This window comes from Elaeis guineensis, chromosome 16 (genome assembly GCF_000442705.2).
Source record: "Elaeis guineensis isolate ETL-2024a chromosome 16, EG11, whole genome shotgun sequence".
Classification (NCBI taxonomy): Eukaryota; Viridiplantae; Streptophyta; class Magnoliopsida; order Arecales; family Arecaceae; genus Elaeis; species Elaeis guineensis.
In genome coordinates, this window is record NC_026008.2 from 30,594,158 (window position 1) to 30,655,431 (window position 61,274).

The 61,274-nt window shown below is 36.6% G+C and overlaps 1 protein-coding gene across 1 annotated transcript; it reads left to right on the forward strand.

The window, feature by feature from the left end:
- Positions 1 to 19,710: 19,710 nt before the first annotated feature.
- On the forward strand, positions 19,711 to 33,380 carry LOC105059342 (hydroxymethylglutaryl-CoA synthase). The gene is made up of 12 exons (XM_010942605.4): positions 19,711 to 19,910; positions 20,816 to 20,922; positions 22,175 to 22,307; positions 22,766 to 22,909; positions 23,110 to 23,268; positions 25,450 to 25,523; positions 25,611 to 25,686; positions 25,796 to 25,851; positions 29,592 to 29,679; positions 29,762 to 29,902; positions 29,989 to 30,138; positions 32,893 to 33,380. The coding sequence occupies exons 1-12, from the start codon at positions 19,842 to 19,844 to the stop codon at positions 33,115 to 33,117; spliced, it is 1,422 nt and encodes a 473-aa protein (XP_010940907.1). The 5' UTR covers positions 19,711 to 19,841; the 3' UTR covers positions 33,118 to 33,380.
- Positions 33,381 to 61,274: the final 27,894 nt, after the last annotated feature.

Consider the following 61,274-nt stretch of genomic DNA (forward strand, 5'->3'; position numbering starts at 1 on the left):
TTGACGGTTGTGCTCCTTTTGTATTAGTACATGAATTATAAATAAATAAAAGTTATTTTGGTATTTTTTTCATCACAAATGTTTCATCTTCTAATGAACTCCTGTGTTGTGGTGAAGTCCTTAGGACTATTTAGACTCGACAAAGGAGGATTGTCGTTTAGTCCTTAAACATGTTCGCGACCAAATGATACGTTGGTACCAAGGACGACAATATTTATCGAGCATAGGTCTTGTGTGCCATATGGGTTGGTTGTCCTCATAACCAAAGAGTGTGGAGACACTGGTATGGCATACAGGTGAGATGTAATGGTACATCTGCATTGAACGTGACCAACTCCAGAGCTATTTTGCTGTCAAGATTTGCTCCGATGGGATATGGGTATAAATATCCCTCCGACCTGAGACCGCCACGGTGACTTGCAAGCAACTCACTGCACTAGGCACTGGACTACCTGAATTTCTAATCAGTGACGAAGGTTGCTGGGTGTAGTCAAGTACTTGACTTGTCGGTGCGTGTGTCAAGATGGGATTGACCACTCCAGTTTAGGAGCTGTGGTACAGTCGTGTTTCAATTTAGCAAAACCTTGGCCAGGGTAGTCCTAGTGAGGAGTCACAGGACTAATTGAGTTGAGCACGATTCGGATGATATCATCAGGGTTGACAGTTTAACCCTGAGTCATCCTAAACACAGGGGTCAAAGGGATGAATTATACCGGTAACCATATTCACGTAGGTTCTGGAATGTTGCGGTTGTGATTATTCGACCTATCCGGTCGTCGGGTACCATTGCTAGATGGTCACTTCGATTAGTACAGAAATTGGTTCCTGTGCTACCGGCTTAGGTTCGAACCTGCGGGGTCACACACATTAGAGGTTCCTTTCTGATCTGATGGCTGATTATGAGTCTTATCTATCTGAGACTCTATGATTGAGAATTAGGATTCTCTAATCATGAGTTCCACACATTTTGGGTACCGGGGTCAAAATTTTGAATTTCGAATTTTGAATTTGAAATTTGAACTCTTTGATCAGGGTTTCATATCGATGGTCTCTGATGCCTGATTGCCCATCGGATTTGGACTCAACATTTATGAGAGGTTTAATTAGTAATTTAATCACTAATTAACTCAATTTGATTGAGTAATTATTTTTGGATCAAGTCCAATTGAATTGGATTCAGTTTGGATTGACCCGATTAGGTTAAATGTTGACCTAATCGCTAAGGTGGTTTAGTCCCTGATTTGATCAGGGGTTAGGTTAGTTAATCTTAATTTGATTAGGATTTTATTAAGCCTAATTAAGCCTAATTATATTGGGTTTAATTTGGTCTAATTGTGCTCAACCTATTTTAAACTAGGTTGGCTCAATTGAATCAAACCACCTTGTTTTAAATTCCCTACGTCACCCAACTTCCTTGCACCCATTTGAATTCACGAGAAGAAACTTCTCATGAAATTTTCTCACGCAAAACCCTTCCCCACGTCCTCATTTGTGTGCCATATGGATGGATAAAATAATTAGTTAGCCATTCAAATTCAAAGCATGTTTGAATTTGAATGGATAACTTATCACTTGCCCTTTCATCCTTATCCATTTTGTGCGCCACATTACTTACACGAGAAAAGGTTTCTCCTGAAACTTTTCTACGCACAAAGAGCCACGCCCCTTCTCTTCTCATTCCCAAAAGGATAGGGATAAGTTGGTTTTCGTTTGAATTCAAATTTGATTTGAATTCAAATGTGTAACCTCTTGTCTTTATCCTCTCACGCGGATAAGACATGTTCGACGTTGTTTTAAAAAGAGGAGAAAGGTGGGACGTGCGTAGAAAAATTAGGAGAGAAACTTTGGGGCGTGAGGAAGGCTTCTGCGCAAGGTGAAGGTCCAAAACCTTCCGAGAGAAAAGAAAGAAAAGAGAGAAAATTGGGCGCAGGGTTTTTGGTGTGTACCCTAGGGTTTCTACCTAGGGTTCGGGAAGTGAGATTGGTGTGCCACGAGTGTCGTGAGTCTACCAAATTTTAGAGAGAGATCCATCAGCCTCTCAAGTAACTGTGCAGATGATCCAGAGCATCCAAGAAGTCGGCACACATCGATCAAAGGAGTTCGATCAACATCTGCCATCAAAAGGGTGAAATCACGAACTAGCATTCGTGAGGAGCTGATCAGACGGGAGCTTCATGTGGATGATCCGCAGAGGCTAGACAGTTGGGTGGCTATGATGTGATGATCAGAGCCCTCCGACGGTGATCAGATTGCGGTGATCGACTACCCGCAAAAGGTGATGTGTTCTGAACACAGTACTGTAAAACGTTTACTGATTCAAATTTGAATTTTAAATTTAAATGCATGCTGTTGTATCATATTTAGATCCTAGTGTAGGTTAATTAGTATTAATTAATGAGATTAATTAATAATTCCACTGTAAAATAGTAATTTTGAAAAAATTTAAAATTACCATTTTGCCCCTGCACTAAATTTTTGCTTCAATTGGTATCAGAGCCAGGTTCTAGAATATGATATACATATGCATGCGTAGATTAAGGTGTAATCTATAAGTTTAAATTTGAAATTCAAAATTCAAAATTCGAAATTCAAAAAGATTTAAATTTGAAATTTGAAATTTGTTAGAAGTTTCAAATTTGAAATTCAAAATTTGAAATTTGAAATTTGGTTGAAATCTCAAATTTGAAATTTGAAATTCGAAATTCGAAATTTGAAATTCAAAATTCTAAATTTGAAATTTGAAATTTGGTTGAAATCTCAAATTTAAAATTTGAAATTTGAAATTTGAAATTTGAAATTTGAAATTCAAAATTCAAAATTTAAAATTCAAAGATTGAAAATTTAAAATTTGAAATTTGGTTGAAATCTCAAATTTGAAATTTAAAATTTGAAATTTGAAATTCAAAATTTAAATTTTTGAAATTTGTATATTTAGATATACATGATCCAAGTAGCAAGTAATCTAATTGGGTTGGTTGCCATGGCCGTCCGGTCATAGGAGAAAAGTAGGGTTTAAAGGCCCTCTCTTCCCATTCGATGGGGTCTCCTATGGCGGTAGGGGTGCCGATGCAATTATATCCCATGCCGATGAAGCAGCGAAAGGACTTAATTAAAAATTTATCATGAATGTGTTAGATTAGATCTAAAAAAAAATTTATGATTTATTTTGAGTTATTTTCTGTTATGAAATGAGCAATAGAATTGCTGTTTATGAAATGTGCTAACCCGTTTGTGAAATGAGTTAACACATTTGGTGAACAGAAAATAAAATCTTTCAAATTTAAAAATTATTTTCGAAATGCCAAACCCTGACCCATCAGCCCAAATACTTAATTAAAAGAATTAAGTGTTATCTAGTAGGTCTAGAATTGTGAATTAAGACCTAAGACAATTGCATAAACTTTTGGGTCAATGGGTTAGATGAATTAGGTCCATAATTGGGTTAGATCTAAGGTTAGTTTAAAAAATGGACGAATTGGAGTAATTGGTCAAATCTAATCAAAAGTTGAATTAGATTAGGTCAAGGATACTCTAGACTCAACTTCAATAGTTGTAGTTGAATGGGTCCATGTCTTTAACTAGATCAAGATGGACTTAATTCATGGCTACGCGGTGGAGCTCTATTTACTAAGTTGATCAAAATTAAAACTAATGAACCGGTTGGTGTCTAAGGTAAGTTCGACAGTTTTGACCAGTGGTTCTTAAGCGGGAGCTACTCGCATTGATTCGATCATTGACGAGTTAATGGCAAATCTCCACCACTGATCTCACTTACCTGGCCAATCTGGTAAGTTAGATTTTGATTAGATCACTTGGTGATTAGAGCTCACCCATGTCATTAGGTAAATCAGTATGACTGATTTAGGTGCTCCTAATGCCAGCTTTAATTAAATCTTTTTTAATCTGACTTGGTGAAGTCAGTGGGAGGATTGAAATTGGCTGGATGATTTCTTCTCTACTATTCTTTAATAAAATCCTCAAAATTATTAGGTCCCTAAAATGATTAAGTTATAATGATAACTAAGTCATAGCCTCCCATTAAGTGAATGATAATGAGTCCATTAGTTCAATGATCATTGGAGGCCCAAAGGCCTGGTGCTCATTGGCTAATGGAATTATTATTCATAATATGATAATTTGATTGAGTCTTTCTGATGGTGGTTAGGTTGGCCGGCCAAAGTCGAGCCTGATCATTTATTGGTCCGATTCACTAAATTAAGTCATGTTAATGGTTGGACCTAACCAGATCTTTTCAGTGGAGGCCAAAGCCTACTGATTAGGTTCTGGGGCAAAATAAATTACTAGAAGTTGTTTAGAGAAACAACTGGTTAAGAACCTACCCATAGATGCACATGGGTTGACCAACCAAAGTTGGGCTCGTGTGTAGTCTGTGTGGATTCTAGTACCCATTAAGGAATTAAAGTAATTTCTCGAATTGGAGGATGAGGCTACCAGTTCGTAAAAATATTGGGAAAAACTTTAGACTAAAGTCCAAGTCTTTAGTATTAATTTATGTACTAATAGAGGTCTCGTTTTCCTTTAAGCAGCTATGGCCACTACCCTGTCGCTCCGGTCATTATTAGATAATGACAAGCTCATGGGACCCAATTTCGATAGCTGGTATCGAAAATTGAAAATCGTCCTTGAGCATGAACGGATCCTTTATGTAGTAACGGATCCAGCACCTGAGGAGCCAGCTCCGAACGCTAGTAAAGCGATCCGAGACACTTACTTGAAGTGGCTCAATGACCGCACCACCGTTCGATGTATTATGCTGGCAGCAATGAATGACGAGTTCAGCCGAAGGTTTGAGAACGCCCAGCCACAGGAGATGCTTCAAATGTTGAACGACTCCTTTGGCACGCCTGACGACGTTGAAAGGCACAAAACTAGTTGTGCTATTTTCAATACTCGAATAAGGGATGGGGCCTCAGTCACTGATCATGTACTGTATATGATCGAGATGATTGAGCGCCTAAGCAAATTGGGCTTTCCTCTGCACGAGCAGCTCGGTAAGGATGCGATCCTTAATTCCTTGCCCAAGTCCTTCCTCCCATTCCTTACTCATTTTCGAATGACAAAGTCTGCAGTAAACTACCACGGATTGTTGGGGTTGCTGCAGAACTTTGAGAAGGATCACCAACTCCATAAAGAGTCGGTGAATGTAGTGGGAGGGTCTTCTTCTCGTCGTCAACCCTTTGGGAAGGGGAAGAAGAACAAGAAGAAGAAAAATAAGAAGGTGCAATCTCATGCTGGGACAGTAGCACGGGGTCAGACCAAGAAGCGCAAGCATGACCAGAGCCAGGCGGAGTGCTTCTTTTGCAAGAAGCACGGGCATTGGAAGAGGAACTGTCCTCAATACATTGCCTCCCTGGATCCGAACAGGCCAAAGAAAAAGCAAGGTAATTATATGATAACTCCTTGCAACTTTTCGATTTGTGATACTACTGCCTGGGTATTGGATACCGGAAGCCCTTATCATATTTGTAATTCGATGCAGGGTCTGCAGGTCAGTAGAAGATTTGATGAAGGCGAGAGGTTCCTGAATGTTGGAGATGGAAGCAAAGTTCCAGTTCTAGCTTTAGGAATCATGAGTCTTGTAATCAATTCTCGTAATGTAATTCTGAGTGAATGTCACTATTGTCCAAGTTTTTTATTAAATATTATTTCTGTAGGCCTTTTGGCCATGTACGGTTATGATTTTTTAATAAAAAGAAATATTTGCAATATCATTTTGAATGGTGTTACAATATTTGTTGGACAATTAAATAATGGAATTTACTTACTATCACAGCCTGTTAATGTGGTTCAAAAATTCGGTAAACGCTCTAGAATAGATAATGTGTCAGAAGTCTACCTTTGGCACTGTAGGCTAGGTCAAATCAATAAGAACAGGATAAACAGGTTGGCTCAAGAAGGAATTCTTGAAGTTAGTGATTGTGAATCACTTCCAACCTGTGAGTCCTGTCTTCTTGGAAAGATGACCAAGTCACCTTTTACTGGAAAAGGTGAGCGAGCCAGTGAACTTTTAGGTCTGGTACATTCTGATGTATGTGGACCCATGAGCTCAAGTGCAAGAGGTGGATTTTTCTACTTCATAACCTTCACAGACGACCTATCTAGGTATGGGTATGTCTATTTAATGAAGCATAAGTCGGAATCATTTGAAATGTTCAAACTATTCCGAAATGAGGTAGAAAAACAAACTGAGAAGTGTATTAAAACTCTTCGATCTGATCGAGGAGGTGAATACCTTTCCAATGAGTTTCTGACGTATCTAGGGAAGAATGGGATTCTCTCTCAGTGGACTCCTCCTGGAACACCACAGCATAATGGTGTGTCTGAAAGGAGGAATCGGACCCTGTTAGACATGGTTCGATCCATGATGGGGTTTGCTGGTCTGCCGATCTCCCTCTGGGGATATGCGCTCGAATCGGCTTGTTACCTTCTAAATAGAGTTCCGAGTAAGTCTGTAGCCAAAACACCATATGAGATATGGATAGGACGTAAGCCAGTACTCTCGCACCTTAGGGTTTGGGGGTGTCCGGCTTATGTTAAACGTTTAATTACAGACAAGCTTGGACCTAGGTCTGACAAGTGTAATTTTATAGGGTACCCAAAAGAGACCAAAGGGTATTATTTCTACCTTGCTGATGAGCAAAAGGTGTTTGTCAGCCTTAAGGCAATCTTTTTAGAAAAAGAGTTCCTTAGTGAAGGAACTGTTGCCTCTAAAGTCGAACTTGACGAAGTTCGACAGGTGAAAAAATCGACACATGTTACTGAACCTGAACCGGATTTAATTAGATCAGATCCGGAGCCCATTGATTATGCACCCTTAAGGCGGTCTGGTAGAGTACCACATCAACCGGACAGATACTATGGTTTCTTGATCCGGGATGGTGATCCTATCGAACTTGATGAAAACGATGAGGATCCGATCACCTACATGGATGCAATGCAGAGACCTGACTCTGAGAAATGGCTAGAGGCCATGAAATCCGAAATGGAGTCCATGAAGGTCAACGATGTGTGGACATTGGTTGACCCACCCGAAGGAGTAAAACCCATAGGGTGTAAGTGGGTCTTCAAAAGGAAGAGGGGTGCAGACGGAAAGGTGGAGACCTATAAAGCCCGTCTGGTTGCCAAGGGATATCGTCAACGTTATGGTATAGACTATGACGAGACGTTTTCTCCTGTGGCAATGCTCAAATCCATTCGGATTATGCTTGCGATAGCTGCCCATCTGGACTATGAAATCTGGCAGATGGATGTGAAGACAGCTTTCCTAAACGGAGAGCTGGACGAAGAGGTGTATATGATACAACCTGAAGGGTTCACATCCACAGATGAGTCTAAGGTGTGCAAGCTACAGAGGTCCATTTATGGACTTAAGCAGGCATCTCGGAGTTGGAACATACGTTTTGATAGGACGATCAAAACGTATGGCTTCGTTAAGAACGGAGAAGAACCCTGCATTTATAAGTGGGCTAATGGTCCAGCAGTAGTATTTCTTGTATTGTATGTGGATGACATTCTCTTAATCGGGAATGATGTCCCTGCATTACAGGGAATAAAGATTTGGCTATCGTCACAGTTCTCCATGAAGGATTTGGGAGAAGCTTCCTACATCCTAGGGATGAGGATCTATAGGGATAGATCCAAAAAGTTGCTTGGCTTATCCCAGTCCACGTACATTGATACTATGCTGAAAAGGTTCAGCATGGAAAATTCCAAGAAAGGCTATCTACCGATAGGTCATGGAATTTCTCTCTCGAAGAGGGATTGTCCGACAACACCTCAAGAGAGAGAGCGTATGGGTAGGATTCCATATGCTTCGGCAGTGGGATCTATCATGTACGCCATGACATGTACACGATCAGATGTGGCATACTCACTAGGGGTAGTGAGTAGATACCAATCTGATCCAGGAGAGAATCACTGGAAGGTTGTTAAAACCATCCTGAAGTATTTGAGAAATACTAAAGACCAGTGGCTTATATATGGTGAATCGGACTTGAGACTTATAGGGTTTACAGACTCTAGTTTCCAGTCTGATCGAGATGATAGCAAGAGTGTGTCAGGATTTATTTTTACCCTTAATGGTGGGGCTGTCTGCTGGAAGAGTTTCAAGCAGCACACTGTGGCTGATTCAGTATGCGAGGCGGAGTATATTGCTGTATCAGATGCTGCCAAAGAAGCGGTGTGGTTGAGGAAATTCATCATCGAGCTCGGAGTAGCACCCTCCCTTGTTGGTCCAGTTCTGCTCTACTGCGACAGCTCTGGAGCCATTGCTCAGGCGAAGGAACCAAAGGCACACTAGCGGACGAAGCATATTCTGCGCCGCTACCATCTCATCCGGAAGATCGTGGATCGAGGTGACGTCGACCTTCAGAAGATCGACGAGAAGGAGAACCTGGCCGACCCATTCACTAAAGCCATTGCGGTGAAGGAGTTCAACGACTACAAGTCGAAGATGGGTATTAGATACTGCACCAATAGGCTTTAGGCCAAGTGGGAGATTGTTGGGAATAGTGTCCCAAAGCCAATCGTCAGCCTGTTGACGGTTGTGCTCCTTTTGTATTAGTACATGAATTATAAATAAATAAAAATTATTTTGGTATTTTTTCATCACAAATGTTTCATCTTCTAATGAACTCCTGTGTTGTGGTGAAGTCCTTAGGACTATTTAGACTCGACAAAGGAGGATTTGTCGTTTAGTCCTTAAACATGTTCGCGACCAAATGATACGTTGTTACCAAGGACGACAATATTTATCGAGCATAGGTCGTTGTGTGCCATATGAGTTGGTTGTCCTCATAACCAAAGAGTGTGGAGACACTGGTATGGTATACAGGTGAGATGTAATGGTACATCTGCACTGAACGTGACCAACTCCGGAGCTATTTCTGCTGTCAAGATTTGCTCCGATGGGATATGGGTATAAATGTCCCTCCGACCTGAGACCGCCACGGTGACTTGCAAGCAACTCACTGCACTTAGGCACTGGACTACCTGAATTTTTAATTCAGTGACGAAAGGTTGCTGGGTGTAGTCAAGTACTTGACTTGTCGGTGCGTGTGTCAAGATGGGATTGACCACTCCAGTTTAGGAGCTGTGTACAGTCGTGTTTCAATTTAGCAAAACCTTGGCCAGGGTAGTCCTAGTGAGGAGTCACAGGACTAATTGAGTTGAGCACGATTCGGATGATATCATCAGGGTTGACAGTTTAACCCTGAGTCATCCTAAACACAGGGGTCAAAAGGGATGAATTATACGGTAACCATATTCACGTAGGTTCTGAATATTGCGGTTGCGATTATTCGATCTATCCGATCATTGGATACCATTGCTAGATGGTCACTTCGATTAGTACAGAAATTGGTTCCTGTGCTACCGGCTTAGGTTCGAACCTGCGGGGTCACACACATTAGAGGTTCCTTTCTGATCTGATGGCTGATTATGAGTCTTATCTATCTGGGACTCTATGATTGAGAATTAAGATTCTCTAATCATGAGTTCCACACATTTTGGGTACCGGGGTCAAAATTTTGAATTTCGAATTTTGAATTTCGAATTTTGAATTTGAAATTTGAACTCTTTGATCAGGGTTTCATATCGATGGTCTCTGATGCCTGATTGCCCATCGGATTTGGACTCAACATTTATGAGAGGTTTAATTAGTAATTTAATCACTAATTAACTCAATTTGATTGAGTAATTATTTTTGGATCAAGTCCAATTGAATTGGATTCAGTTTGGATTGACCCGATTAGGTTAAATGTTGACCTAATCGCTAAGGTGGTTTAGTCCCTGATTTGATCAGGGGTTAGGTTTAGTTAATTTCTGATTTGATTAGGATTTTATTAAGCCTAATTAAGCCTAATTATGTTGGGTTTAATTTGGTCTAATTGTGCTCAACCTATTTTAAACTAGGTTGGCTCAATTTGAATCAAACCACCTTGTTTTAAATTCCCTGCGTCACCCAACTTCCTTGCACCCATTTGAATTCACGAGAAGAAACTTCTCATGAAATTTTTCTCACGTAAAACCCTTCCCCACGTCCTCATTTGTGCTCCATATGGATGGATAAAATAATTAGTTAGCCATTCAAATTCAAAGCATGTTTGAATTTGAATGGATAACTTATCACTTGCCCTTTCATCCTTATCCATTTTGTGCGCCACATTACTTACACGAGAAAAGGTTTCTCGTGAAACTTTTTCCACGCACAAAGAGCCACGCCCCTTCTCTTCTCACGCCCAAAAGGATAGGGATAAGTTGGTTTTTGTTTGAATTCAAATTTGATTTGAATTCAAATGTGTAACCTCTTGTCTTTATCCTCTCACGCGGATAAGACACGTTCGATGTTGTTTTAAAAAGAGGAGAAAGGTGGGACGTGCGTAGAAAAATTAGAAGAGAAACTTTGGGGCGTGAGGAAGGCTTCTGCACAAGGTGAAGGTCCAAAACCTTCCGAGAGAAAAAGAAAGAAAAGAGAGAAAATTGGGCGTAGGGTTTTTGGTGTGTACCCTAGGGTTTCTACTTAGGGTTCGGGAAGTGAGATTGGTGTGCCACGAGTGTCGTGAGTCTACCAAATTTTAGAGAGAGATCCATCAGCCTCTCAAGTAACTGTGCAGATGATCCGGAGCATCCGAGAAGTCGGCACACATCGATCGAAGGAGTTCGATCAACATCTGCCATCAAAAGGGTGAAATCACGAACTAGCATTCGTAAGGAGCTGATCAGACGGGAGCTTCGTGTGGACGATCCGCAGAGGCCAGACAGTTGGGTGGCTGCGATGTGATGATCAGAGCTCTCCGACGGTGATCAGATTGCGGTGATCGACTACCCGCAAAAGGTGATGTGTTCTGAACACAGTACTGTAAAACGTTTACTGATTCAAATTTGAATTTTAAATTTAAATGCATGCTGTTGTATCATATTTAGATCCTAGTGTAGGGTTAATTAGTATTAATTAATGAGATTAATTAATAATTCCGCTGTAAAATAGTAATTTTGAAAAAGTTTTAAAATTACCATTTTGCCCCTGCACTAAATTTTCGCTTCATCATGATGGACCATTGTTGTCTAAAGCCCTTACTACATAATCATGATCACCTTTGCGCTCATCTGATTATTTGATTTTGGCCAAAATGGGTCATTATCTTTTATGGGATCAAAACTTTATTATAGTATTTGTGTTGAATTCATTCTAAACTCCATACCATATACAATTGATCTTAAATATCGATCTTAATGTAAATTTTTTTGCATTCAATTAATCCCAACCCAATCTTAAAAGATTGCATTTATCTCAATCTCAAAATCTTAATCACTTAATTAGTGTTGATCATATTAGTCTATATCTAAATCATAAATGCAATAGAAAGCTTTTGATTGCATTGATTTTAATCAACGAGAGATGAGATTTTTTATTGTATATCAAAGGGCAAAACTTACAAAATTGACTTAGAGGTGCCGAATTGAGAAGTATTGTTGAGATGAGTCTGTGCTTTGGTGTAGATTTGTGCTTAGAATTATGGTTGACCCGAGGGGTCAGATTGCTTATAAGTATTTACAATATATGATCATCTATTCAATTTAACAAAATTGCCAAGCCAGGACAAGTGAATACATATAAGTTTTGCGTTGAGCACCTTCAACTTCGAAAAAACTCGATTTCTCAAATTTTGAGGATGAAAATTTTTTTTAATAGGAGGAAGAATGAGATAACCAGTCCCATTGGACTCAGTTCAACTCAAAGTCGGCAACTCTTATCAACTTCATCAGAATAGGAAAAAAAAGGATGTAGGGAGGGGGGGAGATGAAGCCGTGTTCGATCGAAACAGGGGAACTAGGTTCCCTATTAATCTGAGGCTATGAGGAGGGGATAAGGACCAAAGGCAATCTGCAAAGGAGTTGCACACAAGTGAGGAGGTATTTGAGTAGGTCACGTCGATGAGATTCGGGTTTTATCTGAGGAGGATTGAGTCTATCTCATCCTAACCCTCTTCTATTTAAACTCACTAGCTCATGATTAAATGCTCACCAAACTCTCCATTGTCCTCCTCCTTCCCTATTTCCAGCAATCACTGTGCCACCACTCTGAGTGCCACCACCTCCCTAAAAATCTTAATCCTTCTCCTTAAAACCCAACATACCTATTTCGAAATATTTTTGAGTGAGATACTGTTGATTTTTGCCTGTCCGCTATTGTCATCGCCACTACCAATATCTTCGATAAGCATCCTTTCCCCTTCTTCCTTTTCAGCCCTAAGTACCGCCGCCATAGCTTAAAGGGCAGTGCTCTTTTCCTTCTTTCTTTTTGGATGCCTTTCACCACCGGCCAAATTCACCTTCGGGCGTCGTTGCACTATCGTCGTCGGTCGATCCGACTACCTCACAGTCGACCCCACCCTCCAATCACCCTAAAACCTGAGAGGTTTTGGGTTTGGATAAGAATAAGAAAGGGGGAGAGAGAGAGAGAGAGAGAGAGAGAGAGAGAGGGGTACTTAATTAACCTAACCTATTGAACAGACGCAATCTGATTGAGTCTAGGTCAATCTGATAGATCTAATTCAAAAATTGACCCAAACCTCGATCTAGATCCGGGCCAGACTAAGAGTCTCTTTCTATTCATCTCAATTTTCTCTGAATTAAAGGTTAATAAAATTTGTTACTTGTTTGTACTCGAGCCTTCATCTCCGAAGGAACACCAAATTTAGAGATTGGGTTGAGAAGATTATTGGATATCATATTCGATTGATTGTAAATTCACTTTTATCTCTGAATTATTTTTATTCAAATTCATGTATTTAAAATTTAAATTTTATATATAAAAAATTATTAAAATATTTAAAAATTATTAAAATTTGAAAGTATGTATTTATGCATAAAAAATAATTTAAAAATATTGGATCAAGCTTGATGTTATCCCTACATGATACAAAATTTGGAAAGTGATGATTTTCTTATTTTAATGTTGCATGATTTTTGAAAAAAAATTAAATATGTTCACCTTTGCATGAACTTTTTAATAAAAATTGTTTTGTTGCTTCTTTGGAAGACGTGAAAATTTGAGTTGATATTGTTATAAAAAAAATAAATATAATTATTTATAAGAAATTGGTTATAGTATACTTATGAGAAAAACTCTCTAGTTTAACTATGATTTAAATTTAACCAACAGGATTGATCATTGGCCACACATCAGAAATATGTTTCTTCCAGACCGAGCCAGTTGGAGCTTATCATTGACAACTGATGCATCATATGTATATGTTTCACAACTAATCTCTTTGCCTTGTTAGAGGGCTAATCATGGTCGTGTGAATCAGAGCTAATTTCTTTTGGGCCTAGCCAATTGGAACTAATCGTTAGCACATGTTGATACGTCACGTATTTGTTATTCGGAGCTAATCTCTTTCGGACCTTGTCACGGAATTGATCGTTGCCATAGTTGTCAAAGACTAAGAGAGGATTTTTGATTTTTACTAATGTACATGGCATATTTTGAAAGAAAATTATGTTGTTACATATTACTGTTAAATTGTTATATTTTGAAAGTAATTATGCTTGATCATTTAAAGATATTGGTAACTTACTGAGTCCATAAAGCTCATCCCCTCTTTTCTATTTTTTTTCAGATTCAGAAGATTCTATGGGGCTTGAGATTAAGCAGTGAAGAGCATAGGATCTTAGAAGATATTTATTTAGTTTATTTTTGAATAAATTTTGATCTTGATTATGATGAAATATTAATAAATAAAAATTATTGAATTTGCTTTTACCACTGCCTGAGTTGGATTGACGAACTGAGAAAAAGATAGGGCTTGAATATTTTTTAAGATCTTATCCTAAGGAGTGTGCAGCTATCACGTACCCGATCTGAGTATTGGATTCAGGATGTGACTCATCAATTAGGCAAGATATTTGATAATTTTTATCTAACATAGAGCCACCCCTATGGATCTCATGGATATAGTTTTGAAATTGATGGATTTGATTATTGATAGGGACATTATCTATCATTTTATAATTGTTAAAGTCTATAGCAGTAAATCTTTGAGCACCTTCATTATCTCTAATGTAGGCATCTTCTAAGGTATACTAAAGTTCTTTAGCAATTTTGTATTTTTTGTAGGTTTTATGTAATTCATCTAAAAAATAACTAAGAACCTTAAATCTACAATGGAACTCAATTTTTTCTAAAGATTTGTCTAATACAGATTTAGTATTTAAGGATTCAGAAGAAGATCCTTTTAAAGCATAAGAAAGATTTTTTTTTTATATAGTAGATATGAGGCCCAAAGTTGTGCGCCAAGCTTCTAGATGTTTTTGCCATCTAGTAAATTTCGAGCCATGAAATTTTTCAGGCTTGAGACTAGAGACATCATTACTATCCATTCTAAAAGATTTAGGAAAGAAAATTAGAGAAAAAAAGATGAAATAAATGAACTGTAAAAAAAACTCAAAAATTTTACCCAGTATTTCCATGATTCTAAATAACCTTTAGAATTGTTTTAGCCTTTAAAATTATTGGATTAAATCCAACAAAATGAACTAGAAATGATAACTATTATATCTAAAATGTAGTAAATAAATTTTTAATAATAGAACAAGACTATTATAACTAAAGAATGCTAATTTAGTTTTAATTCTAATAGATTAACAAAATATACTATTAGATTAGCAATTTGTTAGCTTCTTAAACATAATCTGAAAAAATATGTCTTAGATTGTTGGAGCACAGTTTACGAATAGATCAGACGTTGTCTAAGAATACTAACAAAATTATTTTTTTATTTATAAAAAATTTAAACAAAATGAGTTACAAAAAGATAGCAAACCAAAATAGAAGCTGGCCTAATGTTTAGAAATTAAAGAGCCCAATGTTCCAAAATTAAAAACCTAACGTTCAAAAAATTAAAAATCCAATATTTAAAATATTAAAGTAATGATTAAAAATTTAAATGATCACATAAAAAAATTAAGATTTCAGATCGGCGGGTGCTAAGCCCGCGCTCGCACCAACATCTGTACCCAAATTTAAATTTCCCTACGATGGTGAGGGGTCAGATAAAGGGTCTTCATCTAGAATCAATGACTTGACCAACATTGCCATCTCTCTGTCACCCAAACCTCACCAAGAACTCCCTTGACTCCAAATCATAGGTTCCCTTGAAGATCCAATCCATTCTCTCAATCTGTTAACGTAAGCCAAATCGCCGTAGCAGTTTCACCCAAAGACTAAGATATGGTATAAACAAGATGTCATCACTAGTTAGGATAGGATGCAGATAAATTTAAAGGGTATTTGATTAAGAAGAGTGAGGATCTGAAATCGAAATCGGAATAAGTAACTTCTATTCTAACCGTTTGGTTGGAAGGAGTTTCATTCCGATTTCAATTCCAGAGTAGAATGAAGATGACTCAATCTATATAGAACTCAATTCTTACTCTCCTATAAATTCAAATTTCTATTTCAATTCCGATTCTGATTTCGATCACGAACCAAACGCTTCGGAAGATTTAGCCATTTCGATTCCGATTTCAAACCATTCCGATTTCCATTCTCATTTCGATTTCGATTACGAACCAAACATTCTCTTAAAATATTTTAGATTGGCACATAAGAGAAGAGAGAAGCGTTGATCACGAAATGGAGAGGATTATGGATTTTTATTGTATTATAAATTTAAAACTAATTTCTATAGCTTATCTAGTGATTATCATATCATCATTAGTTTGGACATTGTGTAAATAAATCTTAAAATATTTTAGATTGTTACAGAAAAGAAGTGAAGAATGTTAATCACAATATAGAGGGGGTGTTTGGTTCGTAATCGAAATCAGAATGAGAATGAAAATCGAAATGGCTTGGAATCAGAATCGGAATGGTCAAATCTCCAAATATATTTGGTTCGTGACTGGAATCGAAATCAAAATCGAAATGAAAATAAAAATTTAAATCCATAGAAGAGAGTGGGGATTGAATTTTATATAGATTGAGCTATTCCCATTCTATCTTGAAATTGGAATCAGAATGGGACTCCTTCCAATCAAAGAGTTAGAACGAGAGTCATCCATTCTGATTTCATTTTCAGATCTCCACTCTCTCCAATCAAATACTTTCAAAAAGTATTATAAATTTTTATTATATTATAAATTTAAAACTTATTTCTATAGCTTATCTACTAATTATCATGGCGTAAACAAATCCTAAAGTATTTCAGGTTGGTACGAGAGAGAGAGAGAGAGAGAGAGAGAGAGAGAGAGAGAGAGGGGGGGGGAGAGGATTGTTAATCACAAAAAGGGAAGGATTATTAATTTTTATTATATTATAAATTTAAAACTATTTTGTATAATTTATTTAGTAATTATCATGTCATCATTAATTAGGATGTGATGTAAACAAATTTCAAAATATTTTAGATTGGTATGCGAGAAAAGAGAAGAGTGTTAATCAGAAAAGGGAGAGGATTATAAATTTTTATTACATTGCAAATTCAAAGTCTGTTTCCATACTTATCAAGTCATCATCATTTCAAGATATTTAATAGAGAAATTTTTATTAGCCAAATATTTAATGTGAGGAGAATTAAATTACTAGATCTATAACCATAAATAGTTAAAAGAATCTTCTTTTAAAAACTAATCATGAGAAAAAAATAGGGGATATTTATCTGGCTTTGGATGTGGATGATCATTTATTATTTATTTTTACAAATACTATAAATAATTTATTTTAAAATATTTTTATCAACCACAAGGAATATATTAAAATTTAAAATTATTTTTAATATAATATAGTTGTTTTTACTTCGTTTTCATCCTTTGTAACTAAAAGAAAATATTTTTATTTTACTTAGCACAAATCAAGGAATTGAAAATTAATTGAATGGAATGAAGCATGGTGGGTAAAACGTGACTGAGGACATTCACGAGAAGAGGAGGGGAGAAGTGCTGTCAACAGAGAAATTAATAAAGTCTGTATGCTTGTTTGAAGTTTTCAAATAAAAGAGGCAGAAAAGAAATATTTTTTTAAAAAATAAAATTATCATATTTTATGAGAAAGCAAAACTCGTACGGAACATGGGCTGAGAATTTGGATTATTATTTTTAAATACATACCCAACGTTCTAAATAGAATGAAATAAGATCCTTTCTCTTGTTAAGAGTGGAACAGATATTCTACATAATTTTTATAAAAAATTAGATACTTAATAAAATATAAATTATTTTTAATTTTTTTAATTTTTTATGATCAATCAAATATATAAAAATTATTTTTTTATATCAAAAATTTATATATCAATTTTTTTAAAAAATATTTTGATGAGAAAAAAAATCTAAAATCAAATGATTCTTTTTTTTGATACAGACGGGTGATCACACGATTCTGATGCGAATGCACCCCATCAAATTAGAGTATAAAACATCTTGTAAGACCTGAAGGCACTTATGGCCATGTCATCAAATTCAATCTTCGATATGCTCAGTAACAAAAGAAGCGATCCAGTCTACGGCACTGTTCGTCTTTCGGAAGACATGATGGATCAATACTTCGGTAAACTCTCGAAAGGAAATCTAGATATCATGGAGAAGCGGATGAGCCTCTAGATGTCTCATGTCATTCCGGATCCAGCCGATGACGGTCGCCAAATTGTCTTCAATGCATATCCTCTCCGCCCGTAACTACCATCTGGCATAGACAATGCCCGTCCAGGCAGTTCAAAGCTCCATACCTGGTACGGAGGGCTCAAATAGGTATGAATCTTCCGCCGCCAGCAATCTGACGTTCAGTCCTCAAATGACAAAACTAGCACCACCCCTGCCATCTCTAACGTCGTCGTCAAAATTGACCTTGACAAATTCTGAGGGTGGGGGCTCTCAGAAATTCAAAATAATCCTTCGATTCACTGCAGAAGCAGCATGGGAGTCCTAGGACTTGGCAATATCACAAGATAAACCAGCGGCATCGAAACGATAGTACTCCTCAGCCATGCTCATAACTCTCTCTAGCACCCGAGCATCCGATGTGCAAGTACAATCTCCACATTGAAGACTAGATTATTCCTGAAGAGTTAGATCTGATAAGCGATATACGCCATCTTCCCCCCTAGGTCTATATCAGCCCTCTGGTTGTGCTCCTGCGAATCATATCTAGAAAGGGATCCATCCAAGAGTCGTCGGTCGCCTCCCAAAGTTGGCCCCCACCCTCCTTCAAATCAACCTCGCTCTTGGGCATCATAGGATAGCATGCTCTGTTGACTCCTCCTCTAAACTGCAAATCGAACAGTCAGCTGGGAGGTCCATACCTCTATCCCTAAACAGCATGTGAGTCAAAAGCCGATCCTAAGCAACCTTTCAAATAAAGAACCTCACTCTAGGATAAGTAGTCACCCTCCTGATCTAAGCAGTCTCGATCTTTCGGTCCAGTGCTATCCTGCAAATCACGGAGAGATCCCTCACAGAGGCATTAGGGCAGTACAAACAGCCCCATACTCTTAGATCCTGGGTCTGATGGACAGATACTAGGATGGCAAGAATCCGATCAGCAAACGGAACGCTAAAGAGATGAATAATGTCTTGAACTCTCCAAGCCTCACTGTTGATGGTAAGCAGATCACAGACCCGCAGATGGTCATCCATCTCCATATTGACATATATCGATCACTTGGACAGAGGGAGGCTAGAAATCCAAATATTTTGACTCACATCAACTGATGTCCTATCCGTAGATGCACAGATATAGATCTCTCTTCAGATAAAAGAGCATTCATGAGCAGCATAAATTTAGAATCTCTGAGTCCATATTTCATATCGAACCTTCATCATTTTACTCCATAAATAATCAGATTGAAAAAAAAAAAATCTGATAGTATATCTCATAATCATAATCTTTTTCATATCTAATAGGAAATAAATCTCGAGATCTCCATCTCCTAAGAACTGACATATCATCTTCGAACACATCGGATGGATCCCTCGCCCGCACCGGATGGACTCAAATCAAAGGATTCTTGAATGACCAAAGCAAACACTTATTGGCACAATTTTTCCGGTGCACTGTATTTCGTGCGCTCCATTCTTTGCGCGGATCCGACATCCCCGGTACCTGGGTCGATGGATCACGTGGCCAATACAACGAACGGACAGGCATGACAGCTGTCCATGTCAGTTCGAGCCAGTTGTAAATACACCGAAACCACTCCGAAGACAACTATCTCTCTACCATCCGATCCGAATCCGACGGCCAAAACAATTCGACTCATCTCGACAACACGGTACAATGCACGGGGTGGTCTTTAGTCAGTTTTCGGCAATCACATTCCCGGGTATGCTTTCATCAAAAAAAAAAAAAAAAAACATTCCCGGCTGTGCAGAAATATCACCCAGGAACGTTGCTTGGTTGGCATAAAATGTAAACAGAGGGATAGGAGACCACCTGCCACCCAACTCACGTGCCAGAATATTTCGTCATGTAGAAGGTAAGAAACTAACACCACACGAAACGGTACTCATAATACACGTGCGAATAGTATATGATGACACGTCATGGATGTAACGTTTTGGGTGAGATTTTTATGTGACGACAATGGATTGAATAGCATGGAGTGTAAATAGAAGGAAATGAGAGGGGAGAGATGGAGGAGGGTATGGAGGAGGATGGCTATATAAAGGGAGAAGCGTGATCTCTGGGGCGTCGCTTTGCCAAGGCCGAGCACACGAGAGGGGCGTCTGCCTTTGTCTCTCCGGGCCCTTCGCATCAAGGAGGAGAAGGAAGGAAGGGGGGTGAGAGACCAAAAACGATCGAAGGTTTTGGATTTGGAGAGGAAGAGATGGAGGGGAGAAAGGATGTGGGAATTCTCGCCATGGATATCTACTTCCCTCCCACTTCCGTTCAACAGGTGGGATTGGAGAGCTTCCTTTCTTTTTATATTGTGGATTTTGTTCAGTTCCTTTCGTTTTTGGTTGGGAGTGGAATCTGTTTCGTTTCTTGTTTCCTGGCTGACTTGTTTACCTCTGTAGGCAGATCGTTTTTTTTTTTTTTTTTTGATGTTGGTTTTGGATTTGTTCAAATTATGTGAATTTGACAGGTAAATTTTAACGAGATTTTTGTTTTTGGTAAAAAATAAAGATTTTGTAATTTCTTCCTTCAAGTGAAATGTGAGTGAGTGTCCTTGGAATGGAAGAGATGAACCTGGATGGAACATTGTAAAAGAATTCTTTGTGGAAAGAAGTGTTCTGGGTATGTTATTGGATTGACAGGGAAATGATTTAACGGAGGGTTTTCGCTGTTCTCTTTGGAATTAACCAGGGAAGTTTAGCTCAAATTGATGGAAGTACATTTCTTTTTTAGTTCTTTTAAAATTTTTAGTACTTTAATTGTAATGTAAGAGGCAATTCTTGAATTAGAAAAGAGGACATTAGGAGGTTTTTCCTCCCCTATCGTGGAGTTTGTATTGGCGATATGTGTTGTAGTGACATTGGAAGGAGCTTCTCTGTGGTCATGTCACGATAGGATTTCAGGAAATGCTTAAGGTTGGGTTTCCTACTTTTCTTGGAATTAACGGCGAAATTTGTAATATAAGAGAATATTCTTGGAGTACAGGAGATTAACAAAGATGACCTGGACGGCAGTGCCCTTTTTTTCAAAAAAATCTTTTTTGGGTCACGGAGATTGTATTAGGGATATGGGCTCTAGTGGCATATAAAGTGGATTGGCATATGGTATTGTTTGGGCTTTTTCTTCAATAACTCTTTTGCCATCTTATGTTTTGTTGCACGTGTAACGTTTACCTTTTAACTACAGGAAGAACTTGAGGCTTATGATGGGGCAAGCAAGGGAAAGTACACCATTGGACTTGGGCAAGATTGCATGGCCTTCTGCACAGAACTCGAAGATGTGATATCCATGAGGTAATTAGCTCCTAATCAAAATCTGTTCAACCGATCAGGATGTAATGTTTCATTTAACGGTGGGTGTTTTATGTTTTCATTGTTAAATTGTATAAATACTGGGTGCATATTTTCCTCTTTATCCATAGGCCTATGTATTCCTCATCCAAGAACAGGGTATTCATATTCATTTGGCCTTTGAGAAGTTAGATTCATTTTTGCAGTTGTTCAGCTGCTTCATAGAGATCTAGAATTAAGGTGACTTTTCTCCCTTTAAGTTCCAAATTTCCCCTATTATCTTTGATTCACATAAAATGTAGAAATCAGAAAAGTCTTATATCTTTTCTATGAATTTTTGAGCATAACATATCATGACTTTCATCCAAAATTCTGCAAATAATAATTCTTTAAAAAAATTTCTCCTCACGATGTTCCTTCTTCAGTCTTTCATATTTTGGCTTTTTCGTTTTTTTGATCCATCCAGTGAAACAAAAGGAATTATAAAAATTTAATTCTCATATACATTACTTCTTCCAAAAAAATCCATGCCCTCTGTGATCTTTGTAATCAGCAACAAGAGGTTATTTGTTAATAACATTAAAAATAGTTAGCAAATACTTGGTGTTAAATCAAACGCTTAATTAAATGTAATTGATAGACCTATGTCTATCTATGTCCTATTTTTGTGGATGATTGAATTCTTGGTACATAATCAGTTAAAGAAAATTTTCATTGCATGAGTTAACATGAGTGCTAATTAAACCAATCACAACACAAATTTCATATTTTTGCAGAATCTATTGTCCTAAATGCATTTATTGGCACTCCAAGGGGTTTCCTGGTTCTGCCTTTTGTTGTTATATTTTAGTTCCAGTTGTCTCATTTAATTTAAAGCCCATGCATATTAACTTTTAGCCACTGATGTATCTTGGACTGCAGTCTTGCAGTTGTACAGAAGGACCATAAACAGTACGTCGTGTTTGGATATTCAATTTGAAACAATTTTGCTTTTGATAATTTTAATGCGTGCTGATATCTTTATTGTCATGATCAACCATAGGATTTGCCTCCACCTTGCCAATATCTACTGATAATTTTTAAAGCTGGTTTCTATTCATGGTCTTTCAATTTCTTTTATAATCTTGTGCTTATTTTATATAACTTGTTTGGTGGGAGAAAAGCATGTCTTCCATTTGTTGTTTTAGACCTGCTTAGTATGCATGTATCGAGATGGCGCCTTAAGATTCTCTTACTTATTAGGCATTTTATTCAGCTTGACAGTCATTACATCCCTCCTGGAGAAGTATCAGATTGATCCAAAACAAATTGGTCGCCTAGAAGTTGGTAGTGAGACAGTGATAGACAAGAGTAAGTCTATCAAGACCTGGTTGATGCAAATCTTTGAGGTTTGTTCCATAACCTTTTGAAAAACATGTTTTGTTATTTTTCATATAACTTAAAATAAATTCCAGGCTATCATTGAATTTGCTAGCTTAGCCTGCTGGTAAGTTGTCTTGGTGGTTTTATTGGAGACATGAGCTCAAATCCTGCCCTCATCATGGTCGGGGAGTCCAAGGTTATTGAGGGAATGCCAACCCTTTTGTAGCTCATTGCCTATATGCATATTTCAACCCAAATGGGAAAGAAAATGTTGGTTGACACTTTGACATAAATCACATTCATAATATTTTTCCGGAGCAAAGACATCCATAATAACTTTGATCCATCACATATAGCATATTGCCAACCACATAATTCACCTTTTTGTGTAACTGTCAGTTTATATCACATATTCGCATTCATTTCAAAACAAATTACTATTGACCGCTTAAATTGCGTGACCAATTTTCATGTAAAAATGCAGGAATGTGGTAACACTGATGTTGAAGGAGTTGACTCGACAAATGCATGTTATGGGGGAACAGCTGCTCTCTTTAACTGTGTCAATTGGGTGGAGAGTAGCTCTTGGGATGGGCGATATGGAGTTGTTGTTTGCACAGACAGTGCGGTATGATCATCCAGATGTTTTTTTCTCTTTATAGGGGCTTGTAACAAAGCTAGTGATTATTAGTTGTGTGATGCAGATGTTGTAAAAATGGATTTTACTATTTATAATAAACTACTGGCAGACATCCATGTAGGACAAAGTAAGCTTAGATACCATGGATTTCTTAGCATGCCTTGCACTTACAGTACATTTTTCGTTAGGTTTACGCAGAAGGGCCCGCTCGGCCTACTGGGGGTGCAGGTGCTATTGCGATGCTGATTGGACCAAATGCTCCCATTTCTTTCGAAAGTAAATACAGGGGAACTCACATGACTCATGTTTATGACTTTTACAAGCCCAACCTTGCAAGCGAATATCCGGTTTGTTCTTTTATTATCCTGTTATTATGTTGTATTTAGTCTTATACATAGCTTATGCAGCTGATCATTGGCATTTTTTCCATTTTAATTCTTACCTTAGAATTCATTTTTGATATTCTCTTCCATAACTTTTATAAGTTGATAATTTTTGGTCTGCAGTTTTGCTATCATTTGTTAGACCTTGAGAAGTTACACTAACAGCAAATATTTTGTTCTCTAATTTAAATCCTGAGCTTGTGGAAGCTAATCTGTTATCTGCTTTATTCTTATGCACATCTATTTTCTAACTTTTACTTTGAGAGATGTTTGAAATTGACAGCCTCTATAGTTTGTTGGGACCCTTTCTTCATTGGAGAGGTCCTTGGTTCAATTCCTGTATTTCTCAGAAATGAGATAATATTTGATTTCAGCTAAGCATCTTTGGGGGAGAATGCATGTGCTATGCCACATTATATCATATAACAATATGCTATGCAACATTACATTGTATAACAACATACTGCCTAACATGGATCTCAAACCTTTAGGCATGGATTGTCCTTGCTTCTCTTCGTCCTAGCATTCTATTGCACGGTCAGGATGCACAAAGGTCACACGATGATTCAGACAATAGTGTCTAGCAAAATAAATTCCCAAAACCAAAATATATCAGGGTTCATATCTAAATACATGATTATGTATCTATTTATTTGTTCAATCTAAGTAGAACCATGCAAGTGTCCTTCTGTTGCTATATGGCATTTAAACATGTTAAACATGTGTACATTGATTGTGGCATACGTGTCCACCAAATCATAGCTGACATTGAACTAATTTTCAGTTAAACTCTCAGCTCTTTTTGGACATGACATTTGCTTAAGTCTTGTATTAATAATTTTATCAAAATGGTCTACTAGGCTTCTATGTTTTGTCCTTTTCTGATCATTACTTGTTTATTCTCTGCCTCATGGCTAGTTTCAGGAAATATGGTGGGTCCAGATGGCTATAAAATGGCTTATTTGACTTCTATAGGTTTCTCTTTTCTGATCACTACTGGTTTAGTAAGGTTTATACATTCGTCTTCTGGCTTGTTTGAGGGACTATGCTACCTTGTTCATATTGTGATACTTTATCTAGTCGAGTTATGTTGGATGGCTCTTTTAGGATTCTATATATATTAAAACTAAGACCTTTATGATTATTCTATTCGGCCCTTGTGCTTGTTATCTTCTTCTTGAGGAAAAAAATCTCGAAAGTTTTTGCTTCTTGCTCGGTCTCTTTTCTTTGCAGTGTCAAATTGCTTCATGCTTTGACATCTTACTGCTTTATTTTACAGTACCTTTGTTATACATAAATTATTTCAGGAATAATGAGAAGTTTAACTAATGACTTCCAGCTTAAAATTTTATATGCATGAGCGGTTGTTGAAATGAGCTTCCACATATGGTTTATTCAGAATGAGAAGGTAACATGAAGCATGCAGTACTCGAAAGTTTTGGGTCTTGCCCTCTTTACAATGGAGACGTCAAAGATATCTATGACTTATGCACTAAAATGTAATTGTAATTTGAGGTGACATTAGCTTCCTGATGATAAAGGTTCATTGGGATAGTTATTTCCATGAAACTCATTTAGAAGCATGGAATAGGAAAACTATACCCATGGCTGTAGCAACACTTCAGATATTTGGATCCAGGTACTCTAAATCTGTTTCTGTTGCTGCTTGCCCACAGCCTTTTGTCTGTCACACATAGGCTCTAGACTACCATTGAATCTTAACTGTCCTCCTCTTGAGACCCAGCTGTTTTTGCTTGGCTCTGAGATGAGAAATGCCATCCCTAGATATGCAAATGATCCAATGACTCCACCTGTACACATTTCAAAAATGTATGGCATCAAGTAGTCCACATTTTATGACAAATTTGAGAGGATTAGAGATGTGATTTTTTGGATTTCATTATGAATGATGTTCTTCATAATACTTTTAGTAGCAAAGTTCTACACATGCAGTGCTCTGAAAGTGGAAAAAGTAGCTATCATCATCATCGCATTTATTGTGCTTAATTGTTATTCAATGTTTATTCATGTTGATGTTACATATTGAAAAGTCTGAATTTTTAGGCATTATACTTTTAGTCTTTAAATTCTCTGCCTTGTCATGTGCTAGAGCTTCTTCTTATATTTGACATAGCATCTCCTTAGGTTGTTGACGGAAAGCTATCACAGACATGCTATCTCATGGCACTTGATTCATGTTACAAACATTTTTGTAGCAAGTAAGTTGCAATAGATTTTGAAACTTGGTCCTTTATTACCTTGACTCTTCACCCACAGCTGACATCAGAACATCTTTGAGTCTTTAGGTATGAAAAGTTTGAGGGAAAGCAATTTTCAATTTCTGATGCAGACTATTTTGTTTTCCATTCTCCATATAACAAGGTGTGGGAATTATACTGCATTTTCCTGTGGATTTTAAAGTCATTTCCTGCAGTACGACGAAGCTCTTCAGGATAATGTTTGTTAACCTCCACTTGAACTATTATTGCAGCTTGTACAGAAAAGTTTTGCTCGTCTCTACTTTAATGACTTCTTACGCAGTGCAAGGTTTTTCCTTCTTATCACTAGTGATCCTTATGTTTTAAGCTAATGTTTAATGGGAAGCTAATTTCTGTCTGCCATAATGGCAACAGTTTCTTTATCTTGAAAGATAACACTTCTGATCAGTCATTTAGTCTGCCATATATTTTATGATTGACCAAAATATTGGAATCTTCACAATCCATTTGCCAGCCATGTATCATTAATATATCAAATTGCTGTGCTTATATTCACGACTTGAATTGTTATAATTGATTTCTTGTGTGTTAAAGCAACCCAGGATGAAAAATAAAATTGACAATGTGGGCAAACAAAAGAAATAACTGACATGAAAACTATTGTTTGATCTTGATCCCATGATGCTGCTAATCCAGCATACAAAATGGTTTTTCATCATACTTAGATGGATCATCTGCCGAGTTGTTTATGCATTGTAAGAAATAAGTGGATGCAATATGTTTTAACATGGGCATCAATTTTTCCTTCTGTTTTGACCACCCTCTGAAAAAGTAATCATAATGTTGCTTAAAGTTCTCAAGTCTTCATCTTCTGTTGATGTTTGCTGATATCTAATAGTCATTGTAAATATCCAACTTGGCTCAGATATATTGGGGTGCAACATCTGTGGATAATATAGTCTTTGGAACAGCCCTTATGGTCATGAAGAGATTCAGTTATGCAGATAACATCAGGGTGATTATATCTGCAATTTTTTATGAATCTGAATTATCTGTTGAATTCTGAAATATTTCAGATTCTGCTAAGAAAGTCTCAAGGAAACAATCCAGATCCAGGCTCAATTGAATCCTCATTCTGGTGGCAAGTCCTCAAATTGTAATATTGTAATATTGAGAAAGAGAGCAAAATGAGAATAGAGGGGATAGGAGGAGAGAGAACCAGAACTTTCATTCATAGGCCATAATAACTTAAATCTATAGAACTAAAGCTTTTTAATTAATTAATTTTAATTAAATTATTTCACCCTCAAATTCAAATTATGACCAAATAAAGCAAAAGATTTTTCAAGTCATACTCCTAAGCCCATCACCACATCATTGGGCCAAGACAACTTTGTCAAAATGGGTCTTCTTGGTCTTCTTAATACATCCAAAAGATGTGTCTAATCATAGAGCCCTAAAATGTTTGATGCTTGAAAATTTAGGTCTGCAGTTATACTAAAACAGAATAATTTTCCAATTAAATTTGAATAAAGACCCATACAGTCCCATATAACAACTGATAACTGCTTAATACATTCAGAAGATGTGTCTAATCATGGAGCCCTAAAATTGTATGCAAGTTTTGTACTAGAAAGTTTAGCACTGCAATTATATAAAATAGGAAAAATTATCAAATTAGATTTGAATAAAGACTCACTCAGTCCCATATGATAACAGCCGATGATTCACTGCATCAAGAGTTTAAACTTGTAGTAAAGCAGTAGGCCTACTTCTTGCCCCATTCATTTTGTCATTTCATGATCTGGTAGCAAAATCTTGGATGAGGTTTGGAAAGGACGGATATCCAAGAATTTGTCACTTGAAAGCATTCAGACCCATGAAAATGATGGAGGCAACAGAAGGAAATAATTAGACCTAGAAGCACACATACCAAACATTGTCAAGTTCGACCATAACACAACATTCAGAGAAGGTCTTGCTTGGATTTTCTTGGCATTTGAGTATCATATTGAATTTTTAAAACATTGTAGTGGAGGACCATTATGAATCTATTTATGAAGAATATTCTTTCTTTTCACCTCAAAGACATGATGATGAATGATATAAAGGTGGAAATAGATTCAGTTGTTGACCCTGATGTTGCTATGAAATTTATCTAGGTTGTTCTTTCAAAACATGATTTTACATTTGCATCTTTGGTTAGCAAAAGGATAACAATATAATTGTCATCAATATGAACATTGAAACAGATAACATGGCTGCATTCAGTTATTGTGCATATGAATTTGATATATCTGTAGCCACAAACCCATAAGCATGGACATGGATATGGATATAACAAGATACGGATATATTGATATGGCAAATCTTGCAAAAGTAGGATATCATAGGGCTAGGATATGACAATGAATGCATTTGCATAGTCTTACATATATTTAACAGAAAAGCATCAATGAAGCAGATCAGGTTATCAAATTAACATAGTTCATTCTTTACACAATAACCTTATCATGCACAATCTCCATCATTCAGTTATCATTGAAATCTATAAACCACGTTCTGTACTTTGTATAATAATATCAATATCACAAAAGCTAAAATTAACCATTCATCATAAAAGGGTCAACATTCATTGATAAAGGGGAGAAATAATTCCCTGGAATTATCTTGGGTGTATCTGAGGAGTATCCAAAGTCTATTTCTTGAAATATTAAAAGATGGGATGCTTAGAAGTTAGCATCTGACACATATGGATTTATCCAACAAGTATCAATATCTGATATGTACTCATATGGATATGACATGCAATACGAAGTATCCATTCATAGAATCGACAAACTCATGGTCAATTTTGAGGCATAAGAGAACCCCAGCTTTGAATTCCTTGGTACTTTTCATTGTGTTAGTCTTAAAACTTGAACTGACCTAAAATTTACAAGGACCAAACCAAAATAAATTTTTTAAAAAAAAAAGATAGGGATCCATCAGTCAATTATGTTGCTGGATGGAAGATCACAGGCTTGGATAGAAACTGAATCATTCACTTTCAAGTTCAAGTGCCTGGTTTTCACGTAATTAAGATCAGAAAACTTTTTCACTTCACTTTTGTTGCAAATTTAGTGTTCATTGAGCTAGTTGTCTCAATATCAAGAAAACAAGCATATATTCTTTTATTACATTTAGGGTTGTTAATAGCCTGCTTTTAGTTTATGACAAAATGTGGAACTTTTAGTTTTTCTCAATAACAAGCCATAAGATTTATAAACACAGGTTATCTACTTTTGGTCCAATTAGGTCTTGCATTTTTTTTTTTTTTTGAAAGCTGAGATTTACTGAACCTGAGCCGAAAGAGAAATTGAGGGGTTGAGCAGACACAGCTTTAGGCTATGGTTGGTTGGGGACTGAGCTATCCTAAGGCCCCTTTAACCTGCCTATTGTAGCTATTCTTGTCAAACACCCTTTAAAAAACCACTTTTCCCCAGGGTAGAGTAGGCATTTTGAGAAGTTTATGGCACCAGCTTTTCCTTTGAACCCATTTATACTGGGCTAACTTTTCCTGCAACCAATGGACCATTAAGGTATGCTCTCGTGAGTTGCGGGAGGATCAGTCATTATTATCTCAATGGCACCCTTAGCGGGTTATGCTCTGACCATTACGTCCCACAGAACTAATTGAATTTTTCTTGAATTGCTTTATCCATCGGAATGGAAAAGTTCTTCACCTTTTCAAGAATTTTATGCCCCCTGTAAGTCATACTGTAATTACACAAGCTAGAAAATTGATATAGAAGGATGAAATTATTCTCCATTTTCTGCAGAATTGTAGGACTTTTCAGTGAGTGTTGTTTCTTTTTGGCCGTGCTGGGGATTTCTTTGGTTAATTCTAGCAAACCATGTCTGATCCAGATCCTGCATTTTGACCTTCTGTTTTCTTGACAGGAGGTGAACCATATTCAAAGTGTTAAATTTTTACATTATCTTCCTCTTTCTAGAGTCTTGTTGCACCTTTCTAATAACGTTTTTTCAAATTCCTAATCAGATTTCATCTGTTATTATCTTTCTTAGTTCTGTTGAGAAGGATGGAAGGGAAAAGCTGGAGCCTTTTTCAACCTTGACTGGTGATGAAAGCTATCAGAATCGTGAGCTTGAAAAGGTTGCATGTCATGTTACTATAGTTTTAGTCCATATGCAATAATTAATTTCTAATTGCTGATTGTTTACTTGTTGATGGTCAGACCTCTCAGCAAGTTGCAAAGCACTTATATGATGAAAAGGTTCAACCATCTACTTTGCTACCAAAACAGATTGGGAACATGTACACTGCATCTATTTATGCTGCATTTGCATCTCTTCTTCATAACAAGCATAGCACTCTGGTGATTTTTTTTCTTTAGTAGCTGTGCTTTATTTGTTCATCATGAGTTATTGGCCTTCCCTAATTAATGTTACTTGCTCTATTCAGGTGAACCAACGGGTTGTGATGTTCTCATATGGTAGTGGCCTTTCTTCCACAATGTTCTCCTTCAAACTTCAGGAGGGTCAACATCCCTTCAGCCTATCAAACATTGCTGCTGTGCTGAATGTATCAGAGAAGCTGAAGGCAAGACATGTGGTATGTCCTTATTCCATCATATTGTATAATCTGTTTTGTGCTAGCTTATGAAGTTCTGTTAAGTTATGTTTTTCTCTGTGCTTCTGTATTTTGTTCCATTTTATATCTGTCATCTCAATTTTAATGTATAAACTTTGTGAACATCTTGACTGACAAATGCCTTCTGGAGGTCAATATCATGCTGTTTATCTGAACTTGCATCTATCTTTGTAATTCCTAACTCTGAATATAATGAGAAAGGCTGTGATGCTGGTCTTAAATGGTTGGCTCCAAAGCACACAACCATGCCTCTACTCAAAAAACTGTAAATACCCTAAAGCCCGCCCGGCCCTACCAGATTGCAAGGAGGCAAAAACACAACACACACATGCATAACTCCTCTACCTCCTACTTTGGCTCTACCACATGCATCTGGACCCTGATACTTGTATAATGGCAATATCATGCTATACATCTAAGATCATAGCTATCTTCACTGAAGACCTCGGACCTCTGATGTGGATTCTGTTGCTTTTACAATGAACTCATCTATGATTCTTTTTGGTATCTTGACAAGAAATATAGAGGAAAAATTAATTGTCTTCTATGAAATTTTGTGTTGTGGGTGAGCCTTAGTGAAGGGGTGAGGTTACTCTACTATGACCTGAGAGTCATGGGATCAAAACATGGAAGCAGCCTCTCCGCATACATAGATAAGGCTCCTCTAGACCCCATAGAGGCAGGAGCCTTGTGCATTGGGTCACCCTTTATGAAAATTTGTCTTGTCGTTTTATATGTCTTGCTGTGATGAATATCGCATGTTTCTAACTGGGTCTAAACATGTATTATAAGAAAAGTTACTAAAAGAAAAGTTCAAGAATGCTAGCCTATAGAATAACTGAAAATGGAGGGAATTGAGAATTGATCCAGATGAATCTTCTGAACATGCATATGACAAACATATTTGCCTTATAATGCCACACTCATTTTAATGCATTTAAATGTGTTCATTTGAAGCTAGCTTAGACCATTAACCATAAAAGGGGGAAGCCATCCTATTAATATAGAGAAACTGGGAAAAGATCCAAGTAAAAGCTAGGTTGGAGGCCGAATAGATATAGGCCCAATATGTATCTCTCCCTCTCTCTCTGCAAAAATTTCTTGTAGCCCTTTTTCAAAAAGCAAGATGGTGTTTTGCTAAAATTCTAGAAATATTCAAGGTTAGTCTTTGAATTACTTTGGTGTGGAGACTGCTTCATCAGATGGATTCATCTTCCTTTTAGGACACTCTCTTCTAGAGAAACTCTATTTCTTCCGAACATAATGATCATTACTCTTGAATATAGTTGTAGCACTTTCCCTCTGACAATTTTGTCAAATTCCATGTGCACTCTCTTAACCACCACTGACCCAAAAGCAACCAACTTAAGTTCCTTTTAATGGATGACCTTATAAGAATTTCTTGGCAGGGGCTGTTTTGGTTCATGCATTATTTCAGTGCCATTTACTACCATATGAAAGAAGTGCTAGTTGGGAATTTAGTTGAGCATGCTTTCTCCTTGTTTCTTGCCGAGTATTCTTCCTTTCCCTTCCCTTTTTCTTAACATTAATAAATGCAACCATTACATGCTTGAGCATTCATACAGAATGAGCTATAGATTATTCAAATCCGTCGTCTAATTGGCAATGATTATATTCTTATAGCTGTCACCAAGCTGTTGTGGGATCCTTAAGCATTCCCCAAAAGCTGGGGTTTTTTACTAGTCAGATTCTTCATAATACCTTGTGATAAATGGATAAAATGTTTGTGTTCTATTGAGCTCAATAGGTGAGTACTATTTTGTCCCCAAATAAGATTGATATCCATGTTAAGCACTTTCTTTTCTATAAGCAATAACTGGTCAAAAGTCTCTATTTATATATTCTTAGTAGGAACACCGCAAGTTAGTTTCTAATAATATCTGATTACTTAGTAATCTGTACAAGCTTGATTTTCAGAGGACATATTCGTTTGTTGAATCAGATGGCAATTATTTGTAAAGCTAGTTTCCAGGAGTTTTGCGAAGATTTGACAAATTGAATTAACAGTGCCAGCTAGTCATGCATTACAGGATTAGTTGCTCCATGTTGAAGATACTTAAGATTGATTTTGTGCCTCCTCTTCATGAGATCATTTGCATACTCTTCTCTTGTTGACCTATCAAAAATTTTCTTCTTAAATTTAGTATAAAGAACTTGAGTTTGATCGTGAAACAAAAAGAGAAATATAGGTATTTACTAAAACTACTGCATGGGCAACTACCATTGCTTTGAAAAAATAGAACTTTGTGCATGTGCATGTAGAAATGTTGACAATATTCATCTTCCTGCAAATCTGATGCCTAATCTGTATTCAGTGATGGACTAGATTCTACAGGTTCTTGTACATTGATAAAACTCTTATATTCTTGTGGCGGCGTTGCTCTCTCTCTCTCTCTCTCTCTCTCTATATATATATATATATATATATATATATATTTGTATGTGTATGTGTATGTATATGTACATGTATGTATGTCACTCTGTGTGTGAAATTGGTACTGATTGGTTTGCTTACGATGGATTTGGATCTTTGGTCAACCTGTCCCCTCAACCATTTCTTCTGCTGTTTGCTGTTACTTGTGAACCAGAATGAAACCCATCTTTCATTTGGGTATACAATTTTATGTATTTATATTAACTGGTGCACATTCATGCATTTTAGACATCAAGATTTTTTTTTTGTTTCTTGTTCAGTTTACACCTGAGAAGTTTGTCGAAACATTGAAGTTGATGGAGCACCGATATGGAGCCAAGGATTTTGTGACAAGCAAAGACACAAGCTTGTTGTCTCCTGGAACATTCTATCTCACAAATGTTGATCATATGTATCGGAGGTACTATGTGAAGAAGAGTGCTGAGGGCATGACGAATGGGAAAACTGCAGAGTGCAACAATCAGTCACTAGCCAATGGCTACTGAAGATATATGCCTCCTCAATTCATGGAGGCATGGCTATTAAATAATCATTGATGTTATTGCTGTCCCCGTTCTTTCTAAATGTCGAGCCAACGGGCTTAGCATGCCTTATTAAAAGCAGGTGCTTATTTTATTGGTGCCCATGAATCTTGTATTTGAGCTAATCTATAATTTCTTCGAGATTTCTTGGTCTTTCTAGTACTCTGTTGATCTTACCACCTTGGGGGTTTGAACCACAACGCAATTATATTTGAAATTTTCGTAAATTAGACTTTTCAGTCTCTGTGCTATACAGAAAAATAGATTTTTCAGTTTGAGATTTTCATAAAATAGTTTTTTCAGTTTGGTGGTTCTGCATGGTTAACCACCCGGTGCTTTTTATCTCAGTTCTCTGTTATCCCTATTACTTTCTGGGAAGGTAAACAGAAAGTTCTTAATGCAAGGGAAAGCGACCAGATTCTGCCGGGTTGCGCAATGGCCTCATGCCCAATTGGTGGGCAATTCAGGCCATTACTGTGGCACTAGTTGATCGATCGTTCGTATCGGTCTGCCATTACTAGCACAATCAATAATCATTGAGATGTACGAATTGTTCCCACAACCGGTCCTCTCTACTTTATATCTGTGTTGCTGAGCTTCCTAGAACTGTGGCTATACAGCTTAAGATAAATTCCCCCGCACTCTAAGGATTGTTTATGGTAAAAAACTAATCAATCATCAACCAACTATAACAACATTACATAGATCGAGTTTAGTTAATCATTTATGTTTCGACGTCAGTGTGGACCATGGTGGGCCATTTGTAATGCATATGAGAAGTCATATGTGTGTAGTTTCATGCTGTAATTCATTACTTAGCCAAGGCTATCTGAACAAGAAAAGTTATCAATACAAGAAAATGTCAGACAACCATTGAGAGAAAGTTATCCATACAAGAAACCATCCAAAAGAGAGTAGCTATTGCTAAAAACAACTATCAATCTGCATCGCAAAGGGAAAGGAGGCTTCACTCGGTTTCTGTCATACATGCGACTTATGGGTAATTGATGCCAAATATGACATGGACAAGGGTTCCAGGCCTCTTCGGCGTATTTTCTCTTTTCTTCTCTCTCTAGAGTAGAGGATTGACATACACTATAGATTATGTAGGCATTATCGTCCATTTTATCCAGATGTTTTTTAATCTTCTATATCCTTTTATTCTATTATGATGGATGAATCCCATGATGGATCCCTCTGTTATTATGATAATGATTATTTTGATGTGGATGATGATCTTACGATGCAATCAAATATAAGATAATTTTCAAAAACTCATGGAACCAACACATCTCTAATTCTATAGCAGCACGTAAGGATCCCACGACAAATGATAAATACTCATTAGCGGATCATGAAAAAGAACTAGGTACTTTTATTGATCTCAAAGAATAATTTTGATGATTACAAAATATTAGAGTATAAAAATGATCTAATGTCTTTAAAATTTGCTTTGGGAATAATTGTATAGAATGATAACTTTTTTGACCAAGCCTTGAGATTTTTTTGAAGAAGTTTGAATTAAGAAAAAGCAAGTTTGAGGAAGTTGAGTCGACTCTTAGTCTCAAGAAGTCAACTCTGGCATATTTTGAGATTGGTATGCCGACTCATAGAAGCCCCAAATCGATTCTCTTAGTGGCACAGAAAGCAATTTTTTGGCTCACCTGCAAGAGTTGACTCATGGATCTGATGAGTCGACTCTTAGATGTGGACCAGTCGACTCTCATCTAGCAAGTTGATTCTCTCAAAAAAAATAGAAAGATAAATTTTGAAAAACTGACAAAAAGCTGACTCATGAATTGCACGAGTCGACTCTTGAACCCCGACGAGTTACTTGTGGTTACTTTAAGTCGACTCCTGAATTTTTGACAGTTGTAACGACTAATTTTGCTGCAAGCCCAATTTCATCCAAATTTTTTTTCAACAGCTATATTTCATCTTCAATAGTCAAAAATGGCTAGAAATGGATTCAAAAGTGATTAAATTTGATGAAAATTAATTAAATAATAAAAGAAACCAATTAAATATAAGAGAGAATACATTCAAAGTAAAAAGAAGTCTATTTTCAGTATTAACTACATTCAAGAGAGTTTAACAACTTTTCAACCACTTTCTCTTGATTCCTATGGGGGCATTCAAGGAGGAAAAAGTAAGTATTGAAAACAAACATTTTAATTTTCTCTAAGCAAGCATCGACAACAATTATCAGCTCATCCACGAGCTTTTTATTATGTTGTAAAATTTCCTTCTTACTGAATTTTCTGTAACCAGTTTCAGAGAGACTGGAACTTAGGAAAAGGTTTGATTCAAACCTAGTAATTGGACTGGGAGTCTAGGAAAAAGGCTTATAAAGATTTTGATTAGTTGATTTGGATAAAATCAATTGAGTTGTTTGTGAGCTCGATAAAATAAACTTGTTGTATTCTACTAGAATATAGTGAAATTTTCAAGGGATAGCTTAGTGAGTGGACATAGGTACTTAGTATACACCAAACCACTATAAAAGTTTATTGCGTTTGCATGTATGGTTCTCTTTCTCTCTATCTTGCATTTATTCTTCTTTGCATTTATTGCACTTCACTTGAATTGTTTTGTGAAATTGCACATACTTGTTTGAAAATTTTGAAAATCTAATTTATCCCTTCTCTTGGATTGTCTAGCTGGGTAACAAATAGTATCAGAGTTTGGTTCTCAGTTAGAATTTGATTTAACACTCAAGAGAAAAGATCATGGTAACTCAATTAGATGATTCACTTGCCGAAAAGCAGTCCATTAATAGGTCACCTCTTTTCAATGGGTCTAATTATACCTATTGGAAAGCTCGCATGTATATCTTTATCCAAGTACCTGATTATGACTTATAGAGTGTCATAATTAATGCGCCGCACACATCCTCCATCACTGTCAATGGCATTGGCTCTCCCAAGCCGTAGAAGGATTAGAATGAGTAGGACATGAAATTAGTCTAGCTTAATGCCAAGATAATGAATATCTTATATTGTATCTTATATGCAAACGAGTTTAACTGCATCTCCACTTGTAGCTTGACAAAGAAGATATGTGATAGACTTGAGGTCATGCATGAAAGCACAATCAAGTCAACGAATCAAAGATTAGCATGTTATTGCATAAATATTAATTATTTAAAATAGAACCTAATGAATCCATCACTGATATGTTTACATGTTTTACTGACACTATCAATAACCTTAAAAGTCTTAGTAAATCATATTTTAACAGTGATTTGATGAGAAAAATTCTCAATTCATTGCTCAAAGTTACTACTATCCAAGAAGCAAAGGACCCAAACAAACTGCTGCTTGAGGAGCTTCTTGGATCCTTAATGACTTAAAAGCTAGTAATGAAGCAACACACTGATGAGGAGGGCAGAAAAAAACCATCGCCCTCAAATCGATGATAATTGATGAGGATGAGGAGGAGTCATCCAAAGATGATGAAGATATAGCTCTACTCACGAGAAAATTCAAGAGGTTCATAAGGAGAAGAATGCAAGGCTTCAAGAAAAGATCAATGATCAAGGAAGATTCAAGCAAGGACAAAGACAAGGAGAAGGAGCAGCCCCTTTACTATGAATGTAAGAAGCCAGGGTATTGCAAAGCCGACTGTCCTATCCTAAAGAAAATATTCAAGAAGGTTAAGAAGAAAGCAATGTTTACCACTGTTGGGAATAGTGTCCCAAAGCCAATCGTCAGTCTATTAACGGTTGTGCTCCTTTTGTATTAGTACATGAATTATAAATAAATAAAAATTATTTTGATATTTTTTCATCACAAATGTTTCATCTTCTAATGAACTCCTGTGTTGTGGTGAAGTCCTTAGGACTATTTAGACTCGACAAAGGAGGATTTGTCGCTTAGTCCTTAAACCTGTTCGCGACCAAATGATACGTTATTACCAAGGATGACAACGTTTATCGAGCATAGGTCGTTGTGTGCCATATGGGTTGGTTGTCCTCATAACCAAGGAGTGTGGAGACACTGGTATGGCATACAGGTGAGATGTAATGGTACATCTGCACTGAACGTAACCGACTCCGGAGCTATTTCTGCTATCAAGATTTGCTCCGATGGGATATGGGTATAAATGTCCCTCCGACCTGAGACCGCCATGGTGACTTGCAAGCAACTCACTGCACTTAGGCACTGGACTACCTGAATTTCTAATTCAGTGACGGAAGGCTGCTGGGTGTAGTCAAGTACTTGACTTGTCGGTGCGTGTGTCAAGATGGGATTGACCACTCCAGTTTAGGAGCTGTGTACAGTCGTGTTTCAATTTAGCAAAATCTTGACTAAGGTAGTCTTAGTGAGGAGTCACAGGACTAATTGAGTTGAGCACGATTCAGATGATCTCATCAGGGTTGACAGTTTAACCCTGAGTCGTCCTAAACACAGGGGTCAAAAGGGATGAATTATACGGTAACCATATTCACGTAGATTCTGAATATTGCGATTGCGACTATTCGACCTATCCGATCGTCGGGTACTATTGCTAGATGGTCACTTCGATTAGTACAGGAATTGGTTCCTGTGCTACCGGCTTAGGTTCGAACCTGCGGGGTCACACACATTAGAGGTTCCTTTCTGATCTGATGGCTGATTATGAGTCTTATGTGTCTGGGACTCTATGTGAGAATTAAGATTCTCTGATCATGAGTTCCACACATTTTGGGTACCGGGGTCAAAATTTTGAATTTCAAATTTTGAATTTGAAATTTGAACTCTTTGATCAGGATTTCATATCGATGGTCTCTGATGCCTAATTGCCCATCGGATTTGGACTCAATATTTATGAAAGGTTTAATTAGTGATTTGATCGCTAATTAACTCAATTTGATTGAGTAATTATTTTTAGATCAAGTCCAATTGAATTGGATTCAGTTTGGATTGACCCGATTAGGTTAAGTGTTGATCTAATCGCTAAGGTGGCTTAGTCCCTGATTTGATCAGGGGTTAGGTTTAGTTAATTCCTGATTTGATTAGAATTTTATTGAGCCTAATTAAGCCTAATTGTATTGGGTTTAATCTGGTCTAATTGTGCTTAACCTATTTTAATTAGATTGGCTCAATTTGAATCAAACCACCTTGTTTTAAATTTCCTGCGCCACCCAACTTCCTTGCGCCCATTTGAATTCACGAGAAGAAATTTTCTCATGAATTTTCTCCCACGCAAAGCTCTCTCATGCCCATGTTTCTGTGCACTAATTATTTGGATTAACTTGGTTTGTTACCCATCCAAATTCAAAGGGGTTTTGAATTTGAATGGATAACCAAATAACCATGCGCCAGCTTATCCTCTTTTGTGTGCCCCATATTCCACACGAGAAATGGTTTCTCGTGAAAGTCTCCATGCACAAAAAAAAGGCCACGCCATCTCTTCTTTCTCGCACAAATGGATGAGGATAAGATTGGTTGACACTTGAATTCAAATTTGATTTGAATTTAAGTGAGCAACCACCTCTTCTTATCCACTCACACGCTTTCAACATCTCTTGCGATGTTTTATAAAATGAGAAAAGGAGGGGGCGTGGGAATGAAAGAAAGAAGAGATAAGGGGCGTGGGGAGGTTTTGAAAAAATTTTGAAGTGTTCAAAATTTACCGAGAGGAGAGAAAAAGGAGAGAGAAGTGGGCGCAGGGTTTTTGGTGTGTACCCTAGGGTTTCTACCTAGGGTTCGGGAAGTGAGATTAGTGTGCCACGAGTGTCGTGAGTCCACCAAATTTTAGGAAGAGATCCATCAGCCTCTCAACCAACCATGCAGACGATCCAGAGCGTCCGAGGAGTCGGCACACATCGATCGAAGGAGTTCGATCAACATCAGCCATCAAAAAGGTGAAATCACGAACTAGCATTCGTGAGGAACCGATCAGACGGGAGCTTCGTGTGGATGATCCGCAGAGGCCAAACACTAGTGTGGCTGCGACGTGACGATCAGAGCCCTCCGACAGTGACCAGATTGTAATGATCGACTACCCACAAAAGGTGATGTGTTCTGAACACAGTACAGTAAAAAGTTTACTGTTTCAAATTTGAATTTCAAATTTAAATGCATGCTGTTGTATCATATTTAGATTCTAGTGTAGGGTTAATTAGTATTAATTAATGAGATTAATTAATAATTCCACTGTAAAATAGTAATTTTGAAAAAATTTTAAAATTATCATTTTGCCCCTGCTCTGAATTTTCACTTCAAATGGTATCAGAGCATGGTTCTAGAATATGATATACATATGCATGCATAGATTAAGGTGTAATCTATAAGTTTAAATTTAAAATTCAAAATTTTAAATTTGAAATTCAAAAGTTAAAATTTGAAATTTGAAATTTGTTAGAAGTTTCAAATTTAAAATTCAAAATTTAAAATTTGAATTTTGAATTTTGAATTTTGAAATTTGAGATTTGAAATTTGAAATTTGTTTGAAATTTTAAATTTAAAATTTGAAATTTAAAATTTAAAATTCAAAATTTAAAAATTTAAAATTCAAAGATTGAAAATTCGAAATTTGAAATTTGATTGAAATCTCAAATTTGAAATTTGAAATTTAAAATTTAAAATTTAAAATTTGAAATTCAAAATTTAAATTTTAAATTTTAAAATTGATATATTTAGATATACTTGATCCAAGTAGCAAGTAATCTAATTGGGTTGGTTGCCATGGCCGTCCGATCATAGGAGAAAAGTAGGGTTTAAAGGCCCTCTCTTCCCATTCGATGGGGTCTCCTATGGCGGTAGAGGTGCCGATGCAATTATATCCCATGCCGATGAAGCAGCGAAAGGACTTACTTATAAAATTTATAATGAATGTGTTAGATTAGATCTAAAAAAAAAATTCATGATTTATTTTGAGTTATTTTCTGTTATGAAATGAGCAATAGGATTGCTGTTTATGAAATGTGCTGATCCGTTTGTGAAATAGTCAACACATTTGGTGAACAGAAAATAAAATCTTTCAAAATTTAAAAATTATTTTCGAAATGCCAAACCTTGACCCATCAGCCCAAGTACTTAATTAAAAGAATTAAGTGTTGTCTAGTAGGTCTAGAATTGTGAATTAAGACCTAAGATAATTGCATAAACTTATGGGTCAATGGGTTAGATGAATTAGATCCATAATTGGGTTGGACCTAAGGTTAGCTTAAAAAATGGACTAAATGGAGTAATTGGTCAAATCTAATCAAAAGTTGAATTAGATTAGGTCAAGAATACTCTAGACTCAACTTCAATAGTTATAGTTGAATGGATCCATGTCTTTAACTAGACCAAGATGGACTTAATTCATGGCTATGCGGTGGAGCCCTATTTACTAAGTTGATCAAAATTAAAACTAATAAACCGGTTGGTGTCTAAGGTAAGTTCGGCAGTTTTGACCAGTGGTTCTTAAGCGGGAGCTACTCGCATTGATTCGATCATTGACGAGTTAATGGCAAATCCCCACCACTGATCTCACTTACCTGGCCAATCTGGTAAGTTAGATTTTGATTAGATCACTTGGTGATTAGAGCTCACCCATGTCATTAGATAAATCAGTGTGACTGATTTAGGTGCTCCTAATGCCAGCTTTAATTAAATCTTTTTTTAATCTGACTTGGTGAAGTCAGTGGGAGGATTGAAATTGGCTAGATGATTTCTTCTCTACTATCCTTTAATAAAATCCTCAAAAATTATTAGGTCCCTAAAATGATTAAGTTATAATGATAACTAAGTCAATGCCTCCCATTAAGTGAGTGATAATGAGTCCATTAGTTCAATGATCATTGAAGGCCCAAAGGCCCGGTGCTCATTGGCTAATAGAATTATCATTCATAATATGATAATTTGGTTGAGTCTTTCTGATGGTGGTTAGGTTGGCCGGCCAAAGTCGGGCTTGATCATTTATTGGTCTGATTCACCAAATTAAGTCATGTTAATGGTTGGACCTAACCAGATCTTTTCAGTGGAGGCCAAAGCCTACTGATTAGGTTCTGGAAAAAAATCAATTACTAGAAGTTGTTTAGAGAAACAACTGGTTAAGAACCTACCCATAGATGCACATGGGTTGACCAACCAAAGTTGGGCTCGTGTGTAGTCTATGTGGATTCTAGTACCCATTAAGGAATTAAAGTAATTTCTCGAATTGGAGGTTGAGGCTACTAGTTCGTAAAAATATTGGAAAAAACTTTGGACTAAAGTTCAAGTCTTTAGTATTAATTTATGTACTAATAGAGGTCTGATTTTTCTTTATACAGCTATGACCACTATCCTGTCGCTCCGGTCATTATTAGATAATGACAAGCTCATGGGATCTAATTTCGATAGCTGGTATCAAAAATTGAAAATCGTCCTTGAGCATGAGCGGATCCTTTATGTAGTAACGGATCCAGCACCTGAGGAGCCAGCTCCGAATGCTAGTAAGACGATCCGAGATACTTACCAGAAGTGGCTCAATGACCGCACCACCGTCCGATGTATTATGCTGGTAGCAATGAATGACGAGTTCAGCCGCAGGTTTGAGAACGCCCAGCCACAGGAGATGCTTCAAATGTTGAACGACTCCTTTGGCATGCCTGACGACGTTGAAAGGCACAAAACTAGTTGTGCCATTTTCAATGCTCGGATGAGGGATGGAGCCTCAGTCACTAATCATGTACTGTACATGATCGAGATGATTGAGCGCCTAAGCAAATTGGGTTTTCCTCTGCACGAGCAGCTCGGTAAGGATGCGATCCTTAATTCCTTGTCCAAGTCCTTCCTCCCATTCCTTACTCATTTTTGAATGACAAAGCCTGCAGTAAACTACCACGGGTTGTTAGAGTTGCTACAGAACTTTGAGAAGGATCACCAGCTCCATAAGGAGTCAGTGAATGTAGTGGGAGGGCCTTCTTCTCGTCGTCGACCCTTTGGGAAGGGAAAGAAGAACAAGAAGAACAAGAAGGTGCAGCCTCATGCTTGGACGGTTGCACAGGGTCAGACCAAGAAGCGCAAGCCCGACCAGAGCCAGGCAGAGTGCTTCTTTTGCAAGAAGCAGGGGCATTGGAAGAGGAACTGTCCTCAATATATTGCCTCCCTGGACCCGAACAGGCCGAAGAAGAAGCAAGGTAATTATATGATAACTCCTTGCAACTTTTTCATTTGTGATACTACTGCCTGGGTATTAGATACCGGAAGCCCTTATCATATTTGTAATTCGATGCAGGGTCTGTAGGTTAGTAGAAGATTTGATGAAGATGAGAGGTTTCTGAACGTTGGAGATGGAAGCAAAGTTTCAGTTCTAGGTTTAGGAATCATGAGTTTTGTAATCAATTCTCGTAATGTAATTCTGAGTGAATGTCACTATTGTCCAAGCTTTTTATTAAATATTATTTTTGTAGGCCTTTTGGCCATGTACGGTTATGATTTTTTAATAAAAAAAAATATTTGCAATATCATTTTGAATAGTGTTACAATGTTTGTTGGATAATTAAATAATAAAATTTACTTACTATCACAGCCTGTTAATGTGGTTCAAAACTTCGATAAACGCCCTAGAATAGATAATGTGTCAGAAGTCTACCTTTGGCACTGTAAGCTAGGTCATATCAATAAAAACAGGATAAACAGGTTGGCTCAAGAAGAAATTCTTAAACTTGGTGATTGTGAATCACTTCCAACCTGTGAGTCTTGTCTTCTTGGAAAGATGACCAAGTCACCTTTTACTGAAAAAGGTGAGCGAGCCAGTGAACTCTTAGGTCTGGTACATTCTGATGTATGTGGACCTATGAGCTCAAGTGCAAGAGGTGGATATTTCTACTTTATAACCTTCACAGACGACCTATCGAGGTATGGGTATGTCTACTTAATGAAGCATAAGTCGGAGTCGTTTGAAATATTCAAACTATTTCGAAATGAGGTAGAAAAATAAACTGGGAAGTGTATTAAAATTCTTCGATCTGATCGAGGAGGTGAATACCTTTCCAATGGTTTTTGACGTATCTAGGGGAGAATGGGATTCTCTGTCAGTGGACTCCTCCTGGAACACCACAGCATAATGGTGTGTCTGAAAGGAGGAATCGGACCTTATTGGACATGGTTCGATCCATGATGGGGTTTGCTGGTCTACCGATCTTTCTCTGGGGATATGCGCTCGAATCGGCTTGTTACCTTCTAAATAGAGTTTCGAGTAAGTCTGTAGCCAAAACGCCATATGAGATATAGATAGGACGTAAGCCAGTACTCTCGCACCTTAGGATTTGGAGGTGTTCGGCTTATGTTAAACGTTTAATTACAAACAAGCTTGGACCTAGGTCTGACAAGTGTAATTTTATAGGGTACCCAAAAGAGACCAAAGGGTATTATTTCTACCTTGCTGATGAGCAAAAGGTGTTTATCAGCCTTAAGGCAATCTTTTTAGAAAAAGAGTTCCTTAGTGAAGAAACTGTTGCCTCTAAGATCGAACTTGACGAAGTTCGACAGGTGAAAAAACTGACACATGTTACTGAACCTGAACCAGATTTGATTAGATCAGATCCGGAGCCCATTGATTATGCACCCTTAAGGCGGTCTGGTAGAGTACCACATCAATCGGACAGATACTATGATTTCTTGATCTGGGATGGCGATCCTGTCGAACTTGATGAAAATGATGAGGATCCGATCACCTACATGGATGCAATGCAGAGACCTGACTCTGAGAAATGGCTAGAGGCCATGAAATCCGAAATAGAGTCCATGAAGGTCAACGATGTGTGGACATTGGTTGACTCACCTGAAAGAGTGAAACCCATAGGGTGTAAGTGGGTCTTCAAAAGGAAGAGAGGCACAGACGGAAAGGTGGAGACCTATAAAGCCCATTTGGTTGCCAAGGGATATCGTCAACATTATGGTATAGACTATGACGAGACATTTTCTCCTATGGCAATGCTCAAATCCATTCGGATTATGCTTGCGATAGCTGTCCATCTAGACTATGAAATCTGGCAGATGGATGTGAAGACAGCTTTCCTAAACGGAGAGCTGGACGAAGAGGTGTATATGATACAACCTGAAGGATTCACATCCACAGATGAGTCTAAGGTATGCAAGCTACAAAGGTCCATTTATGGACTTAAGCAGGCATCTCGGAGTTGGAACATACGTTTTGATAGGACGATCAAAACGTATGGCTTCGCTAAGAATGGAGAAGAGCCCTGCATTTATAAGTCGGCTAATGGTCCAGTAGTAGTATTTCTTGTATTGTATGTGGATGACATTCTCTTAATCGGGAATGATGTTCCTGCATTACAGGGAATAAAGATTTGGCTATCGTCACAGTTCTCCATGAAGGATCTGGGAGAAGCTTCCTACATCCTAGGGATGAGGATCTATAGGGATAGATCCAAAAGGTTGCTTGGCTTATCCCAGTCCACGTACATTGATACTATGCTGAAAAGGTTCAGCATGGAGAATTTCAAGAAAGACTATCTACCGATAGGCCATGAAATTTCTCTCTCAAAAAGGGATTGTCCGACAACACCTCAAGAGAGAGAGCGTATGGGTAGGATTCCATATGCTTCGGCAGTGGGATCTATCATATACGCCATGACATATACACGACCAGATGTGGCATACTCACTAGGGGTAGTGAGTAGATACCAATCTGATCCAGGGGAGAATCACTGGAAAGTTGTTAAAATCATCCTGAAGTATTTAAGAAATACTAAGGACCAGTGGCTTGTATATGGTGAATCAGACTTAAGACTTATAGGGTTTACAGACTCTAGTTTTCAGTCTGATCGCGATGACAGTAAGAGTGTGTCAGGATTTATTTTTACTCTTAATGATGGGGCTGTCTGCTGGAAGAGTTTCAAGCAGCATACTGTGGCTGATTTAGTATGCGAGGCGGAGTATATTGCTGCATCAGATGCTGCCAAAGAAGCGGTGTGGCTGAGAAAATTCATTACCGAGCTCGGAGTAGCACCCTCCCTTGTTGGTCCAGTTTTGCTCTACTGTGACAGCTCTGGAGCCATTGCTCAGGCGAAGAAACCGAAGGCACACCAGCGGACGAAGCATATTCTGCGCCGCTACCATCTCATCTGGGAGATCGTGGATCAAGGTGACGTCGACCTTCAGAAGATCGATGGAAAGGAGAACCTGGCCGACCCATTCACTAAAGCCATTGCGGTGAAGGAGTTCAACGACTACAAGTCGAAGATGGGTATTAGATACTGCACCGATTGGCTTTAGGCCAAGAGGAAGATTGTTGGGAATAGTGTTCCAAAGTCAATCGTCAGCCTGTTGACGGTTGTGCTCCTTTTGTATTAGTACATAAATTATAAATAAATAAAAATTATTTTGATATTTTTTCATCACAAATGTTTCATCTTCTAATGAACTCCTGTGTTGTGGTGAAGTCCTTAGGACTATTTAGACTCGACAAAGGAGGATTTGTCACTTAGTCTTTAAACCTGTTCGCGATCAAATGATACATTGTTACCAAGGACGACAATGTTTATCGAGCATAGGTTGTTGTGTGCCATATGGGTTGGTTGTCCTCATAACCAAGGAGTGTGGAGACACTGGTATGGCATACAGGTGAGATGTAATGGTACATCTGTACTGAACATGACCGACTCCGGAGCTATTTTTGCTGTCAAGATTTGCTCCGATGGGATATGGGTATAAATGTCCCTCCGACCTGAGACCGCCACGGTAACTTGCAAGCAACTCACTGCACTTAGGCACTGGACTACCTGAATTTCTAATTCAGTGACGGAAGGCTGCTGGGTGTAGTCAAGTACTTGACTTGTCGGTGCGTGTGTCAAGATGGGATGACCACTCCAGTTTAGGAGCTGTGTACAGTCATGTTTCAATTTAGCAAAATCTTGACCAGGGTAGTCCTAGTGAGGAGTCACAGGACTAATTGAGTTGAGCACGATTCGGATGATCTCATCAGGGTTGACAGTTTAACCCTGAGTCGTCCTAAACACAGGGGTCAAAAGGGATGAATTATACGATAACCATATTCACGTAGGTTCTGAATGTTGTGATTGCGACTATTCGACCTATCCGATCGTCGGGTACCATTGCTAGATGGTCACTTCGATTAGTACAAGAATTGGATCCAGTGCTACCGGCTTAGGTTTGAACCTGCGGGGTCACACACATTAGAGGTTCCTTTCTGATCTGATGGCTGATTATGAGTCTTATGTGTCTGGGACTCTATGATTGAGAATTAGGATTCTCTGATCATGAGTTCCACACATTTTGGGTACCGGGGTCAAAATTTTGAATTTCAAATTTTGAATTTGAAATTTGAACTATTTGATCAGGATTTTATATCGATAGTCTCTGATGCCTAATTGCCCATCGAATTTGGACTCAATATTTATGAGAGGTTTAATTAGTGATTTGATCGCTAATTAACTCAATTTGATTGAGTAATTATTTTTAGATCAAGTCCAATTGAATTGGATTCAGTTTGGATTGACACGATTAGGTTAAGTGTTGATCTAATCGCTAAGGTGGCTTAGTCCCTGATTTGATCAGGGGTTAGGTTTAGTTAATTCCTGATTTGATTAGAATTTTATTGAGCCTAATTAAGCCTAATTATGTTGGGTTTAATCTGGTCTAATTGTGCTTAACCTATTTTAATTAGGTTGGCTCAATTTGAATCAAACCATCTTGTTTTAAATTTCCTGCGCCACCCAACTTTCTTGCGCCCATTTAAATTTACGAGAAAAAATTTTCTCATGAATTTTCTCCCACGCAAAGCTCTCTCACGCCCATGTTTCTGTGCGCCAATTATTTGGATTAACTTGGTTTGTTACCCATCCAAATTCAAAGGGGTTTTGAATTTGAATGGATAACCAAATAACCATGAGCCAGCTTATCCTCTTTTGTGCGCCCCATATTCCACATGAGAAATGGTTTCTCGTGAAAGTCTCCATGCACAAAAAAAAGATCACGCCATCTCTTCTTTCTCGCACAAATGGATGAGGATAAGATTGGTTGACACTTGAATTCAAATTTGATTTGAATTTAAGTGAGCAACCACCTCTTCTTATCCACTCACATGCTTTCAACATCTCTTGCGATGTTTTATAAAATGAGAAAGGGAGGGGGCATGGGAATGAAAGAAAGAAGAGATAAGGGGCATGGGGAGGTTCTGAAAAAATTTTGAAGTGTTCAAAATTTACCGAGAGGAGAGAAAAAGGAGAGAGAAGTGGGCGCAGGGTTTTTGGTGTGTACCCTAGGATTTCTACCTAGGGTTCGGGAAGTGAGATTGGTGTGCCACGAGTGTCGTGAGTCCACCAAATTTTAGGAAGAGATCCATCAGCCTCTCAACCAACCATGCAGACGATCCAGAGCGTCCGAGGAGTCGGCACACATCGATCGAAGGAGTTCGATCAACATCAGCCATCAAAAAGGTGAAATCACGAACTAGCATTCGTGAGGAACCGATCAGACGGGAGCTTCGTGTGGATGATCCGCAGAGGCCAAACACTAGTGTGGCTGCGACGTGACGATCAGAGCCCTCCGACGGTGATCAGATTGCGATGATCGACTACCCGCAAAAGGTGATGTGTTCTGAACACAGTACAGTAAAAAGTTTACTGTTTCAAATTTAAATTTTAAATTTAAATGCATGCTATTGTATCATATTTAGATCCTAGTGTAGGGTTAATTAGTATTAATTAATGAGATTAATTATCATTTTGCCCCTGCACTGAATTTTCGCTTCAACCACATACAGTGATGTGATGAGTCTAGCTCAGATGAAGAGGACCAAGATATTGTGAACTTATGTCTAATGATATAAGATGATGATCTAACTTCTAAACTCACTTTGAATTTTACATTTGATGAGCTTCAAGATATATTTCATGAATTACTTGATGAATTTAGAAAAATAAGTCTAAAAAATAAGAATCTAAAAATTAACAATGCATCTTTAGCTAAATAAAAAGAAGATATTTTGTAAAATAATAAACTCTTATTGGAAGAAAATAGAACCTTAAAGAAAGAAGTAAAAAAGCTGAAATCTTTAGTTGACAAATTCACATGTAGTTCTGAAAAATTGCAAATAACCCTAAGCAACCAAAAGGTTATTTTTGATAAAGTGGGTATTGGCTTTAAACCTAATAATAAGCAAAAGTTTTTGAAAAACTTCTTCAATACTCCTTTATTGCATACCACTTCAAATATTACTTATTTTTGCTGTGGTAGATTAGGACACAAAGCTCACTCATGCAATTTCAAAAAATCAAATGCTAAAGTAATCAAGAAGATTTGGATTCCAAAAGAAATCTCAAGTGTTAACCCTAAAGGACCCAAGAAAGTTTAGATTCTTAAATCAGCTACTTGACTATTTTGCAGCAGTATCTTACAGCTAATAGAGCCAAAAGAAGGTGATATCTTGATAGTAGTTGTTCAAAACATATGATGGATGATAAAGATCAATTCATCATCCTTTAGTAAAAGAAAAGAGGAGTAGTTACCTTTGATGATAACAGCAAAAAAAAAATCATAGGTATTGGTAAACTAAAAATTACTCCTACATTTATTGAAAATGTTCTATTAGTTGATAGTTTAAAGTATAATTTACTTAGTATTGATCAACTTTGTGACAAAAGTTTTAAGATTACTTTTAAATCATCCAGATACATTATCTCTAGTCCCTTTAATGAAAGCATAAAATTCATTGGATATTGGCATGGCAACATCTACATGGTTGATCTTGATGAAATTATCATGAAAAGTAGTCTGTCTTGTTGTAATAGATGTCAAAATCAAAGAAATTAGTTGGTTATAGCATCGTAGACTAGATCATGCTAATATAAATATAATTTCAAAATTGATTGTAAAAGATTTAGTTAAAGATTTGCCTAAAATGAATTATGAAAAGATCGAATTTATGATACATGCTAATATGAAAAATAAATTAGAAGATCTTTTAAATCTAAAAATATTATTTCAACTTCTAGACCCTTAGAATTATTTCATATAGATATATTTGGATCCACTAGGACACAAGTCTGGGAGGAAAAAAGTATGGATTTGTGATTATAGATAATTTTTTATATTTTATATATATATTATTTTTAGTATATAAAGATGAAGTCTTCTCTATATTTTCAAAATTTTATAAAAAAAATTTAAATAAAAAGAACTCAATTGTTGTTTGTATTCAAAGTAAACATGACATTGAATTTGAAAATTAAAACTTTAAAAATTTTTATAATATATATAGAATTGAATATAATATTTCTGTATCAAGAGTATCCCAACAAAATAAAGTAGTTGAAAGAAAAAATTATATCTTAGAAGAAATAGTCCGTACCATACTGTATGAAAGGAGTCTCCCAAAATATTTTTGGGATGAAGCTATAAACATTGCATATTATATTTTAAACTAAGTTTTAATCCAACTAATTTTTTTTAAAAAAAAATTTGTTGGCTTTGGAAAGATAAGAAGCCTAATATTAGTTATTTTCATATCTTTGAATGCCAATATTTTATTTTGAATAATGAAAAAGATAATTTAAAAAAATTAAATACCAAATCAGATGAAGGTATCTTTATTAAATACTCCACATCTAGCAAGATCTATAGAGTCTTCAACAAATAAATATTGATTATTGAAAGATTTATACATGTTGTGTTTGATGAAGCTAACGATTTTTTCTCAAGAAAGATAGATATTATTGATGATGATGTAGGTATTTTAAAGAATAGGATAAAAAAACTCAACCTGAAGGAGAAGCCCAATCAAGATAGGAGTGAGAAAATTAAGGATGATAAATCTGAAAAACTTCTTGAAGAAGTCAATAAGGAACATGATGATCTATCCAAAGAGTGGAGGTATGCATACCATTATCCAAAAGATCTCATAATAGATAATCCTTCATAAGAGATAAGAATAAGAGTCTCTCTTAGAGATACTCATGATTATCATGCTTTTATTTTTTAAATTAAATCCAAAAGTATAAAAAAATTGAAAATGATTCAAATTGAATGCTTGCTATGCAAGAAGAGTTAAATCAATTTGAGAGAAACAATATTTGAACCTTAGTAAGTAGACCAATTGATCATCTTATAATAATCAATAAATGGATATTTAGAAAAAAAAATTGATAAAAATGATAATGTAGTTAGAAATAAAGTGAGATTAGTTGCAAAAGGTATAACCAAAAAGAAGTAATATATTTTGATAAAACATATACACCTGTAGTTAGATTAAAAGTAATTAGATTATTACTTATATTTTCTTGCTACATAGATTTTAATTTATATCAAATGGATATAAAAAATATATTTTTAAATAATTATATTACTGAAAAGGTTTTTGTAGAACAACCATCAGATTTTAAAAATCATACCTTAATCATGTTACAAACTTAACAAAGCATTGTATGGTCTTAAAGAAATATCTAGGGCTTGATATGAAAGACTAAGTAAATTTCTGCTTGAAATCAATTTTTCTAGAAGTATTGTAGATATAACTCTATTTTTGAGAAGAAAAGATAATGATTTGCTAATAGTTTAGATATACGCTGATGATATTATTTTCAAAGCTACTAATAAAGATCTTTACCAAGAGTTTGCTAAGTTAATACAAGATGAAATTGAAATGAGCATGATAAAAAAGCTGAACTTCTTCCTTGGACCTCAAATTAAATAGACAAATGAAGGAATCTCAACCAAATTAAATACATCAAGGAGATGCTCAAAAAATTTGGGATGGAGGGTGCAAAAAAAATTAGTATATCCATGAGCCCCTCATACAGACTTAAAAAAGATAAAAATGATAAAAAAATATTGATCAAAAGCTATATTGAAGTATTATCGGATCTTTACTTTATCTTATTGAAAATAGATTAGCTATACCATTTACTGTATGCTTTTGTACTAGATTTTAATCGAATCCTAAAGAATCTCATATGCTTATGATAAAAAAATACTTAGATACTTGATGGGTACACAAGACCTAGGATAATAGTACTCTAAGCATTCTATAATTAATTTAATTAGATATTCAGATACTGATTATGGTGGATGTAAAGTTGATAGAAAAAGTACTAATAGAACATGTTAATTCTTAGGATTGAAATTAATTTTTTGATTTAGCAAAAAAAAAATCGATAGCATTATCCATGGTTGAGGTCGGGTACGTTGCAGTTGTGAGTTACTGTACTCAAATCCTTTGGATTGAGTAACAACTTAAGGACTTCGGAATCAAACAAAATAAAATTCCACCAAGATGTGTAATACTAGTGCAATAAATCTAACTAAAAATTATATTCAGTACTTTAAAATAAAACACATTAAAATAAGACATCATTTTATAAGAAGTCATATTCAAAATAATGATATTGTGCTTAAATTTGTATGTACTAATAATCAATTAGTAGACATCTTCACTAAAACCTTATGTGAGGATAGATTTTGTGATCCCTTTTAGAATAGCATGCCAAATCCTAAAAACCTCTTACCTCATCTTGTTTTCTTGATCTTTTTCATGTAAATTCTTTCTATTCTTATTGATTCAAGTCGTCTCAAGATCTTTGAAATTAATTCAAACTCAATTCGATTTGATTTCTGAATCTGAGACAGAGCTCGAGTAGATCTTGCAAGAGACTACAAGTCGACTCATGGCTCAAGTTGACTCTTGCAGATTTTCATGAGTCGACTCAACTGTCGGGATACTATTTTTTTATGAGTGATCCGAGAGCCCTATTCACTTTTCTCTTTTTCTATTCTTTCGAGTCAGCTCTCTCTCAAACCCTTCTGACTCATTTTCATCCTTCCAAACCCCCTTCCATTGCTATTTCTCTTCGATTTCTTGGGTGATTCGAGCAAAAATGACTCTTAAGAAGAGATCTGCCACCTACAAAAGAGTTAGAATAGAGGAGACATCTAAGAGAAGAGCCAAAACTAGAGAAGACCTCGAAGAGCTCCATCTTGCGCCTTCACCATCCCTCTCTCCACCTCCTTGAGCTCTGATGGCCACTTGTGTTGTTATCATAGGAAGAAAGGTTGACTTCAAGTTCTGAGAAGAAGAAAATTTTTGAATAAGAAGTTGGATCTACCAATAGGGTTGGAAAAGAATTCGCTCATTGGAGGTATCTATTCATCCTAACCTTGTTAAAGAGTTTTTTGAAAACTTGAGGATTGGCAGTAGGTCCATAGAGTCTACAGTTAAGGATGTTTTGATTGTCTTAAGTGAGAGGAGATTAGGATATCTTTTGGTTACGCCTAGAAAAGGTGTTTGTTTTTCCAAGCTGAACAACAAGGCTAATGGATTAAAGTGCATCTTGGAGAGAGATAATGTAAGCAACATTGATATTCTTTTGGCCAACCAGCTCTCTGTCAAGATGCGCTTGCTGCACCATATTATGAGTCAAATCTTCTTTCCGAAAATTGATCAATTTGATTGGATGACGAAGTGAGATATAGTGGTTATGTACTATTTGATTCAGAGCACCTTGAGAACGTACCTCATATGATGCTAGAGCAGATTAAGGAAGCCGTGGGTAGGTCTAGAGCATGTTTCCCCTATGGAACAATCTTCATACTGATTTTTAGAGAGTTTGATATTAATCCGGAGAGAGAGGACATTATAGAGTTCTTGCATTCTGATCGATACAATGAGTGGTCACTTCATTACATGGGGTACCGCAAGTTAGATGGGCAATGGGTGCACAGAGGCTTAGGGCAAGAGCTGATTAGAGATGATGACGATGAGGTAGGCATGAGTGAGCCTCAGGATGAGAGGATGCCCTCGAGTCCACCATCACCTCTCCCAGCGTAAGCAGCACTAACAGGAGCAATAGTGGATCCGGCATATGTTCCTCCATCATCTTCTTGCACACCTCAAGTAGCACCCAATAGTTTAACAGCATTGAAGGATGTCATTCTTCAAAGGTTAGACTCTCTATTCTTTGATCTCAGATAGGATATATAGCACCATCAGGATGAGCTCCAATAGGACCTTCAAAAGCATCAAGATAAGCTCAAGCAAGAGATTGGTTAGCTATCCTAGAGGATTGAAGCCCTGGAGCATGCATATAGCTAGAGGATCGAGGATCCAAGCACCATCTTTGAGTTGATCCGAAAGGCCGCACGTGTGTCCCAAAAGATTGACAATGCCATTATTTCAGAGCAGGGCAGTGTTGGCATTTTGATAGTGACTATGTCATGATTGGAGTCTCATATAGGGATCATTTCTACTCGTCTCTCACCCCAAAGATCCTAGCCTATACCTTCTCAGTCACAACCTCAGCTAAAGCTGCAATTCACCCTCAAGCCACCATTTAGTTCTGTAGTTAGGTCAAGCACAGGGTTCCCCTCTCCTCATCTCGGGCCCTCTACGAGGATCTGTAATAAAAGAACTGCTTCCTCATCATCCAGAGCAGGAGATTCTAGTCACATCGAGCTTTCTTCTGATGAGGAGTAGATTATATAGGCTTAGGCTATCTTAGTTCTTTTTATTTTGGATGTTTGTACTTATTTTATTCACTTGTATGCAATTTCTATATCTGGACAGTATCTCTAATGTATTGTTGAGAGTACTTTTTTGTACACAATACAACTTATGTAATGATACATAGATTTTGGAGTAAAATATTTATCCTTTTTAGTATCTATCTCATGTGCATTGACTTTATCTACTTGTGTTTTATTACTATATTGATGACAAAAAGGGGGAGAGATAAGATTGAGCATATAAAAGCCATGACTTAGACAAATATTGGAACATTGATAGCTTAATCTCAAAAGAAAGGAAGGAACATTGATAGCTTAATCAACAACTTAATTTCAAAAGAAAGGAAGAGAACTCAAAATTAAAACATAAAACACTCAAAGCATAAATTAAGGGGGAGAAATCAAAAGAGAATAACCTTTTGGGACATGGAAAGCTTAAATTCCTTATGAAAGGGGGGGAGTTTCAAAATCTATAATATTTCTTTCTACAATATTGCTTTGACACCAAGCGTTAGGACCATAGCCCGATCAAGTTTTGTATAATGTTATTGTTCTAGTTAAGTAGTGTTTCATATTAAAAATCATTGAAATTCAATGAGGAAGGTTATGGTTCCGATCCTTTTGATACACTAATGATGTATATAAATCTTAAATGATACACTATATTACCTCAAGCAAATTTTATGTTAATTCCTAATTTTTATGCTCAATATTTTATCATCATAAAAAAAGAAAAGATTGTTGAGTCCATGAAATGATTTTAATGATTATAAAATATTGGAGTATAAAAATGATCTAATATCTTTGAAGTTCACTTTGAGAATGATTGTATTGGATGATAACTCTTTTGACAAGTCTTGAGATCTCTTGAAATAAGTTTGAATTAAGAAAAAGCAAATTTGAGAAAGTCAAGTAGACTATTAGTCTCGAGGAAGTCAAGTTGACTCTTGGTCTCAAGGATTGGCACGCTGGTGAGTCGACTCGTGGAAGCCCCGAGCTGACTCTCTCAATAGGACAGCAAGTAGTTTTTTGGCACACCTCCAAGAGTCGACTCATGGATTTAGCGAGTTGACTCCTGGATGTGGATGGATCGACTCTCATCTGATGAGTTGACTCTCTCAGAAAAAATAAAAAAATAAATTTTGAAGAGCCGATGTTGCCCAGCTATAAAACCCAAGAGGGGGGGGGTGAATTAGGTTTTTAAAAAATTTAATGTTAAGTTAGAACTATAAGGATTAAATAACAATGAGCAGGATATATGAAGAGAGTGATTTAAGTAAGGTGTAGAAATTAGATGCAAGAATGCAAGTAGATAAAAAAATTTAGAAAGAGAGCAAGTAAGCACAACACAAACAAACAAGTTTTATAGTGGTTCGGTGCCAACCTTGCACCTACATCCACTCTCCAAGCTCCTACTTGAGAATTTAAATCCACTAAACTGTATTCAACAAGAATACAACGTCGGTACCTCCGACTCTAGCTATCCCAAGCTAAAACATTTATTTTTCGGATACAAACCAATCCAATACAATCCGATTCAAGATTCAGATCAATCTTTTTAAGTTTTGGAACCTTTCCAAAACTAAAGATCAAGACAAAATAGAGTATGTGAGTTAATCACATGAAAATACAAATTTAGCTCTTTTAATGAGTAAATAAAACTTTAAATATACTTTACACAATAAGAAGGAAGCTTTTCTGATTTTTCTCAAGGTGGTTGAAGACTTGAATGAGCTCTTGAGGGGTTGGTGAACTTGAAATGAAAGCTTCTTTTGCTTGAAGAGGACTTTTTGCTTAGGGCTGAAATGAATGCTTGAGTCTCTTCTAATTTTTCTTCTTTTTCCCTCCTTTAAGTACCTTTATAGCTTCAATAGATGGTAGAGAGAAATCTGGACTGAAATAGAACCATTGAAGATCATTAAATGAATATTAAATACAGTCAAAATGAGCTGAAAACTAGTCGTTGCGGAGTTTTTCCATCATAGGGGTCGACTCATAGGACCGACTCATGCACATGAGTCGACTCATGGGGTCGACTTCTATGGCACAGAACAGAAAATGACTGTTCTATAATTTTGACGTACACAGCAACAGAGGTCGATTCATAGGATCGACTCATGCACAGAGGTCGACTTATAGGGTCGACTCAATTAGGTGTGCTAGCCAAAAAATCAGCGTGCCGTTCAGCCCCTTTTGACATGAGTCGACTCATGGGATCGACTCAATTTTATAAACATAATTTTTTTTCAAAATACACATCCAAAAATATTAAAATTGCCTTCAATAGATCACAAATCTTCTGTTCTTGCTCTTTAGGCTTTCGAGTTAGGACTTGATGAAATTACGATTTTGCCCCTGATAAATAATAAATCTTTTTTCAAGCCAAAATCATTAGTAACCCCCTCAAATGCTTTGTAATCATCAAAATCAATTCAAAGAGCAATAATCTCTCCCTTTTTGATGATGACAAAATACTTGAGCAAAAACAGAGTATAACATATATAAAGCATTGAACATGAATTTAAAATTTATGACGATGCATCACTTAAACATCATAGCTAGTTATTTGAATGAAATGCATCATAAGTAGTTTGAAGATCAATTTGAAATTTACTCATAAGATCATTTGCTTTGAAGATTAAATTGAAAATTGCTGATAATTTTGGTTCTTTGACACATTTGCTTTGATAATTTTGCTTATTGCTCTCGATTCTATTTCTCTATTGCTTATTGCTCGATCTCGATTTTTGATTCTCTACTCTTCCTTTTTGACAGCATCAATTAAGATCTTAAGGGATTTTGAAGAGAGAAAAAAAAAGGATAACATAAAGGACACATTTTCTCTACTCCTTCTTTTTGATACCATATTTTATTTCTTTACTCTCCCTCTTTGATTGTTTATTTTTCTACTCCTCCTCATTATAGCAATCATAAAGGACATATCAATTTGCTCATATAGAAGATACTGCTATTCATAATATTTCACAGTACAAATATAAGTTAGTTTTCATATCTCATAATTAAGACAATTCAATTGATCCCAATCATAAACATTCATTGAAATTCAAAGCATATAATAATATATATCTAAAATGTGACTGAATACATAGGTATCCCAATACATATGAGTCAACTCAAAATACAAAAATCATGGATAACAACTATCCAAGAGTCAATCAGCCAACAAATACAAAGATCATAAGATAGATCCTAGACATAAAAGACTAACTATTCTAGATCTAATAGATATCATGGCTAGAGGGATCAGAATCTGAGGAGTCTGAGATATGATGAGGAGATGTAGGATCAAATCCACAAGCACGATCTCGACCACGTCTGCCTCGGCCACGGGTAGAAGTACCGGCACGAGCAGAAGGGCGAGAAAATCCTGGAGCCTGAAAAGCTATGGACTGTGCTAGGAGAGAAAGTCTGATGGTGTCCAATTGTTCCAAAGCTCTCGTCATGGACTGCATCAAGGCACCAATCTAAGTAGAGACAGTCTCACTGGAGTCACTGAACTGTCTCCTCAAGAAGTCAAAATCACCCTCCAAAACTCTCCAAAGTCTAGCCACCTCTGCAGATAGGTTGGAGACCTCTGTGACGTCTTCATGCAGCTGGGGATGGGCTAAGGCTAATACTTACCTCTGTAAATCTAGAACTCTATCCGTCAGTCTCAGAACACATCCCTCAAGCTCCTCAAGTTATACGGACTGAGCTGTGAGCATCTAAAAAATAGTAGAGATATGAGGGATTAAAGTCTGGTCTGAGTCGTCCTGAGATGTCGACCTCTGAGCAAAAACTGAGGTGACAAACTGCTGAGATAAAATGGAGGCAACATGCTGGGACATCAGCTCAATCTGATCATCTATAAGTCTGAACTCTGAAGAATGTACCCTACTCCCTAACTGTGGAACTGAAGCATGCCTCTTCACTGACTCTGAGGGATCAGTCTCGTGATCAGACACGAACTGAATATCAGGAGATGCTCTATGATCACGAGGAAGTGAAGATGGTCCCTCCTCCTCTGCTCTCTCCTCAACACCCTTTGACCAATCACCATTAGTCTTTGAAAAAATCCATGCGGTGCAGTGTGTAGTGGTTGATGGTGTTAGAGTGTGATAATTTGGTGACTGCCTTCCCCTCAAAATAGACTCCAAACTTCTTAAAGACCAGGGTGAGTGCCATATCATAAGGCAAGTGAGCCTTAGACCTGTTCAGGATCTCCCTCATGGCCTCAAACATCAAAGCAGGAAGGTTCAAGAGGGTCTGGGTGATCATATGGTACATGATACAAATATCCCTACCAGATAAGAGGTCATGCCTACCACTCCTAGGGACAAAAAGCTTGGTTACCATGTGATGCAAAAGCCTCATTACCACTAAAAGTATCTTGGCTTCTAATCTATTTAAACTTTCAATAAAAGTTCTCTCTAAGATAACATTAATTCTTTCTTCTTTGAATGGGAGCTTCATATTAGTATAGCCTTCACAAGGCAAGTGCAGGATTTGTCCCAAATGCAATAGATCAAGAATAATATCAACACCTTTCACTGTAGACTTTACTGTTCCATTGAAGTAACTTAAGTTTAAATAAAATTCTCTGACCAAATCACCATAAGTATTTTCTTTCAATAGACAGTAAAACTCTCATTCTTGATTTTTAATCTTTGATCTAATAGAGAACTCTTCTTTTTTTAAAAATTTGAAATCTATATTCTTCTCAGATTCTATTTTTCGATCAGAGAGAGGTACCTTGCTTAGACTGATTGGGGACTGTGTAGAACTGAAGCAGGATCTGGAGCTGGGATTGGAGTAGAAGAGGGCTCGGCTGCCATTCTTTTTTTGCGCACACTCTCTTCCAACCCGTGAATAGATTTTCTTCTTTGCGGTAGCTTCATTTTGGGAGCCATTTGGATAAAAGAGGCTTGCAAGGAGCTTAGGAGACTAAATGAGAGGTAGAGAGGAAAGAATTTTAAAAGAAAAAGCAAAGATTTTGGAGAGGTAAATCACTGATTTGGAGAAGAGGGGTTGAATCTAAGGCAAGCTCGAACCACCCAAACGAGGAAGAAAGAGGAGAGGAAGTTGGTTCCTTAATGGGTGATTTGAAGGGTGAAGATTGGTGGGAAGAGGGATTTTGAGAGAAACCTTCAGTTTGAGAGAGAAGAGAGGAAGAGCTTTCATTCGGTGGGAGAAAGAAGAAGAAGGATAAGAGTCAGCTCAACGAAAAATTTTTCAATAAAAAGAGAGCACCCAAAGGATTTTGTCAAAAATTACAAGTTTACCTTAGGATCGATCCTAGAGGTCGACTCATGGCATGAAAAAATTCAAAAGAATGATGGAAAAATTTCAAAAAAAAATTTGAAACTTTGAGAGAAGGGTATTAACCCAGAAATTGATCATGTGAAGGATAGTTTTGAGCTTTTAAGCCCTTAAGAAAAGGGAGAGATGAGAATTGAGCTCAACAAATTTGGTTCAATAAATTTTTGGCATTAAGAACTTGAAATCAGAGAGATATTTAGCTGATGGATCAAGAATTTCTAGTTCTCTCCTAATTTCACAAAATCTATCTTCACTTAAGGCCTTGGTAGATGTCAGTCAATTATTTTTTAGTACATAATCAAGAATTATATCTTTATTTTGGACATATTTTCTTATAAAATGATGTCTAATTTCAATATGTTTTGATCTAAAATGCTGAATTAGATTTTTGGTTAGATTAATAGCACTAGTGTTATCACATCTTATGTGAGTTTCATTGAGTTTGATGCCAAAATCCTAAAGTTGTTGCTTAATCCACAAGACTTGAGCACAGCAACTTCCGGCTGTAATATATTCGACCTCGACCGTAGACAGTGCTACCAAGTTTTGCTTTTTGTTAAATTAAGAGATTAAGTTAACTCCAAAAAATTGACAAGTTCTACTAGTACTTTTTCTATCTAATTTATATCCAGCAAAATCAGCGTCTGAATATCCTATTAAGTCAATTGATGAATCCTTAGAATACCATAATCCTAGAATTTATGTACCTTTTAAATATTTAAGAATTCTTTTAACTGTATTTAAGTGTGATTCTTTTATATTTGATTGAAAGCGAGTATATAAACAAACACTAAACATAATATCTGATCTACTAGCAGTTAAATACAATAAAAAATCAAACACGCCTCTATAAAATTTTAAGTCTATATTTTTACCTCCATCCTTGTCAAGCTTACATGATGGGCTCATGGGTGTACCAATTGCTTTGGATCCTTCCATTCCAAATCTTTTGAGTAGTTCTCTTGTATACTTGCTTTCGGTGATGGAGATTCCTTTTTTTGTTTGTTTGATTTGGAATCCGAGGAAGAATGTAAGTTTTTCCATCATGCTCATCTCGAACTCCCACTGTATGAGCTTAGCAAAATCTTGACAAAGAGTTTCATTAGTAGATCCAAAAATAATGTCATCAACGTATATTTGTATAACTAAGATATCATCATGATTTCTTTTAATGAAAAGGGTTGTATCTATATTCTCTTGAAAAATTATTTTTAAGCAAGAATTTACTTAACCTTTCATACCAAGCCCTATGTGCTTGCTTTAGACCATATAGAGCTTTATTAAATTTAAAAACATGATTAGGAAAAGCATAATTTTCAAAATCAAGAGATTGTTCTACAAAAACTTCTTCAGCAATATAACCATTTAGAAAAATATTTTTGACATCTATTTAGAATAATTTAAAATTCATAAAGCATGCATATGCAAGTAAAAACTTAATTGCTTCTAATCTAGCAACAGATGCAAAGATCTCATCAAAATCAATTTTTTCTTCTTGATTATAACCCTTTGCAACCAATTTTGCTTTATTCTTAATTACATTTTCATGTTCATCCAGTTTATTTCTATATACCCATTTTGTGCCAATTACTGAAAAATTTTTAGGTCTTGATACTAAAGTCCATACATTATTTCTTTCAAATTGATTAAGTTCTTCTTGCATTGCATTTATCCAATTATAATCTTTTTCAGCTTCATCTATGGTTTTAAGTTCAAGATGAGAAACAAATGCAAAATGATTGTATACATCTCTAAGTGAAGAACAAGTTCTTACTCCATGTGTAGAATCATCATTGATTAGTTCCTTGGGGTGATTGTGATCATACCTCCATTCTTTGGGTAGATCATTTGTATCTTGAGGTTGTTCTTGTTGTTCTTCACCTTCATCATCCTGTTTGTTTTCATGTTCTTCATCATTTTGAATTGTTGAGTCTTTTAGGGTGAGCTCTTTCATCCCTTCTATAAGAGGATCTACATCATCAATACATTCATTCTTCCTTGAGAAAAGATCATTAGTCTCATCAAAAATAATATGTATTGACTCTTCTACTACTAAAGTTCTTTTGTTAAAAACTCTAAAAGCTTTGCTAGAAGAGGAATAACCAAGAAAAATAGCTTCATCGGATTTTGCATCAAATTTTTTTAATCTTTCTTTACCGTTGTTCAAAACAAAACATCGGCAACCAAAAACGTGTAAATATGCAATATTTGATTTTCTTTCTTTTCAAATCTCATAAGGTGTTTTCTTTAGTATTGATCTAATTAAATCACGATTTAATATGTAACATGCCTTGTTAATTGCTTCCACCCAAAAGTATCTTGGGAGGTTGCTTTCACATAGCATGGTACGGGCCATTTCTTCAAAGG

Bases quoted from the DNA above. Each gene is read 5' to 3' on its own strand.
- LOC105059342 (XM_010942605.4), top strand. From the start codon at position 19,842: ATGGAGGGGAGAAAGGATGTGGGAATTCTCGCCATGGATATCTACTTC. The intron at 23,269-25,449 runs GTTTGTTCTTTT...GCATCTCCTTAG, and splicing joins ACCTTGCAAGCGAATATCCG to GTTGTTGACGGAAAGCTATC. The intron at 25,852-29,591 runs GTTTTTCCTTCT...TATCTTTCTTAG, and splicing joins GACTTCTTACGCAGTGCAAG to TTCTGTTGAGAAGGATGGAA.